This window comes from Suricata suricatta, chromosome 13, assembly GCF_006229205.1.
Source record: "Suricata suricatta isolate VVHF042 chromosome 13, meerkat_22Aug2017_6uvM2_HiC, whole genome shotgun sequence".
NCBI classification, from domain to species: Eukaryota; Metazoa; Chordata; class Mammalia; order Carnivora; family Herpestidae; genus Suricata; species Suricata suricatta.
Window position 1 is genome coordinate 12,056,536 of NC_043712.1, and position 65,657 is coordinate 12,122,192.

Genomic DNA, 65,657 nt, shown 5'->3' on the forward strand with positions numbered 1-65,657 from the left:
CTTGCAAATTTTTCCTTGACAGAAACATACTTTCCCAAACCATGTCTTTTTCATTGACTGAGACCTTCAACAACAACCATCAGGAAACACTGAAAAAATAAAGGCTTATTACTTATAAGACCTATAAATCACACAGCACACCTGAGGCCACACAGCAAGGTTGCAGATAGACAGTCAGAGAAGAAAAGAGAGAGGCACAGGCCTGAAGTTCCACTTTTAATGGGGTAGTGGGAGGGGGCCTAGGGCTTCAAAGGGCTCACCCTTTATTGAATATAAAACAAAGAAGGGCACCCGGGTGGCTAAGTTGGTTAAGTGATGGACTTTAGTTCAGATCATGATCTCATGGTTCGTGGGTTGGAGCCTGCAAGAAGTTCTGTGCTGACAGCAGAGACTGGAACCTGCTTCAGATTCTGTGTGTGTGTGTCTCTCTCTCTGCCCCTCCTCTGCTTGCTCTCTCTCAAAAACAAATAAACATTTAAAAAAATTTTTTTAAAAACAAAGAGCAGGAATTTAAAGCAAAGGAAGAGAAAAGACAAGCGGCCCAGTTGGTTCCTTTATCAAAATTAGCCAAGGGGCGCCTGAGAGGCTCAGTTTGGTAAGTGTCTAATTTCAGTTCAGGTCATGATTTTAAAGTTTGTAGATTCAAACCCTGCATCAGGCTCTGTGCTGACAGCTCAGAGCTTGGAGCCTGCTTTGGATTCTATGTCTCCCTCCCTCTCTGCCCCTCCCCCACTCACACTCTGTCTCTTAAAAATGAATAAACATTAACAAAAATTTTTTAAAGAAAAGATATTTTAAAAAATCAACCAAGACATCTAAAACAAAGGAACTTCAGTCAAGGGAGATAGCCTGTCTCTTTATCTGGTTGTGTGTTTATCTGAAGTAGATCTTTCTTTGAAGTGGATGCCATGTGATCCAACCTTAAGTCAGGCACTTCAACAAAAAATTAAAAAAACTGTCAGGGTTTACACTACACTGTCTCAAGGGACTTTTCAAAGCCCAGCTACCCAGACTATGAACTTTCTAGGCTTTTTATTTAGAATGCTGTTTCAATTCTGGAATATTCATTTTGGCATGAAGTTCTGATAATTTATTAAATTTCTGGTCATAAGTTCAAATATGTTTTAAAAATTCTAATGTATATTGAAACTTGTAGTTGTTTATGAACTATGTGTTACAGGCACCCTTTGGAGAGTTCTCTATATTAGCCACTAATCCTTCCTTCAGAACTATGAAAACTGATTCTAGATGGCTGAGCACACTGGGGGTGTGGAGCTAGACACAGGTAAAGGGAACGCCTCCTTCTATGGGTCTTGAGAGCCACTTTGGCCTTGACCCTGAGGCATGAAAAGGCCTCTGTCTCAGAGATGGGGTGTGAAATGTCTTTGTCCACAGTTAGGACAGGAAGCCACTGGCCTGGTAAGAGTTCCTAGGGAAATTTGGGGCCTGTGCTATACTTGTAAGGTGGTCTCTGTGGTGTAATTCTCTTTTAGTACTTCTGAATCTTTAGTAAAACGTCTGGCCACCTAGAGATGGAGCTGGGAATTTCCCTCCTTTTGGCCAGACTGGGAGATACCAGCAAAAGCCTCTGGTCAGATGCATCAAAGCAGCAAGCCCACAAGGGTCAGCCTCATGATGCGGAGGCCTAAGCAAAAGACGATGTCCTTATTCCATGAGGCAGTTTAAATTCTCAGAAAGATCTGGAAAATGTAGCCTTCAGGGTCGCATCCCAGACTAGTTGACCGGAATCACTGAAAGAGGCTCGGGGGATTTGAACATACTCTTCAGATAATCTGAGGCAACAGACTGTGTAATATGTTGTGCAATAGCATTTAGGAATGACCATTCCTTTTAGGAATGACCGCTCCCTGCCAGGATGTGTACGCTGCATGCTCCAGGGGAGAGACTGGAAGACACAGGAAGACACAGGAAATAGAAGGTGCCAGAGCTCAGCAGCTTTAACTCCACCCTAATTGCCCCAACAGGCCCCTGACTGGTGTTACAGTGTATCAGTAGACCTGGGTACACCTATCAGCACCCTGCTGACATTTCTAGTTCCTTCTCCCACTTCCCTTCCCAAACCTACTGGCTCCATTATGATTCCTCTGCTTTACCTCTGGGGTAAACTTCCACTGGGGCCATTCTGAAGTATAAACTGTCCAAAAACCTACTCTTTTATGCACTGAAGGAAGATGGACCTTTATAGAGACCATGACCCATCAGAAAAGTCAAAATATATTTAATAGCCACTCTTTTAAAAGGAAGAAAAATTTGTAATGCATTTTAGAAAGATTGTTTACAAAAAGGTGGCTGCTGCTCACCCACAGGTGTAATTAGGAAAACACAAATCAAAACCATGGTGAGATGATACTTCACAGACAACAGATTGGCAAGGAAAAAAAATATTTCTGGAAATTCTGAGTGTTGGCGAGTGTAGGGGACAATGATGGGCTTTGACAGTGCCTGTAGGAGGATAATTTAGCTCAGTTACTTTGGAAAACAATTTGGCATGTTTTCTCCATACTAAAATTGAATGTGTACACACCAGTGAAACACCAATTTGAGCTGTGGTTACACAGAATAGTTTCACTGCCCTCAAAATGCTCCGTATTTCATCTGTCCATCTTTCCCTTCACCAAACAAACAAACAAAACCTGGCAACCACTGATCTTTTTAACTAAGTCTAGTTTTGCCTTTTCCAGAATGTCATATAGTTATAATCAAAGAGTAAGTAACCTTTTCAGACTGGCTTTTTTCCCCCCTAGCAATATGCATGAAAGGTTCCTCTATGGTTCCTCTATCTCTTTTCATGACTTGATAGTTCATTTCTTTTCATTGCTCAATAGTAGTGCATTGGTTGGATGTACCACAGTTTTTATCTTCTTAAGTGTTGGTAGCTTTCAGTTGGGGCAATTATGAATAAAGCTACTGTAAATATTCATGTGTAGAAAGATTTGTTTTGAATTGTCAAAAACTGGTAACAACTCAGCTGTCCATCGGTAGACAAATGGATATAAAAATTGTGGTCTATTGGGTGCTTGAGCGGCTCAGTCAGTTGAGCATCCGATTTTGGCTCAGGTCCTGACCTCACAGGTCATGAGTTTGAAGCCCACATCAGGCTCTATGCTGACAGCTCAGAGCCTGGAGCCCGCTTCAGATTCGGTCTCCCTCTCTCTCTGCCCCTCCCCCGCTCACACTCTGTCTCTTTCTTAAAAATAAACATTACAAAGCTTTGATCATCATATATCCATTCATATGAAATATTCAGGATCTTATCTTACTATGAATGGAGTCATTTGTTCCACTTAAATCCATACACTTAGTATATATACACTGTGAGGCACTGTTTCAAGCCCCTATATAGCAAATAGCTCGAAACTTATTGAAACCAAGTTGGCCTTGCTTGATAAAGCTGTAGGTAAGCCACTTAGCTATTAGCCGAGATCTGGGCTCTATGAATTAATGCGCCAAGTTTATGCTTAAAGAAACACAGTGACTTAATTCTTATTTCCTCCCAAAATTCTTATGGTGAAACCCTGTCCCCCCAAGTGATGGTGTTTGGAGGTGGAGCCTTGGGAGGTGATTAGGTCACAAGGGTGAAGCCCTCTTGAATGAAATTAGTGCCCTTACAAAAGAGAGCTCAGAGAGCTCCCTTGCCCCTCTACCGTGTGGGAACACAACAAAGAGACAGCCATCTCTCTATGAACCATCTATGATCAAGGGGCCTTGATCTAGGGCTTCCCAGCCTCCAAGACTACAAGAAATAAATGTTTATTGTTTATGCCTCCCAGTGTATGGTATTTTTTGTTATAGAAGCCCAGATGGACTAGAACAGGTAATTATCTCTACAATCTATTCATGTGCAATGTTTCTGGCAAGGCTGGAAAGCCAAGAGAGACCTGCCACATGCACTGGAGACCCATGAAAATTTCACCATGGACCAATACTGGTCTATAGACTAATATCTGAAAGGCATTGGTGTGGAATACACTGGAACCTGAGAGGTGGTTCAAATTTTAAGTAGTCTAAGGTAGAGAGATTTTATTTGGGTGCTCAAGTGTATTTGAATGGTGCTAGCTCAGCTCACCTGGAAGCAGAGCATTCCTTTGTAGGCACAAGTCCTTGTTATGTCCCTCAGCTTTATAAAGGGACATAAAAACTAATAACTATCACTTGTAAACACTTACTGTGTACTAGTTGTTGTGTTAAATACTTTACATGTATTATCTTACTTAACTTTCACAAGAACCCAAGAAGATAGGTATTATTTCCTCTCTACATGTGAGGATCCTGATGCTTGCTTATTGCCCCACAGGTAGTACAGGTAGGGAGTTGGGCTTTGGGACATCTGTCCAAGCCCACGCCTGGCTCTCAGTCCTACAATGTGTTACTCAATTGCCAACTCTGAATAGGACTCCTGTATACTCAGTTAATAAAAAATGCCAGCCAAAGCTCAGGTGCCAACCAAGGGATACTATTTAGAGCTCACTGACACGTAGTGTTTATATTAAAATTTTAAAGGAAAATCACTTAGAGAAGATGGCCCAAAGGACATGCAGCCCATCCATACTTCCCTACAAACCTAAACTCTGACATCCTGCCAGCCCAGATCCCTGGAGACCTGAGCATCTAGACGGTATTATTTCTGCCTCCAAATTACTGCCTATGTGAATTTTTATGTGCCAGTACAATTGCCAAAAGCCTATTTTTAATCTGATAGAAAGAAAGTCCATGAAATGTGTCTGTTCTTAGAATGTACATCTTAGTATTTCACCAAAGCAACGGGCTTATTTTTATCTTCGGTCACTGTGAACTCTGACTGACCAGAAAGCTTGGAACCAAAATATGAGGCCCATCCCTAACAAGAGGCATTATTATACTGTGTGTTTTCAGTCATCCCTAGCCCAATTTTAAGTGCCCACCGTTGTTTATTTCTTCTTTGATTACACTAATTTCACTTTCAGTTTATCCTGTCTTGTATTCTGTATATATTTTTCTAAGGTGCCTTATGCTCTTCAGAAAGAAGACTTGGTATAAATAATAAATAGCTTTAAGTCAGAGAAGGAAATCTACCAAGATGCAGAGACAATAATTATCTCTGGATAGTGAAAGTATAGATTTTTAAAATTTCCTTCTTCATAAAAGGTCCTAATTCTGATCATAAGCATTATTTCTTTTGTAAATATATGTATATATGTGTGTGTGTAAATATATACATATATAAGAAAAAATTTAAGATTCTACTTAGTTTTAGTTTTTGATATTGGTAGAAATGTAATTAATCCATTCATGGAGGTTGAAGGTGAAGACATTTGACAGGAAGGGAACTAGGAGAGTTAAATTTTTGTTTCAACTTGGCTGAACCCTGGTAACCAGATATTTGGTCAAACTTTGTTCTAAAGGTTTCTGTGAAGATATTTTTTGAATGAGATTAATATTTATTTATTTATTTATTTATTTATTTTTAATGTTAATTTATTCTTGACAAACAGACAGAGAATGAGCAGGGGAGGGGTAGAGAGAAAGAGAAAGACACAGAATCTGAAGCAGGCTCCAGGCTCCAATCTGTCAGCAAAGAGCCCGACACGGGGCTCAAACTCTTTTTTTTTTTTTTTAAATATTTTTTTAATGTTTTATTTATTTTTGATACAGAAGAGACAGAGCATGAGAGGGGGAGAGGCAGAGAGAGAAGGAGACACAGAACCGGAAGCAGGCTCCAGGCTCTGAGCTAGCTGTCAGCACAGAGCCCGACGCGGGGCTCGAACCCACGAACGTGAGATCTGACCTGAGCCGAAGTCGGAGGCTTAACCGGCTGAGCCACCCAGGCGCCCCACGGGGCTCAAACTCTTGAACCATGAGATCATGACCTGAGCTGAAGTCAGACACTTAGCCAACTGAGCCATCCAGGTGTCCCTTAATTTAACATTTAAATTAAATTTTAATTTAAATTAACATTTAAATCAGTGGATTTGGAGAAGAAGGGACAAGATGGTGGAGTAGTATGAAAGTTTTCTTCTATCATCTCTAAAACGCAGCTAGATCAGCACCAAACCAGTTTGCACACCTAGAAAACTGATCTGAAGATTAGCACAACAATCTGCATAACTTGAGCCACAGAACTGAGGAGGTATGTGGCATGGAGAGGTGAACTGGGCGGGGAGAGAAGCTGTGGAGGGCGGGATGCTGTTTTGGGTTGCAGAGAGAGGATGGAGATGGGGGAGAAGTACCGGAAAAGCACTCCCTCCAAAAGCAGCTGGAGAGAAAGAGAAAGAGTGGCAATACCCATAAGAGAGTAAACAAGAAAGGGATAAAGGAGAAGGTTTCAATACCATTAGGACTCTGTAAGCAGGGGAGTGCAGAGTTGGAAACTCAGATACCTGGTGGAGCTCTGGTGGAAAGGGCAAATCCCCAGGAGCACACAGAGGTGTCTGTGGGGTCCTTACGCCATAGGGCGATCCCCCTGCTGAGCGGACATTTTGAAGAGATCCCCACAGGCAAAGGTCCCAGTGAACCCTGGAGAACAGCCTCATTTGCTGGGGTTGGAACAAGGGCATTAGGAGGTGGTGAAGCCTGGAGCCAGACGTGTGTTGTGATTTGCCATAGTTCCTGAAACACTGCTGTTGCACAATCACGCAAACTTTTTCTGGGGCAGGTTGAAATCCAGCCACAGTCCCTGGGCCTCTGCAGCAGCATGGTCGCCATTCCCAGGAGGTGGGCCAACACCCAGGCATTCCTCAGGGGACCCTCCCACAGAGGGTCAGACCTGGTCCAAGCCACAGGGCCCTCAGAAGTGAGGGGTTTGGAAACACAGCCCCATCTGAGATAAAATTTGAGAGGGAGGTGCTGCCTGGCAGGTCGACAGCTTGGTTGCAGACAGTGTAGAAGCGGGGAGTGGATGGAAACCAGAGACAAAGGAGGAGTACTTGATTGCTGGTAGGCTAGGACAGAGTTCTGATGCTAGAGACTGGAAAGCTGGGTGACACCATTTTCACCTCCCCCAGGCGTGCACCTACCCCGCAAACACGTGCCACAACGATCCACCTCAGCAAGCTAAGTCGCACCATCTAGTGGAGAACAGAACTGTTACACCAACCCCGTCCAACTGTGCCAACCAAGCTCTAGAGGACAGCCACAAGCCCTTAGTTTATGGATTATAAAGTTCTTCATAGTTTGACTTCTAGGGGAAACTGGACATAATTCATGTGTTCATTCTTTTTATTTTTATTTTCTTATTCTTGAATACAGAAAAAATTTTTTTTTCCATTTTTTAAAAATATAATTTATGGTCAAATTGGCTAAAATACATTGTGAAAGTGTGCTCTTGTTTTGGGGGTAGATTTCTGTGATTCATCACTTACATACAACACCCAGTACTCATCCCAACAAATGCCCTCCACAATGCTCATCACCCATTTTTCCTCTCTCCCCCACCCCCTGCATCAACCATCAGTTTGTTATCTGCATTTAAAGGTCTCTTATAGTTTGCCTCCCTCCCTCTCTGTTTGTAACTATTTTTTACCTTTCCCTTCCCCCATGGTCTTCTGTTAAGTTTCTCAGGTCCCACATATGAGTGAAAACCTATGAGATCTGTCTTTCTTACTGACTTATTTCACTCAGCATAATGCCTTCCAGTTCTATCCACGTTCCTACAAATGGGATGATTTCATTCTTTCTCATTGCCAAGCAGTATTACATTACATACATAAACTACATCTTTATCCATTCATCAGTTGATGGACACTTAGGCTCTTTCCACAATTTGGCTATCCCAATGTTTATTTTCCCTTTTTATAAAAAGATTTTTCTTTAATTTTTCTACTTTATTTTTAATTTTTTTGTGATTTTTTAATTCTATTTTACTTTCTTCATTTCATTTTATTCTATTTTATTCTATTGTTTTTTTAATTTTCAAACGTTTTCCTACTTTTTTTTTTTACCTTTCTTTTCTTTTCTTTCCCTTTTGTCTCTATTCTGTCAAGCTTCCTTCAACAACCAGACAAAAACACTAGGATCTAGCTTTCTTTATTTGATTTTTATGTTTTTAATTTTTAAAAATTTTTATTGTTTATTTTTTAAAAGAGAGAGAGAGAGCAAGGAAGGAACACAGAGAGAGGGAGACACAGAATCTGAAGCAGGCTCTAGGCTCTGAGTTCTGTGCTGACAGCCCAGAGCCTGACACTGGGCTCAAACAACGAGATCATGGCCTAAGCCAAAGGCGGAAGCCCAGCCAAGACTGAGCCACCCAGGCACCCCATGTTGTTTTTAATTTTTATTTTATTAATTCTTTTTTCTTCCTCCAAAATGACAAAATGAAGGAATTTGCCCCAATAGAAATAACAGGAAGAAATGACAGCTTAGGGACTTAATCAACACAGATATGAGCAAGATGTCTGAATCAGAATGTAGAATCATGATAATAAGAATACTACTGGAGGTTGAAAAAAGCATTGAATCCTTTTGGAGGATATAATAAAGTAAAATCTAGTCAGGATGAAATTAAAATTTCTATAAGTGAAATGAAATCTTGAATAAATGCCATGGTGGCAATGATAGGTGACAGAGCAGTGAATCAGCAATATAAAAGACAAACTTATGAAGAATAATGAAGCAGAACAAAAAGAGGGAAACTAAGGCAAAAGAGCACTGAGTTAGAGAACTCAGCGACTCATTAAAAAGGAATAACATGCAAATCATAGATTCCTAGAAGATAAGGAGAGAGAAAAAGGGGTAGAAAGTTTATGTGAGCAAATCATAGCAGAAAACTTTCCTAACCTGGGGGGAAACAAAGGCATCAAAATTTACGAAGCACAGAGAACTCCCATTAGAGTCAACAAAAACTGACCATCAACAAGGCATATCATAGTCAAATTCACAAAATATACTGACAAGGAAAGAATTATAAAAGCAGCAGGGGGAAAAAGTCCTTAACCTACAAGGGAACACAGGTCAGGTTCACAGAAGACCTATCCACAGAAACTTGGCAGGCCAGAAAGGAGTGGCAAGATATATTCAATGTGCTGAATCTGAAAACTATGCAGCCAAAAATTCTTTATCCAGCAAGCCTGTCATTCAAAATAGAAGGAGAGGTAAAAAAAAATTCCCAGACAAACAAACACTAAAGGAGTTCATGACCACTAAACCTGCAAGAAATTTTAAGGGTGGACTCTGAGGGAAGAAAAGATAAACTAAAACAAAAAGGACGAAAAGCCACAAAGACTAGAAAGCCCCAGAGAACACCAGAAGAAACTCCAACTCTACAGGCAACACAAGACAATAAAGTCATATCTTTCAGTACTCACTCTAAAATTTGGACTAAATGCTCTAATCAAAAGACATAGAGTAACAGAATGGATAATAAAACAAGATCCATCTATATGCTGTTTACAAGATACCCATTTTAGACATGAAGACACCTGCAGACTGAAAGTAAGGGGGTGGAGAACCATCTATCACGATAATAGTCACCAAAAGAGAGTGAGAGCCGCCATACTTATATCAGACAATTTAGATTCTAAAATAAAGACTGTAATAAGAGATGAATAAGGGCATTATATCATAGTTAAGAGGTCTATCCAACAAGAAAACCTAACAATTATAAACATTTATGCACCCAATGCCATATGCACCCCAAATATGTAAATCAATTAATCACAAACAAAAAACTCATTGACATTAATAGCATAATAGTAGGGGACTTCAACACCCCACTTACAGCAATGGAGAGATCATCTAAGCAGAAAACCAACAAGGAAACAATGGCTTTGAATGACACACGGCACCACATATATTTAACAGATATATTCAGAATATTTCATCCTAGAGCAGCAGAACATACATTATTCTCAAGTCCACATGGAACATTCTCCAGAATAGATCACATAGTGTTCACAAATCAGCCCTCAAAAAGTATTAAAAAATCAAGATCATACTGTGCGTATTTTCAGACCACAACACTATGAAACTTGAAATCAGCCACAAGAAAAAATTTGGAAAGACAACAAATACTTGGAGACTAAAGAACACCCTACTAAAGAATGAGTAGGTTAACCAAGAAGTCAAAGGGGACATTTCAAAAGTACATGGAAGCCAATGAAAATGATAACACCACAGCCCAAAACCTCTGGGACGCAGCAAAGGCAGTCATAAAAGGGGAGTGTATAGCAATCCCAGCCTTCCTAAAGAAGGAAGAAATGTCTCAGATACACAACCTAACCTTACACCTTAAAAAGCTGGAAAAAGAACAGCAAATAAAACCTAAAACCAGCAGAAAATGGGAAACAATAAAAGACTAGAGCAGAAATCAATGCTATCAAAAAAAAAATAAAATAGTAGAACAGATCAATGAGCCCAGGAGCTGGCTGTTTGAAAGAATTAACAAAATTGATTAACCCCTAGGCAATCTGATCAAAAAGAAAAAGGAAAGGACCCAAATAAATAAAATCGAGAATTAAAGAGGGGAGATCACAACCAATACTGCAGAAATACAAACAATCATAAGAGAATATTATGAGCAATTGTATGCCAATAAATTGGGCAATCTGGAAGAAATGAACAAATTCCTAGAAACATATAAACTACCAAAACTGAAACAAGAAGAAATAGAAAATTTGAACAGACCAATAACCAGGAAAGAAATTGAATTAAAAATAAAAAATCTCCCAAAACGCAAGTGTCTGGGGCCAGATGGCTTTCCGAGGGAATTCTACCAAATATTTAAAGAAGAATTAACACCTATTCTTTTGGAGCTGTTCCAAAATATAGAAACGGAAGGAAAACTTCCAAATTCATTCTATAAGGCCAGCATTACCTTGATTCCAAAACCAAAGACCCCACTAAAAAAGGAGAACTACAGACCAAATTCTCTGATGAACGTGGATGCAAAAATTCTCAACAAGATACTAGCCAGCCAGATCCAACAATACATTAGAAGAATTATTCACCACGACCAATTGGGATTTATAGCTTGGGATGCAGGGCTGGTTAAATATTCACAAAACAGTCAATGTGATACATTACATTAATAAAAGAAAGGACAAGAACCACATGATCCTCCCCATAGATGCAGAGAAAGCATTTGACAAACTACAGCATCCTTTCTTGATAAACCACCTCAACAAAGTAGGGATAGAAGGATCATACCTCAAGATCATAAAGCGATATACAAAAGATCCGCTGCTAATATCATCCTCAACGGGGAAAAACTGAGAGCTTTTCCCCTAAGGTCAAGAACACAACAGGGATGTCCACTCTCACCACTGTTATTCAAAATAGTATTGGAAGTCCTAGCCTCAGCAATTAAATAATACAAAGGAATAAAATTCATCCAAAACAGCAAAGAGGAATTCAAATTTTCATTCTTCACAGACGACATGTGGAAAACCCAAAAGATTCCACAAAAATACTGCTAGAATTGATCCATGGATTCAGCAAAGTCACAGGATATAAAATCAATACACAGAAATTGGTTGCATTTCTATATGCCTGTAATGAAACAACAAAAAGAGAAATCAAGAAATTGATCCCATTTACCAAAAACCATAAAATACTTAGGAATAAACATAACCAAAGAGGTTAAAAACCTACACACTGAAAACTATAGAAAGCTTATGAAAAAAAAATTGAAGAAAACACATAAAAAATGGAAAAATATTTCATGCTCATGGATTGGAAAAACAAATATTGTTAAAACGTCGATACTACAAGGCGATCTGCATATTTAATGCAATCCCTATCAAAATAACACCAGCATTCTTCACAGAGCTAAAACAAACAATGCTAAAATTGTATGGAACCAGAATAGACTCCAAGTAGCCAAAGGAATCCTAAAAAAGAAAGCCAAAGTTGGAGGCATCACAATCACAGGTTTCAATATGTATCACAAAGCTGTAATCACCAATACAGTGTGGTACTGGCACAAAAACAGATACTTAGATCAATGGAACAGAATAGAGAACCCAGAAATGGACCCACAAATGTATGGCCAATTAATCTTTGACAAAGGAGGAAAGAATATCCAATAGAATAAAGACAATCTCTTCTAGGGCACCTGAGTGGTTAAGCGTCCTACTCCAGCTCAGGTCATGATCTCGCGTTTGTGGGTTCAAGCCCCGTGTCGGGCTCTGTACTGACAGCTCAGAGCCTGGAGCCTGCTTCTGATTCTGTGTCTCCCTCTCTCTCTGCCCCTCCTCCATTCATGTTCTGTTTCTCTCTGTCTCAATAAAAAATAAACATAAAAATTTTTAAATAAAAAGACAGTCCCTTCAACAAATGATGCTGGGAAACCTGGAAAACAACATGCAGAAAAATAAACCTGGACCACTTTCTTCCCCCATACACAAATGTTTTCTTACCCCATACACAAACATCCGATGTTTATAGCAACACTATCAACAATAGCTAAAGGTATGGAAAGATCCCAAACGTTCATCAGCAGAAGAATGGATAAAGAAGATGTGGTACACACACACACACACACACACACACACACACACACACACACAACACACACACATATACATACAATGGAGTATTACTTGACAATCAAAAAGAATGAAATCTTGCCATTTGCAACAATGTGGGTGGAACTAGAAGGTATAATGCTAAGCGAAATTAGTCAGAGAATGACAAATATCATGTGATTTCACTCATATGTGAAATTTAAGATACAAAACAGCTGAATATAAGGGAAGGGAAGCAAAAATAATATAAAAACAGGAAAGGGGGACAAAACATAAGAAACTCTTAAACAAATTAAGGGTTGCTGGAGGGGTTGTGGGTGGGGGTGTGGGCTTAATGGGCAAGGGGCATTAAGGAAGACACTTGTTGGGATGAGCACTGGGTGTTATACGTAGGGGATAAATCACTGGATTCTACTCCTAAATCATTATTGCACTATATGTTAATTAACCAGGATGTAAATAAAAAACAAATAAATAAGTACATAAATAAATGAACGAAAGAACAAATAAATAAATATAAAAATAAAAAATAATCCAGTGGACTTTAAGTAAAGTAGATTATCCTCCATATGTGGGTGGGTCTCATCCAATCAGTCGAAGATATTTATTAAACAAAGACTGACCTCCCCAAAGTAAGAAGAGTTTCTGTCAGCAGATTGCCATTGGACTTGAACTACAACTCTTTCCTCATCTTCAGCCTTAGCTAATTCCTTTAAACAAACAAACAAACAAACAAACAAACAAACAAACAAATAGCTCTCTTTCTCATACAGATGGCAAGTAACCACGAAAAAATGTTCAACATCATTCGTCATTAGAGAAATGCAAATTAAAAGTACAATGAGAAATCACTACACATTCATTAAAATGGCTAAAATTTAAATTATTTTTTTAATTTTTTTAATGTTTTATTTATTTTTGATACAGAGAGAGACAGAGCATGAGAGAGGAAGGGGCAGAGAGAGAAGGAGACACAGAACCGGAAGCAGGCTCCAGGCCCTGAGCTAGCTGTCAGCACAGAGCCTGACACGGGGCTCGAACCCACGAACGTGAGATCTGACCTGAGCCGAAGTCGGAGGCTTAACTGACTGAGCAACGAGGCACCCCAAAATGGCTAAAATTTAAAAGACTAACAATATCAAGCCTTGATGAGGGCATCATCTGGCTTCCATTTCCATTGCCAAATGGAACAGCCACTTTCTATTTTGACAATTACTTAAAATGGTTTCACAGTTTCTTAAAATGTTTAACATATACCTACTACACAACTCTATAATCCCACTCCTAGGTATTTACTCAAGAGAAATGAAAACATATGTTTACACAAGGAATTAAAGCCTTATTCCCAGTAGCCAAAAACTGGAGACAGTCTAGCAGCTGATGAATGGATAAACCGTGGTACATCCATACAGGGAATATTACTCAGCAATACAAAGGAATGACCTCCTGATGCATACAACATCTTGGGTGAAATTCAAAGCAGTATGCAAAGTGAAGGAAGCTAAACAAACAAAGAGGCTATATATTGTGTGATTTTGTTTAGCTGATATTCGGGAAAAGGAAACAAAATTCAGGCCAGTGTTTGCATAGAACCAGGAGTAGGAGAAGGGTAGTGACTACAAAAGGGCAGGAGGGAAATTTACAGGGAGATGGAAATGTTCTATATCTTGATTGTAATTATCACATAACTAGCATATATGTATCAAAACTCATCCAACATATTTAACATGGATACTTTTTATTATACATAATAAATTGTCTGACTGGGAAGGCGGCAGATGAGCTGAAAAGGTCTCCGTTCCTGCTACTTTTGAGTTAGTAATAGCCAAAGTCCATGTTTCCAGTAAAAAGACTGATCCACTGAGAGGCCATGCATAATTCCTAATCACATTTCACTTAGAAGCCAACTTTTAACCACAGGTGTCAATTAAACCACGAAGAACTTCTCTGAGTGGCTAATTAATGCCAACGCAGGATAGCCAGAAGATTCTCAAATGGAGTTTCTCTGAGGCCTCGTTAACAAAGGTATAGAACAGAACAGGCCCCACAGAGGCAGCTCCAAGAGCACTGAAACTTTTCTGTTATTTCGCATCATGGCTAAGGGGTACAGTGACTGATGTCATCATCAAAACATGGTCCCAGCCTGGGTCCTGGCCGACTCCTCGACCTCATTTCTCTTCATGACCTATCATTGTCCCATTCCCAAAATAACAAGTAGGTTTCACCTCTTATGTCACTACCATTTAATTAAAAGTAGCTGCCCTTAGTGCTAATTTGATAATGATTCAAGGCCTATGCTCAATCCCAGTGAGAAACAATGCTCTGTGATAGATTGGCAATGTCTGCCATGGATATGGACTAGGGAGACTGTACCATGAAAGCTGTGTCTTCACCATGCAGGCCCCATACGAAACTCTGACGAACAATGCTGCACTCCCCAAACACTTAATGCTTTTTCACATCTCCACGCTTTTGTGATTGTAGTATCCGTACCTCTATTCTCCACTTAGTTAATGCCGTCCTTCAAGACCTAACTTCTCTCTGATGGCTTTCCCTAAGCACTCTTTAAGATAAATAATTCTCTCTGCTGTGTTTTCAACATCAGTTTATCGTTGCAAGTATTGCACAGATGTGGGTAATTGGGGTGCTGTGCAAGAATAACTTGCAGAGAGTTATTGGTGGATGGGCTGAGAAGATTAGCCACAAAGGAAAGTGGTAGTGACTCTCTGGTGGGAAGAGGAAAACAAAACTAGTAGAGATATTTGTAGGGGGGAAAGGAAGACAAAAAATAGAACCTATAAGAATAGCCAAAACAAACAATGGAGACGCCCTCCCAGTTATAGATACCAGGGAAGAGTTAGCTGCATGACAGCCCAGGATATTGAGAGCAGAGTGAGTAATCAGGAAAGAGAAGAACATAACCATATGCTTCAGAAGTCCAGCACTAAAGGGAGAAGAAAATGATTCCAGATGGAAGAGAAAATGCAGAGAGAAATGAAATGTGGTGGAAAGGGCAAAAAATAGGGATACATCTAAGTGAATTTCACCTATTTAAATCAATGGGAAGGATGTATTCCTATTATTAATATAATAATATACATATTATAACAGAAACATTATGAAGGAATATTATGGCAACTTTATGGTGATAAATTCAATAGCCTATGGACAAATTCCTTGAGAGACACAAATTACAAAAAAAATCAAAAGAAGTACTCTCTTAAAAATTAAATTATAATTTAACCCCCTAAAGCAAAACCTCCAAACCCAGATGGCTTCATTAATAAATTCTATTGAATAAAGAATAAATAATACCAACTTAATGAAAATTCTTTCAGAAAGCAGAGGTATGACCACTTCCCAATCTACTTTATGAGACCAGCATTAATTACCCTGAATCAAAAACCAAAGATATTAACAAGAAGAGAAATCTGCAGATCAATATTGCTCATGAACATAAACACGAAAATCCATTTTAAATATTATCAAACTGAATCCAACACTATATGGAAAGGATAAGACTTCATGACCAAGGGAGGCTTATCCCAGGAATGCAAAGTCATTTAAAAATCAACCAATGTAAGTCACCATATCAACAGAGTAAAAATGGAAAAAAAATGATAATCTCAATAGATACATAAACAACATTGAGGAAAAAAGCAATAATAAAAAAGAATTCTGAGTAAACTCAGAATAAAAGAGAAATTCCTCTAACAAATGAAGGTCATTCCACAAAAATACTTATAGCTAACATCTATGGTAAAAAAACGAAACAAAACAAAAAAAATGAAATCACCCTAAGATGGGGACAAGAGAAGGATGTCATCTTTCAGTGATCCTATTATATTTTTTTATTAGAGGGCCTAGCCATATAGTATGGCAAGAAAAAGAAGTAAAAGGCAAATATATTGAAAAGGAAGAAGCAAAATTGTTTTTATTCAAAAAACACTATTAACTACATAGAAAAGCCTAAGGAATCTAGAAAAAATCTACTAAAACCAATATGCCAATTTAGCAACATTACAGGATCCAAAAATCAATAATCAATTGTAGTTCTTTATATGTATTAGCAAGAAAAAAATCAAGCCATGCTTCTTTATTCTCTTAATGGTATAATATGATGGGCAGAAATTCTTAATTTTAGTGCAGCCAAAGCACCAATCATTATCTTGTGGTTAATGCTTGTGAAATTCTGTTTAAGATAGCTTTCCTTATTCAGAGATGCATTGATTTACTTTCCTGTTTAGATCTGCAATCTGCCTGGATTTTTGTTTGCATTATGGTGTGAGGTAGGGAAAAATTTTTATTTTTTACATATGAATATACAATTGTATATTAGGCCCAATATCATTTATTAAAAATGATTACATATTACCACTACTCTGTAGAACTACCTTTGTCATGAATATAACATATATCCCTGGGGGGAAAATTCAAGCCAAATTAACTTAAAAAACAATTCCATTCACAATTATCATCAATAACCTGAAATACTTCTGGGTGAATTTAACAAAATCATGCAAGACCTGCTCACTGAGTACTACATAAAACAATGCTGAAAGAAATTAAATATCTAAATAAATGAAGAGATACATCATGCTCCTGAACCGAAGATTCAATATTGAGTTCCTCTCAATTTGATCCCTAGATTCAACACAGTCCCTACCAAAAATCACAGCAGGTGGTTTTGTAGAAATTGACAAGATGATTCCCAGATCTGTATGGAAATGTCAAAGACCTAGAAAAACAAAAATAGTCTTAGAAAGAAAAACAAAGTTGGAGTGCTTACATTAAAAAATTTCAAGTCATACTGAAAAGCTATATCCTATAAAGCTACATGCTGGTGTGATGGGGTCATAAGGATAAATAAATCAGTGAAACATGACAGAGTCCAGAAATAGAGCCACACAAGTGCAGTCACTTAATGCTTTACAAAGATGCAAGTGCAATTCAATAAGAGAAAAAAAAAAGTCTATTCAACAAATGATGCTACAGCAACTAGATGGCTAAATGTATTAAGTAAACCTTGACTCTATCTCACATGATTCACAAAAATTAAGATGGATTTTAGACTTAAAGTGTATAAAGCTTCTAGCAAAAAAGAAAGAAAAGTAAAAAAATAAAATAAAATAAAATAATAAAAACACTAATATGAAGAAAAATGGTAAACTGGATTTTATCAGAATATTTTAAATTATATTCTCCAAAATTATATTAAGAAAGTGAAGGGCAAGCTACAGAATAGGGGGAAATATTTGCAATACCTGTTACTTAAAATGGTAATAAGAAGACAAGCAACCCAATTAAAAGTGGGCAAGAGGTCTGAACAGGCACATCATAAAAACAAATTTGCAAGAGGTGCATTGTAGCTCAGCCCATTAAGATCCAATTCTTGGTTTCAGCTGAGGTCATGATATCACCATTGCGTTCATGGGATGGAGCCCCACGACAGGCTCTGTGCTGACAGGGCAGACCTTGCTTAGGATTCTCTCTGCTGCTCCCCTGTTTGCTTGTGTTCTCTCTCTCTCTCTCTCTCTCTCTCTCTCTCTCTCTCTCTCTCTCTCTCTCTCAAAATAAATAAAACCTTTAAAACAAAAAGAAGATATGCAAATGACCAGCCATCCTCAACATTATTATTGATCAGGGAAATGAAAAATTAAAAGTACAGTGAGAGACCACTTAATACTCACCAGAAAAGTGTCTAAAATTTAAAAAACTTATAAGAGTCAAGTGTGCTAAGCATGCACAACTAGAACCCTCATACACTGCTGAGGGGAACACAACACAGTACAACTGCTTCAAAAAACTATTTAGCAGTTTCCTATAAAGTTGAATATATGCTCACCAGAATGATCCAGGAATTTTACTCCACAAATACTTATCCAAGAGAAACAAAGATGTATATCTACAAATGACTTATACCAAAGATGTATATCTACAAATGACTTGTGTCAAATGTTCCTAGTGTTGTATTCATAAGAGCTAAAACTAGAAACAATCCAAATGTCCATCAACAAGTAAAAGTATAAACAAATTGCTGTATATTTACACAATGGAATGCTATCCATGATCAACAAAGAACAAACTACTGATAAACACAGCAACATGAGTAATCTTACAAGACATTTCATTGAGCAAAGGAAGCAAGAAACAAGGGTACATATATATGCTGCCATTCATATCAAGTTTAAGAACAGACTAATCTATAGTGCTAGAAATCATATAAAAGTTACCTCAAAGTGGGGCGCCTAGGTGGTTCAGTTGGTTAAGCATCCGACTTCCGCTCAGGTCATGATCTCATGGTTCATGGGTTCAAGCCCTGCGACCAGCCCTAAGTTGAGCCCCACATCAGGTTCTGTGCTGTCAGTTCAGAGTCTGGAGCCTGCTTTGGATTCTGTGTCCCCTCCTCTCTCTGCCCCTTCCTTGCTGTGCTCTGTCTCTCTCTCTCAAAAATGGATAAACATTTTTTTAAAGTTACTTCAAGGTTTAAAAATGTTCAAGCTGTACACTTAAAATTTGTTTAAGTTTGTTTAAATTTATTAATTTAAATAAGTGTAAAATATGCCTCAATTTTGTACTGTAAAATAATTTTTAAGCCACTGCGCTGATATGTCTTTGATGACTTTCTGTCCCTCTTCTTCCACTACCAAGATTATGTCCATACATACCCCTATAATTTGCTAATTTTTACACTTTCAAAGTCCATTCAACAATAAGATTCCCTACCTTCTCCTTCGTTTGACAGAAATTAGAAGAGCCTAGACCAATAAATGTGTAAGATACAGCTGCCATTTTGAATGTCAGCTACCAGTTTGGCTATATTTGTAAAACAAGATATGTAAAAATATTTCATTGGAGACAGTTAGTTGGGAAAACTTATGTTTATATTTTTCCAAAACAGCAGAGAACTCATCTCTTATTTTTGTCTGGCTACATGATAAGGATGCTCAGTTTCAGACCATGAGAAGCATGGTATCCAGCAATGAGGGCTACAGAGAGACTAACGGAACTGTGTTTAGTAAACCCGTGGGCAAGTGCCTGGTGGTCACTGAGCTTTACTAGAGCTTTATGGGATTATTTAAGATGCAGAGGAAGACTATATTATCCAAAATGTTAAAGTAAAATGATAAAACTAAAATTATAAATGTTTAATTAAATATTTTAAAATGTAGGAAATTAACTAGTCAAGTAAAAACCCACCTCCACATATATGTATATTAGATGTGGTGTGCAGATGCACTTTAATATGTTTGGTATGATGTAGAATGAATTATCCAAAATAGATTTGCCTTAACAGCACAAAGACCAGGAAAATATTGTCTTGATTTTGTGACATATTGTAACTTTTCTGTTAAGCCTAATAACCCCCACTCTATTTTTGTGCACAAAAAGAAGATCATCATCACTTCTTTCATTTCTGGAACCATGAAGGAAGTCAGTCTACTTGGTTCTGGGAACCAGGAGCGCAGGGTGTTGAAGAGAGACCCCTAAATGACCAATGGATAAGAACCTGACATCTGGCACTTGTTAGACCCCCTTCCAGAGATCCCCTCAGCCTTGTACTCTGCTGTCCTTGAAGCATCTCAAGATTCATGAGTGCAACCGATGATGACTTGGGTCACATTATCTGGGATAAAAGCAACTGCCCTCCAGCTACTTCCCTCAATCCAGCATCCCAGATCTGGAAAATTCCTAAAGCCTAAGCCATTTGGATGTGTGCTAACCACATTTTTTGGTCACCTCTGACATTCAGAATGGAAAGAATACGGGTTTATGGAGTCATTCAGACTTAAGCCTTGTTCGTCATAGGAAAAGCTTGGAGGTCTTAGTCATCAATTATCGGGTTGGACTCGGCCCTTGGCTGGGGGTCTGGTCCAGGTTCTGCCATTTACAGGCTCTGTGACCTTACAGTAATCTCCTTTCTGAGCCCCAGTCATCTCATCCGGAAATGCAAGGAAGAAGCCCAGTTTCCAGAGCTGCTTTCATGATAATTAATAAGATATTCTGTGCAACAGAATTAGCACCGTGTGTGGCATGTAGCGAGTGCTCAAAACACCATCAGACAGAAAGCAGACTAACCATGGTCAGGGGTAGGGGCGTAAGAAATGGGCAGGAACCTCTTAATGGGTGCAGGGTGTCCTTCTGGGATTATGAAAATGTTCTGTAACTAGATATCAACGATGGTTGTACAACACTGTGAATGCACTAAGTGCCTTTCAAAAGTACACTTTAAAATGTCTAAAGGGGCCAACCTTTGTTACATGTATTTTACCACAATTTACGAAAGAAAAGAAAACTGCTGGGTCCCCATCCCCACCCCATAGGGCAAGTGAGGACGAGGAAGAAACTAGGACCTGTCTTGAGTCCCTCCTATGGAGGCAAGAACTGAGAACGAGTCAAGAGCAGGCACTTGAGTATCCCGTAGTGGGGAAAGGGCAGGGCTCAGGGTCGGAGCTTCACCACTATAGCTATCAGGGACTGCCGGCCGTGGGGGAGGAGAGGCGCGGTCAGCAGTGATGGGGAGATAAGTGGGCACAGCTTCTTAGACTTCAGGGAACCAGTTTTCAGTGATCGTCATCGTGCTGTACAGAGTACAAGTCATAGATCTCAAAAGAGATAGCCAGCCTGGAAAAAGTGTGTCATGGGAAAAGGAAAGAAAACGTCCCTCATCTAAAGAGGAAAAGAGTGACCAGGAGCCTGTGCTGTGTGGTGCAGGGTCTCCATCTGAGAGTTATTAGCAGAATCATCTGGAGTGTATTAACATCACTGATGCCCACCACGCCACTGCACCTGCACCTCTGTTCCCCCATCTCTATCGTGATTCTGGTTCTGGAGGTCTTGATGGGCCACGTGGTGGAAATAGGGCCACACATCAGAATTTTACTGCTGCCTCCCACCGCTTCATATCTGTATGACTCTGGACAAGTCACCTTAGTTTTCTGCATCTCAATGTCCTCCTTTGTGAAACAAACAAGACCTACTCAGGAGGCCGAGTTAATGAAATTGGCAGGTAAAGTACATGCCACAGAGCAGGCTCTTAGTTAATATATATATCCTTTCCCTTTATCTAATGGTGCATATCACACTTGTGAATCTATTTTCTCTTTCCATCAAGCTGTAAAGCAGAAGGAATCCCACAGCAGGGGATTTTGAATAGAGAACAGGAGCCATTTCCCATAATAAGTGTGATAAAAGATGATGCTTTAAGTAGGTCCTTTGTTACAAGTCAGAATTTGCCATCAATACGGCTTCGCTCATATTTGGCAAAAAACGGAAGCAACCCAAGTGTCCATCAACAGAAGCCAGACTCACACAAATATACACACTGTATGGCTCTATTCAAGTGAAATTTATAAGCAGATGAAACTAATCAGTGGGATGGAAGGCAGAATAGTGGTCACAGGTTTTGTTTTTTAACTAGGAAGGGGTGCACAAGAGCCTATAGTGCTGGAAATGTTCTCTATCTTGAATTTTTGGTGGTTGCTTGAGTGTATGTAAAAACTCACTGAGGTGAGGATTAGCACTAGGATTAGCACTCAGCTGTATGTACGTTATATGTCAATGGAAGGCAGGGAAAAAATTTGATGCAGAAGTCTGCAAGAAAGTACTTCCACACCATCCTAAAACCCAAAAGACCAGGCCTGGATTTCTGCCAGTGGTTCAAAAGTCCTTTTGACCAAAAGTATAAAGATTGAGAGAAAAAAAATTGTTCTTACTTCATTTGGGAGGAAACAAATTTTAAATGAGTGAAACAAAAGTAACAGCTAAGAGAGAGGTGCCTGTGTGGCTCAGTTGGTTAAGTGTCTGACTTTGGCTCAGGTCATGAACTCAGAGTTCAATGAGTCTGAGTCCCGCGTTGAGCACTGACAGCTGAGAGCCTGAAACCTGCTTCAGATTCTGCATCTCCCTCTCTCTCTGCCTCTCCCCACTTGCATGCGGTCTCTCTCTGTCTCTCAAAAATGAATAGATGTTAAAAAAAATTTTTTAATAAGGATATGAGGAAAGTGTTTATTGTAGTTCCCATAAGAGTGCTCTATAAAAGCATCATTTAATATTCTTTACTGTCATTCAAAGATATTTGAGTTTAAAGTTCATTTTTATAGGAAAAGCATGATTAAGCATCAAAGTGGGTTGTGGGCATGTCTGACGTTTTTGACACCTTTTACTCAAATATTATTAGGACAGGTGGACTGCGTGTATTCTTTGCACCGTGGCACCGGGAGTCTTTGCGCCTCTACTGTTTGGTCCTTCTGGAATTTCATTGCTTACATTCTTTGCTTGCAATTACATTGAGCTGCTGCCAGGTCAACAGTGGTGCCATTGTGTTGTTCTCTGCCATGTTCTAGGGCTAGGGTCCGCAGAGGCAAAACGGACCTAAGAAAACTCAGATCCGCTGAGGTAGAACTTTCATGTCCCTCAGCCCCTTTGAACATCCTTCCTATGTGTGAATTTTCTATATTATGGGTCCCTCCTCCCCAAAGTGCAAGCCAGAAAACTCACTTTCCCACCCTCTCTTGGAGCTGGAGTGCAGGTGTGGGGGCTAGGCCCCACTAATCAGACACGAAACACAAATGACTTTAATTCTAAGCAGAGGAAAGTGGGGAAGCAGGCACCATACAGAATCAATCCATTTTCTGGCAGAGGTGGCTGTAGAGGCTGCTAGGCTTCGGGGGCAGCAACAGTAGACTTTTGGCAACAGAGGTACAATCTGAGATGCCTGTGTCTAGTGGCAGGAGTAGAGGCATCTTTACTGGACCAGGAGCTGCTGTTCCTGGGCATAAAGCCTCTGAGCCTAATTCTCTGGTCCTGCCAATGGTTCCATGAGCTGTGCAGTGACCCATAATCAATTCCTTCCTGCTAAAACCAGGCAGGAGGGAGTTCTTTTGTTTGCACTAAGAGCCCTGACTGAATTACCCACTGGGTTCTCTAGAGAAACAGAACCAATAGGAGGTGATAGATTGATGATGATGATGATTGATGGATGGATGATATATAGATATATAGATAGATAGATAGACAGACAGATAGATAGATAGATAATACATGGTTTTGTCTTTAGGAATTGGTTCACACTTGGTCAAGTCTGAAATCCATACAGCTGGCTGCCAACTCAAGCAGGAATTGATGCTCTATTCTTGAAGCAGAATTTTCTACTCCCTTCTGGAGAACCTCACTTTTTACTCTTAATACCTTTCAGCTAAGTAGATGAGGCCCAGCCATGTTATCAGGGTAATCTTTGCTTAAAATCAACTGATTGTAGATGTTGACCGTGGCTGCAAAATACCTTCACAGCCACGCCTTGATTAGTGTCTGATTAAATAACTGAGTATTGTAGCCCAGCCAAGTTGACACATAACCATTATACCCACCACATCAAAATTCCAGGAATGAGCATTCATTCGATGAGCATTAAGAGGCTTCACTCTGAAGAAGCCTTCTTGGTGCATTTAACATATGTTTCTACATGCAAAATTTTCACATACAGTTGTCTGTACAGAACAAAGTTCCACCTAAGCCAGGGCACCTGCATTCACAAGAAGTCTATTCCCAGAAGCCACCCCACCCTCCCATCGCCACATCCCTCCACCTGGCTCCAACTGCTGTCATCTCTCAGCTGGACCATGGTCACAGCCTCCTCACCATTCATCCAGCTTTCGGTCCTTCCTGCTCCACTCTGTTGCCCACCTGGCACCACAGTGCTCTTCCTAAAACACTGGCTGATTGTGTCTCCCTTGATTAAAATTCCTTTCAGAACATCATAGTGTTTCTGCCATTTCAGGCCAACAGCCATTAAGGTTTGGATGCAAGTAATAGACACTAATTCTGACCAACTTAAGTGAAAGAGGAATTCATAGAGTAGCCCCCAGGAAGGAAGGAAAAGCCAAGGTCTTGAGAAGGGCAGGAACCCAGGCTTCCCTAGTGACCTTAGAAGCAAGAACTAAGGGACAATCCCTCTGAGCCCAGCTGTGGGGAATGAATCAGTGGGTTGTTTTAATCTCTGTGTAACTCCACTCAGGGTCCAGTTTATAAGGAGAGGGTGCTTGATTGCCAGGACTGACTCAGAGACCCTTGGCCATGATAGAACCAGCAAGAGTGGAATTAAAGAGAGGAGGATGATTCTTAGGCAAAGTAGGGTATTAGCAAAGAGAGGAAATAGATACCAGGTAAGCAAGGACAAGATAGCCATTTAATGCCCACTTCCAGCAGTCAAAGGATCCCTGATCATCAGAGCAACTGGGGAACTGAAGATTGCATTCTTTGCATTCAACAGGACTGGGAAGGAATGGTGGAAGCTGTCCCCAGCCAACTAAGGAGGAAAAGGGCTTTCTGGACTGTAAGACAGGAAGCCCAGCCACAGGGACTCCATTTTCCTCCATTGTTTCTGGGAAATTATTTTTCCTAAGGAGCTCTAAGCCCAAAGTGGGGAAAATGAACTTTCGTAACCTCTTACCTTTCCTCTCTAACCTGTCTTCTCCTGGCTAGCTATGCGGGATGCATGGTCTATGTGTCTCAGAAAGGGTCTTAAGTCTCAGGAGCCAAGCAGAGTAGTAAGAGTTAGAAGGGAGACCACACTCGCCTTGCCTTTTTCTTATTTCATTATTTTCTTGTTTATTGTGTGCTCTAGCCCCAATGGAATGTGAGCTGCACACAAACAAAAGCCTTGTCTGTCTCAATCACTCATTGCTAATAGCCCCAAGCCTGTAACAGTGACTGATGTCTAGTAAGCTCTCGGCAAAATAAATATTTGTGACCGAAAGCATAGCACGCAACAGCTACACCCCACCTTCTGCCTCTGACCCTGAGCCAGAGAGGCAAGATCAGGCCTGGAACTGAGTCAAATCAGGAAGCAAGAGGTATCCAAATGGAGGAAGAGCCCAGCTCCAGATCCAGCCAGACCTGGGTCCCGGCCTGGCTCTGGCCTCTGTGCAGCATATCACTTGACCATCCCCAGTCTCAGTTTCCTCATTTTTGAAATAAGGATTATACCATGTACTTCATATGCTTGGGTGAGAATAAATGAAAATTCAATGTGGGAAATTGGCACAGTAAGTGCTGTCTTCCCCAGGTACCCTCGTCTCTGCCCTTGTATGCTTTGTAAGGGAGGAAATTATTTTAATCAGATGGTGGGAACTGAATGCCGTGTCTCCAGGGGCTGGGGAGTTGTGGATTTCAGGAGAGCAGCCTGGAAGGGACAATGCCTAACCCACAGTGGGAAATGGAGATCAGTGGTGGGAAAGCCAGGCGATGACAGGCTCCAGGGGCCCGAATGGAATGTCTCATCAAGACCTGCACATCCAACTTGCAGCTAGGAGAAAGGCCACCCCAGTGTCACCTCCACTTCTGGAAATGGGATGAAAAGTGATACATAGCAGGCAATTTGGAAAAAGAATTTTATTAGCATCATGAGAAACAGCTGCCATGAGTCAAGACATGGATGGCGACAGAACTCTGGTGGCTTCCAACCAATGGCCTTGGAAAAAACCCACCTGTTTTCTCTATCTTCTCAGACCAGGGTCTAAGTTGGAGTCCCAAGAAGAACACCCTACCTCTTTGCCCCCTTGCCCTACAGAGTAGGGCAATGCATTCTTGTTAGTCTTTAGACCATAGATAGATTCTTCTGCTCCGTGGATATCTCACTGAACAGGAAGATGAATCAAATCATTCTGGACATTCAGATCAAGACAGATCTGGCATACCAGTCACTGCTCTGGATCAGTGACCAGAAGCACGACATTCTGAATTGCCATTCAGAAAGTCAACATTCTGGAGAGTCTCCCAGAATTCTAGAATGCAAAATGAGATTCCCCTAACTTTCCAGATGATTTCATCAGGAGCTCCACATTTCAGAATGCTTATGTTCCAAGTCAACCAGAAATCTGACATTCTAGGTCATCAACCAGGAACCCAGCATTCTGGCATGCTAAAGAATTGCTCCTAACATTCTGGATGGTTAATCAGGAATTCAGCATTTAGAATAACAAACAATACCACAATATTCCAGATAATGGGTGAGAGACACAAAGTTCTAAATGTCGACCTTGACACATTCAATGCCAAACCAGATACCCAACATTTAAGACTTTCAACCCCGGCCTCAGCATTCTGGGATGACAAGCACAAAGTCCACCCCCCAGAGTGCTGCTGCTCTCCCCCCTCAGAGCTCTGTGGATGGCCGCTCCACACCAGACCCAACATCCTGGTGGGGGTCGGGCACATGGAAGGAAACGTAGGGACAAGTCTTGGTGTTGAGGCAGACCAGCTTCTTCAGCGTGGCTGTCTTGACCATATTGAAGCCCATCTCACCACCGAATGTGCTTGGCTTCCAATACTCCGGAGAACAGATGGGATTCCCTAGGAGGCCCTTGAGGGAAAAGGGGGCCCCAATTTCTATCATACTCTCCCCAAAGATGGAGTTTGGATGACACTTCTCCAGAAGCAGCCCCGGGAAGAACTCCAAGGCATCAATGTCTCCGTACAGCTCCTCCAGCTCAGCTGCCATCTCCTTCTCTCCTGCAGGAGGGGTGAAGCTAGAGTCAGAGTCATGGCACATTAAGGTTAACGTGCGGAGGAAACCTTCTAGGCCCACTCTTTTCTGGGGAGAATATGAGACTTCATAAGAACAACTGAACAGCTGAGTACATGCCCCAACATCTGGCCTAACTGACCCTTCTACATGGCTGCATCTAGGGAAGGAATTTGCTACTGGGACTGGATGGGCCACCAGACAGCATGTGACCTTGAAAAACTAATCTCTTCTCTGTGCCCTAACTGCCTAACAGTGACAAAAGGGAGACGCTATCCATCTTGCCTCCTTCACAGGCAGGTTTCAAGGACATATGCTAGTTCAAGTCCCTTCATTCTTCTGGAGCTCAGAGATGTAATATAACTTGGCCAAGCTCACACAGAGATTTAGTTACAGCATTCTTTTCTCCTTCTGGATGGTCACAGATTAAAGAGTGACAGAGATGATGGTTCCAGAATTATGGGAAGCCCACTCCCCACTCTGTGAGGACCACATATTCACAGATAGTGATGACAGGGAGACAGGTATTGAGCTTCCCTACCCATTTTCCTCTATGAGGCACTAGTACACAGTCATATCACACCCTGCTCAAACCCTCTCACTCTTTATGACCACAGTTCCCAAACTCTTGGCTATACAACAGCTGGAATAAAAAGAAAAGAAAAGAGAAAAGAAAGGAAAGGGAAAGAGGAAAGGAAGGCAGGGAGGGAGGGAGGGAGGAAGGAAGGAAGGAAGGGAGGAAGGAAGGAAGGAAGGAAGAAAAAGAAGTATATATATTATACACACAAACATACAGATTCTTGGCACCACGCAGGCCTACTGAATTAGAATCTTGGGGAGAGATATCTGGGATTTGGTATTTTTAATCAGTTTCCTAAGCGATTCTTAGGCAGCTGGTCCCTAAGTAGGTATTTAGGAACCACCAGATAGAGTAAAACCCAAATTCTTTTACATAGAATCCAAGGTTCTACACAATTGGGCCCCTAACCCCCACCCTCCCCATACATAAGCACCTTGCGCCAGCCACACCCACCACTGTGCCCCCCAGTAGGCTCATTCTTAATGGTTTCTGTGTCTTTGTCCTTTCTGTTCTTCTACCTAGAATGCTCCCCCCACCAGTCTCCATCCAGAATATCCCTCCAAACTCAGCTGAGAAGCCACTTTCTTTCCCTAAGCAGTGTCATTTGTTCCCCTCACACCCCTCACCTTCCTGACCCTCCAGCATGGTGCTCACACCCCTCATGACCTCCACGGTTGTATTGCTGGGAGTTATCACCCCATTCTGTTTCTGCAATGTCCCCCTCACTTCATTGCAAGTCCTTTGAGGGCAGGGGCCATGTCCGGGAAACAGCTGCTCACCTGTGAGCTCTTGAAAGGACGTGTAGGGTCTCATGCCGAACCTCTTGCGGTATTCATTGAAGGGTTGCAGCCGCAGCTCGCGGGATTCCTTGATGACATCGACAGCCACGTGCAGGACGTGATGGTCCATGTTCCTACCCCCTCCGATCTGCCAAGACATAAAACACAGCTGTGGTCTGAGAGCCAGGCCACACTGCCCTGGAGGAGATCCACAGGTTGGGAGCTCTCCCCAAGTGCGGACAGAGCATGGCTGTGCCCAGCAGCCACCATGCTGGGGCCTCGGCCCCAGGCCTGCCACTGTCACGCTCTCTCAGGAATGCCCCTGTGTCTCAGCTTCCTCTTCATTAAAGTGGCAGTTGGCCAACAGGACCTCTCCAGTGGCTTGCCAGCCACACTATTCTCCAACGCTTTGCATTTGAGAATCCCAACATCCTGAACAAAGGTTCTGCAACTAGGACTGCATAAAAGAAATGGCCAGCCTGGCACCAGCCAGGAGCTCAAGCAGCGGCAGGGCGCTCCGGCTCTGGAAAGAAATCTGGAGGGGCAGAGGGGGTCCCGAGACCGCAAATGAGAAACAAATGGATGGACAGATGTTAGTTTTGGGGGCCAGAACTTTATGGTTTTCTTCGAATCTGTTCTAATAAGAAATAGAGATGCTTAATCTTTCAAGGCGGGTCCTGCTAAGGAGCTTTTTTCTATTGGTATTTATTCCTCTATTATAGCACCGAGATTCAACAAAAAATTAATGATTAAAAAGGGAGCCACCTCTGGGGTGCCTGGGTGGCTCAGCCGGTTAAGCATTCAACTTCTGATTTCAGCTCAGATCATGCTTGATCTCACAGTTTGTGAGTTCGAGCCCCGCGTTGGGCTCGCGCGGTTGTGTCAGCGGCACAGAGCCTGCTTGGGATTCTGTGTCCCTGTCTCTCTGCCTCACCCCTACTTGCCCACATGATTACATGCACTCTCCCTCTCTCAAAAATAAGTATTTAAAAAAAATCTTCAAAAAGAGTGAACCGTTATTTTTTTAATGTTTTATTTATTTTTGAGAGAGACGGTGCATACACACAAGTAGGGGAGGGGCAGACAGAGAGGGACAGAGGATCAGAAGCAGGCTCTGCACTGACAGCTGCGAGCCCCCCAGGAACTCACGAACTGTGAGATCATAACCTGAACCAAAGTCGGACACTCAACTGGCTGAACCACCCAGGTGCCCCAAGAGTGAACCACTATTAGCCAACCACACTAGGAAAGGGAAACTCGGTGCCAGATAATAAGAACACAGAGTATCATGTCACTCCTTTCCCACCAGTTAAAGCCACTCATGGAAATGCAGGGGACGAAGTCTGTTGTTTCTCCTCCCTTCTGCCAGATCTCCCGGGCAAGGAGCAGTCATAAGCCAGCAGGGAAGGAGCTCAAATCTTGCCATGAAAACTATAGTGTATCCACAACTTTAGCTTAACTAAACTTGGAGTTTAACTCTAAGACCAAGGGGTGGTGTCATATCCTGTGAAGGGAGGGAAAATAGAGTTCAGGTAACCTGGTGAGATCAAAAGTCTCCAGAGGAAAAATTCTGATTCATGACCATTAAGGAGTATTGGTCTAAAAAATACTCCATTGTTTGGGATGAATTGATTATGTCAATACTCAAGAAGGAGTTCTGTTTAAATAGAACAAATATAATTGGATGGTGAAGTCATGCACCTTGGAGCAAGCTAGCCGAGGCCGGTGCAAATGTCAGCTCCACAATTTACAAGCTGTGGGACCATTGTGGGTTGATTTGTGTCCCCCAAATCTGAATCCCCAGCACCTGCGAAGGTGACCTCATTTGGAAACAGGTGTAATCAAGTGAAGATGAGGTCATACTCCCTTAGGGGGATCCTGACAATGACTGGTGTCCTAAGAGAAAACAGGGACTCGGGGAGACTCCACGTTGGAGTGGTATGTCCAAGAGGATTGTCAGTAGCCAGCAGAAACTAAGACAATTTTCCCTGGAAGCCTTCAGAGAGAGCACCTAGCCCTGTCCACACCTTCTACCCTCCAGAAATGTGAAATAATAAAATAAACTCGGTTTGTGGTCCTTTGTTATGGCAACCCTAGGAAAAATGCAGGGACTTAAGTTTCAGTTCCCACACATGCAAAAATGGGGAAGGCAAGAGCAACCACCTGATAGGGTTGTGGTGACATAAGCAAGATAAAATATGCAAAGCAGTTATCACAGAGCTGGTCACATGGCAACCCCCCCACCCCGAGGCGGGAGCCACATGTGGCAATTGTCAGGGGAAGCCCTGTTTTATCACCGCCCATGCTCTCTTGAACATCCTGAGAGCCGACACACTTCTGTCTTGCCTTGGGCCAAGTACAACACCAGGGCTTCACCCACAACCAACCTCATGGCCACCCCTTGAAAATGCTCTGGAAACCACAGAGCCCCACACAAAGCTACTGTCTCTGTTCATCTCTGTGTCCCCCCAGAGAAGAGAGGCCATAAGCCAGCCAGCAGCTGCCCATTGGTGGAAACACATGCTAATTCCAGTCAAATTACCCACAGTAAACCTAAATCCACAGGGTGCCACAATGTCATGATAGGGCTTAGGGACGAGGATTAGAGAGAAGCACGGGGGCGGGGGGCTAGGGCAGAGGAGATGGGGCTTCCAAGCATGCAGGAGGGGAGATTTAGGAGGGGGCTGGTTAGAAATTTCAGGGAATGTGTTGTATTAATTTTCTAGGACAGCCGTACCAAAGTATCACAGCCTGGGGAGCTTAAACAGCAGAAATGTGTCACCGTCTGGAGGCCAGAAGTCCAAGACGAAGGTGTCAGCAACATGGGCTTCAGCCTGAGGTCTCTGTCCTTGGCTCATAGATGGTCATCTTCCCCCTAAGTCTTCCCACTGTGCATGTCTACACCCTAATCTCCTCTCCTCATAAGGGCACCAGTCACAGTATGGCCCACCTCTGAGCTCATTTAACCTTAATTACCTCTGTCAAGGCCCTGTCTCCAAATACAGTCACATTCTGAGCACAGAGCGTTAGGACGTTAACCTATGAATGAGGGTTGGGGGCATTCAGCCTGTAACCGAGGCCGGTAATTTAATAAAGACCTACTATGTGAAGACACCTTCGCATATCTTACCATACCCTGCGTGTCCTCATGGTCCTCAAATCGCCATGCCCTCTGACCTCCAGCCCCTTGCCATCCTGTGCCCTCCACCCGGAGCACGATCATCCCTTGCCATTAACACCACCCCTTTCCCTGGGAGAGCTCTTTCCATCCTTTGGATCTCTGCGCAGACACTTCCTTATCTACAGCTCTCCACTCTGGGTCACAAGCCCCTCCTCAGGTTCCCGGAGCACTGTGGGCTCCTTGCATTGTGGCTCTTAACATGCTCTTATCATTCCGATAATGTCAGAAAAGCCCCTGGCACAGTGTCACATAGTTAGTGCTGGCATGACGTTAGCTGTTAGGTGACTCTCGTTCCTCACTAGGGCGCCCGCGCCAAGAGGACAAGGACCCAAGAACTACGTGGATCTTGCTCACCACTCTATCCCCAGCACCCGGAGTGATGCCTGCCGTTGCTGAACGAACAGAAGACCAAGAGGAGAAATAAAGGAATGGGTGAAGGAATGTCGGGGTGACACTATCCCTCTAGAACAGAAAAGGTCACTGGGTCTGTTACACCCCAGAGCCCACCTGTGCTCCCCCACGCTCCCTGGAGGCTCACCCGGCCAGCGCTCTGGCGAGAGAAGGCGTCCACCAGGGCCTCGACGCCATAGTCCACCAGCATGGAGGTGTTGAAGAGGAACTGCTCGTAGCTGTACTCGCGGGAGCCCACCTTGAACGAGTCGGGCATGAGCGGGTGCCAGTGGTACAGCTGGTTGAACTCCATGGCGATGCGGTTGCGGTACTGGAACTGGACGCCGAACAGCAGCTCCGGGTCGAACTTCAGCTGCAGGAAGTAGCCGCTCAGCTGCTGCACGTACTCCTCAATCACGATCTTGATGGTCTCCCCTGGGGGGGGGGGGGCGGGAGGAGCAAAGCGTCAGGGAGGGGAGCACTGGAATGCGGCCACCCCGCTCAGGAGCCAGGCCCGTTCGTGGACAGCGCTTGCTTTCCGCTTCTTCATTGTTATTGTTGGTAGTGAATTTGGGGGCCACTTTCACTTAGTCTTTTTGTAAGGGGGTATGAAAACGGAGCTTGCTTGCTTGCTTTTATTTTTGAGAGGAGAAAGCTTGAGTGGGGGAGGGGCAGGAGGAGAGAGAGAGAATCTTGAGCAGGTCCCATGTTCGACGTGGAGCCTGATGTGGGGCTCAGTCTCACAACCACGAGATCATGACCTGAGCCGAAGTCAAGAGTCAGGCACTTAGCTGACTGAGCCACTCAGGCGCCCCGAGAAAGCACCTTTCTGTCTCAGGCTAGACCAATGTCCCGAGACAAGAGCCAACAGCTGCTCCCATATTCCAAAGGGACATCGTAAGCCCAGCTAAGCAGGACATGGAGGGAAGTGCCCGAGATTTGGTTTCATGGCCTTATGGTGACCACCCTCCCACAGCCCATGACAAGAGGTGGGAACGGTCACAAATGATGGGAAAGGGGAGATTCACTTCATGGGGGCTCTCAGGGTGCCGATACCCTCCAGGGGTGAGGGTTGCTTCAGAGAGACCCCTCTAAGCTGCCACAGCAATGAAAGGGGCAGGCTGAGGATTTAAGATGAATCTGGTCCTACATGCACGTCTTGTATTTTCTTACCTATCAGAATCCTGATAAATAACTTCCTCTGCCCCCTCGGTAACCAGTTACTAGGCAAAGAGCCAGGGAAGAAATAAATTGAACATTCCCTAACAGAATGAAAACTGGCCATCTAGATAAGAAAAGGAACTGATTCTTTTAGCCAATTAGCCATGAGACACACTAGCTTCTAGCAAATTGATCTGGAGCCATGAGATTTGCCATTGGCAAGGTCCAGAGCCTGGCATCACCATTCCTAGCCACCCTCCCCCCTCCCCAAGCTGGGGCTGAATCACCTCATCTGTCTGAACCTCACCTTCCTTCTCTGTAAAATATGCATCATGATACTATGGATAGAGCCATTGGGAACAGCGGACAAATGCTGCTTGGCCTAGGGCACTGCATCCTTGGTGTATGACCACACGCAGGCGGGCAGGAGGATGGCTAGGTGTAAGTGGGCGGGGAAACCCCCTCCCCCCACTCAGAAAGGAGCTCAGCTTGGGATGTGGTGCACGAAGCACGAGCTTCTGTGGCAGCCAGACCTCTACGGAGTGACCTCAGAGATTTCACTTAACCTCTGAATCCTAATCTTCACAACGAAGGCAATCATATCTGGTTAATAGGGCTATTGGGGACGCTAACCCGAAGCACTGGACACAGCTTCGTTATCTTTTATCACAGCTTCGACACCAGCCTCCAGCCACACACTAGCCCTCTCCAGTCAAAGTCTCCAAAATGCTGGGACTTCAGTACGAGCCCCTTCTTCTTTAGCCTGTTGCTATCCCTGAAGCCTGGCTCTTCCAGGCTCTAGTGAATCAGGCAATATAATTGGAACCAGTGATGCCCAGTCATGCCCAGAGGCGAGGGAGAATGGTTTCTGGTGACTCAGCGTGAACACTGTCTGGACAGGGCTGTCCAGGACCAAGCTCCCAGGCAGGAAACCATCTGACATTTTAGGCTGCAGACTCGCCCCCGTAGGGGACACAAAAATATCCTGTCCCTGAGTCACCCAGAAGCTACCAAACTCCAGGAAGGCAGATGCACGGAGGGCAGAAACAGGAGGATTCCTGACTGCCGGGCAGGCTGGAATCTGAGTGCACACGCGAGGGATGTCACTGTGTGCTCCTGGGGCAGTACAGGGGGGAGACAGATTGGGTTGGCTTGTCAACTCTGCCGTAAGTCACCCAGCTAATACCTGACCATCACAGCCATCCATTTTCCAAAGGCCTACTAGGTGCTAAGTGCTTTTCATCATCTCTACAAAACTTACAACTGTCATTATCCCCAGTGTCCAGATTTGGAAACTAAGGTTAACATAACGGGAGGGGTCTGCTCAGGGTCTTATAGCTGGTTAGCAGAGGAGGTAGGGTCCTAATCCCGGCTCTCTCTCCCCAAACTGCACCCCCCCACACACACCCTGTTTTTCAGGACAGGGGACATGAGCTTCCAGGACAGGGCTGGTCTGGAGTCCTCACCGATAAGGATGAGGCGGGCCGTCTGGAAGAGTTGCTCATCTCCCCAGGTGGGGTGCTCAGCCTTCAGCAGGTCACACACGCGGTTGTGCTCACGCAGCCAGAGCGTGGCATAGAGCATGAGCCCGGGAAGCAGTCCGAACACCTCCTGACCCACAGCCATCTGGCTCTGGAGCGGAATGTTCCGTGGGTAGTGCATCAACACCGGCGCCTCCTCCACCGATGGCGGGTACATCTCTCCGCGCAGCACCTGCGGGATGGGGCCGCCTGGCAACCTGGGGATGTGGAAGGTGCCAGCACCTGCCAGAGCTGACACCCTCCCTTCTTACAGCTGCCCATATCACTCAGGGCAACTGCCCATCTCCCATAACCAAGGTTGCTAATTCTAGCTGATTCTAATTCCTAAATCTTTCTTAGACTCGGTCCCTTTCTCCCTATCCCCACTGCCACCACCTGCTTCTAACCCACCCTCATTCTCATGCTGACCCCTCTTATCAATGTCTCCCTACGTCAACACTTGTCCCTGGACAGTCCATTCTCAGTCCCACAGCCAGAGCAATCCTTTAAAAACAACAACCACCACCCAATCTAGCGTCATGTCCTGGCTTCAAACCCTTCCAAGTTCTCTCTCTGCTCTTGGCAGAAATCAGAAATCCTAAACGAGGCCCCACAGGTGTCTCCACCCTCGCCTGCCATCATTCGGGTGTCCAGCCAGACACACTTCCCTTCCCTCCCTCCTCCGAGCCACACAAGCTGCTTCTCTCCAAGTCCAGGCACTGCTAGTCTGGAAAGCCCTTTTCCAGTCTTGGCCTCCCGAACTCCATCTCCTCATCCCTGCAGCTCTTGTACCAGAACTTCCCAGGGAAGCCTGCCCCGCCCTCTGCCTGCTCTCACAGCTTCTCCCTAGTGGGTGATCATAAGTGTAATTGATTATATGGCAGCCTTTCCTATCATTCGATAAATATAGACTGAGGGCCTACCATATGCCAAGTATTGTTCTTAGCCTTAAGGATTCAGCAGAGAAGTTCAGGTTTGGGTTTGGGTTTGTCTAGGTTGCATGGTCCAATATGGTAGCCACAAGTCATGTGTAGCTGTTGAGCACTAGACACGTGGCTGGCGTGAATGAAGAACTAAATCTTTCACTGTATTTAATTCAGATTCACATTTTAAAACTGACACTTCAGCAGTTGGAAAACTTTCAAGTATGTTCAGAACAACGTGGGCATGTGAACCTGCTTCTCAGCTGTAACTTTACAAAAATCTAAGTACAGATCAGATTATCTCCAGTGAAAATCTGGCATCCCAAGTGAAATGTACGGTGAATGTAAAATATAGATCAGATTTTGAAGATTTGGCATAAAAAAGAATGTGAGATATTTTATTCATAATTTCTGTATTAAAAAATAATTTCTGTATCAATTACACACTGAAATGATAATATTCTGGCTACATATATAGGGCTAAATAAAATATATTACTAAAATCAATTTTGCCTATGTCTTTTTACCTTCTTTAATGTGGCCACCAGAGAAGCTGTAATGACAGACATGGCTCACATTAGATTTCTGGTGCACAGTGCTAGTGCCGTCAGAAAGTCGCGGATCCTAGTGTGTGGGTGTGGCTCTGATGGGCTGGGGGTTCCTTAGAGTCAGGACCCATTACCTATCTCGGTCACTGCTGATCACCTGTGCCACGCACATCATAGTGTCCCAATGATATGGTAGAAAAATTAAATGTATATATGCAGACTCCAACATCCACCTCCCAGGAGAACCTGAGAGCCCATGTCTGCTCCTAGTGTGCTTCTCTTGCCTGGCACCTTCCCCCAGGGTTCATTGTCTCCCCTCCTCACATACACCTCCAGCTCCTGCAGCTGGTCCTCCTAAGATGCCACTCAGCACCCCGCCCCCCACCAGCAGCCTCTGCCAGGGAAGGCCACTGGAGGCCTTTCCCACTGCCCCATCTGCAAACACAGAGCTACCTGGTATTTGAGTTTTCCATCCTTAAAGAGCCGCAGCTGATACTGACGTTCCAGGTTGTCCCCATAGATGTGGCCGAGATCTACCTGAGGACAGGAAGGGGGTCCACTCAGATCATGGGGTGTTGCCCCAGCTGTACTGACCTGCATGTGCTAAGTGAGGTCCAGAGAAGTCCTGAGCCCCTCCTAGGTACTCACCCCGTGGCCCAAGGCCTTGGTGAAGCCAGGACCCATCTTGCCAGAAGTTTTGAAGAACTGGTGGGTGAAGTGTTGTGCAAAGAAGGCGAACATGAGGTTGGTGCCTTGAGGGTCAGGTATGAACCTCCTCCTGAGCAGGAAGCGATGGCTGAGAAGCTGGGCATCCGGCAACTGCTTCTTCCCTGGTAGGGAAGGTGGGAAAGGGCAGCCTGCTGTCTCAACCTCCCTGCCCCGGGGCCTTCTGGGCTCACTGGACCAACCCAGTCCACACAGGAAGCCCAGAACAATCTCCCTCCCACTGGATGGCCCCTTGCACCTTTTCTATCAAAATACCCTAGAAGTATTTATGGGTGAAATGGCATGATATTTGGAATTTGCTCTAAAATACTCCATTAAAAATAAGGTAAGGGGGACAGATGAAGTAAGATTGGCAAATTATGGATACATGTTGAAACGGAGAGATGGCTATGTAGGAGTTTATTAAATTTTGTTCTCAACTTTTGTGTGTGTCTGCAACTTTGAAGAAGTTAACCAGAAGAAAGAAGAAAAATAAATAAAACAGAAATAAAGGAAAAAGAAGAACTTGCACTCCCTGACCATGGAGCAAGGTAGCCTGGGTTCAAATCTTAGTATGCCATTTGCTGACTGTGTGAACACAGACAAGTCATTTCATTTCTCTGAGCCTCAATTCCCTCATCTGTAAAATAGGGCAAATTATACCTACTTTAGGCAGTATTTTGAGGGCTACATGAGATAATGTAAGTATGACTGAGAACCAGTGAGATGGGATCTTATAAATCAAGGATCAGCGAACTTCACACTTTTTCTGTAAGAAGCCAGTCAATCTTAGACCTCCATCACCACCTACTCTGCTTGGCTGTTGTAGTGGGGAAAACAGTCATAGACGATGCCTAAATAAATGAGTGTGACTAAGTTCTAATAAAACTTTATTCACAAAACAGGGAGTGGACTGGATTTGGGCTGTGGGCTGCCTATTTTAAATATGCCAGTCTTTCTGTCTGGGGTAAAGACAACAGGTCATCGCAAAGCAGGTGTCTGTCATCATGAGAACAAGTATTAAGAGCCTTCCTTAATCATGTCAATGTCAGATGCGTTGGTACCCAATGCCCCTATAGAAAGGAGTAACTGAATTTTTGTGTTTTGGTAAAGGCACCTTTTCTTAAAACCTCAAGCGAGGCCCAATGTTGAAGGTTCAAGATCAAGGGAACCTCTCTGGATTGAGACTGGTTTCCTCTGGCAAGCAAGGATATCAAGCACCCCAAAGAAAACTCACCAAAGGGAAGCTGGAGGGAGTGGTCTGCACACTATAACCTGGACTCATCCCTGGGATTGACCTTGAACAAGAGCTGGTTCCTGCATAGTGCTGGCTGAGTCTCGAGACTCTGCAAGACCCAGCTACCTGGCAGAATAGTCATGCTGTAGGGATGGCAGCTAAACATGTGAGTGCAAACCATCAGAGCAGGCCCCTGAGAGCCATACTAGAACATCAATACATATGCAAGGTTCTGAGCAGACAAAAGCCCACAACCACAGGGTGGCACAGGACCCAGCATTCAACAGCAACACCATGTGGGCAGGGATGGAAGTGATAGCAGCAGTGGACCAACGCTTCTCATCTCCCCTCTGTATTTGAAGCAGAATTCATAGCTCTGAACTGAGTAAACCCCTGGGTTTTGGGGCAGTCAGGAGTGAAGTAGGAAGGAGGACTTAGGAGGAAGACCCCTACCAATAAGAATAAGTAGGGTCTTGGGCAACTAAAGAAAAAACTCTGACTTCATGTGTAACCTACACCAATGAAGCATGGTAAACTATATCAGTTAAGAACCAAACATGGAGTTAGCACCCAACAAATAGCACACTCTTCCTTGCTTCCTGCATTTCAACTCTTAAGTCCTCCCCGCCTTTCAGCAGGATCCCACCAATTCAGCAGACAAGGTTCAAGCAAAGAGGCATCCTGGAAATACAGAAGCACTAGTCTGACTCTGCCGCTGACTTCCTACGTGATCACAGGCAAGAGTTTCCACCATCCTTTCCTATCCTCATTTTCCAGCCCTGTCCTTGTCCATGGTTCTGATATGTCATATGTCTTGCCTTAGACCACCCAACTGGAAAATGGGTCAATAATTGCTATTTCACCTGCTTTTTCCCAAAGAGAACAGAGCATCTCCTGTGACCCCGCAACCCCATCTCCATTACCTTTGGTTCCCATGGGCGTGGGGCAGTCTTGGGGCACGGAGGGCAGAACACGAGTGTAATAGCTCACGTTGGAGAAGGACTCCCAGCTGATGTAGTCATGCGCTATGTTGTAGGTGGGGGGGCTGGGGATAAGGTTGGAACGCACTGCAGAGGGAGAATATGGTGACAAGGGGGCTCCCATCTCCAGTTACACCCCCCTCCCTGCCTTCTCTTGGGTTGGACTTGTTTAATCTGGCATCACAGTCACCTTACCACTGCCCTTATCATATGCCAAGAATTCCAAGAGCTGGGAGGACTTCCTGCTCCCAGATCAGGGCGGGGGGGGGGGTGCCCTCCACCCACCTGTGAGTACCAAGCGCATGAGCATATCTCGGATGAAAGTGGCATTGACAAACTCCCAGAACCAGCGCCCATGTGTCAGCAGGAAGTGGAGGAAAGAGGGACTGGGTCGGAGCGCATTCCGGAGCCAGGTCCACAGTTCGGCTGCAGGGACAAGGGGAGATACTCAATCAGGGCCTCCTGGTAGGACCAGAAGGGACCCAAGTGGAAGATAGGAACCGGGAATGAAGCCAGTACAGAACCGGGCAGAATGTATGAGGCAGAAGAAGGATGGAATTTTAGGAGACATGACACATGACAAAGCCAGAAGCAGATGTGAGGGAAGGGGAAAGGGCGAGGGCATGAGATGTGCCAAGAGGGAGAGTTCTGCTTTAGCCAGGTCAGGGAGAGTGTCAAAGGTTAAAGCCAGGCAAGGAAGAACTGGGCTAGGGCCAGAGACAAGGGCAGGAACTGGGGGGGGTCTCAGGACAAGGCCAGGAGAGCAAGGGAACCCAGGACAGGAGTAGAGTCAGGAGGCCTGGCTCACGGATGGTGCAGTTCGGGCCAGAATATCCTGTGCGGGTGCAGTCACACTGGTAGCGGTCAATGCCGAAGCGGACACAGATCCCCTGGTGTTGGCATGGGTAGTAACAGCAAGGATTCACTGCAGGGGAGAAGCAGAGATCAGAGACCACTCAGGATGACCTCTCAACTCCCATCTTGTCCCCGATGGGAAGTATGGGGCCAGCCATGGACTCAAGTCATAGCTCTGTCCTAACCTAACTCACTCAGTGGTCCTCTCTGTACTTCAGTGTTCACCTAAGGGTCCTATCTGCTCCCACAGTTATGGCTGGTAGCCCTCGGCCTGCCCTGTTCAGGCCCTGCTCTGGTCTCTAGCCTAGTCCACACTGGCCCCCAAAGGAAGTCCCCCCTTCCCTGTCGCCATCAACGTAGGGCAGGGGGAGAGTTTAGATAGCATATTGTGACACCAAAGATTAGGAAACAGCTGATAAGACGAAACATCCACAGGCTTCTAGAGCATTCACTTCTTGCTCAACAGAGCCCAGCACCAAGGACTGGGTTTGCGAAATTCAGAAAAGGGATAAGGATGGGGGATTCTCTCAGACCAGCTCCCAAACTCTAGGTACCTGGACACTGGGGAGGTGAGATTTCCCACCATCCCTCTGTGTTTGTAGAAGTCAGGGAAGAGCAGGAATCGTGATGTCCACTTGCAGATGGGGAAACTGAGGCCAGATGAGGCAAATCCCACACAGGGCACCTAGCAAGTCACACCAGACCAACTAACCTTCATTTCCACCATACCACCCCCACCTAAGACTCAACATTCAAGTCCAAAGGAAGAAGGTTCCCAGAACCTTGTGGACAAAGTGTGGGTTTGAGGGACTCTGAGCCTCCATTCCTGATAGGCCCAGGCTTGGCCTATGTCAGAGCACAGTCTGGGCTAAAGGATCTTGAGGAAGGTCAGGGACCAAGAGATAGGGGAGATATAGTTGGAAAAACCTACTGAGGGGGTGAGTGGAGCTCTGCCTCCTGGAGAAATCCCCACCAGGAAGTCCCTCCTTGTGTCTAACCTAGGTCTTGCTGACCACAGTCACTTTGCTCAAATCTGCACTGCTTTAGTGATTCTTCAACAGCAGAGGCAGACTTCTCGGAGCTCATTCGGTGTTCGTCACAGCTCAGCAAGGGAAATCGAGGCCCAGGGAGAGGTGGAGGCTTGGCCAGGGATGCAGAACGGAGCAGGGCCTCCTGCAGACCCAGGTCTCCTGGATCCTGGCAGGGGCTGCCTCGCCAGCCTCACACAGGAAACACCAGCCTCCCTTCTGCAAACACACTTCCTTATATAGGCTCAGAGCCAACATTACAGGGAACTCCTATTCTTTGTGCAATGGATTATTGGGAGCCAAGAGGGTAGCAAGAGGTAGCAGAAGAGTGTTGTGATCAGAGGGCATGGCCCTGGGCAAGGGCCGACCCCTCCACTCTCGGCCTCTCCAATTGGCAGCATGGGGCCTAGCAAGCAGGGTCCTCCTGGCCCCCACCCGGGAGAGGTCCCCAGCAGCAGTGTCCCCCTGCCCCCGCCCACACTCAACACTCAGGCAAGCAAGAAGAGAATCACAGGAATCATGCAAATAGTTTTTGTTTAAGCCCTAGCAACTCCCCACAGCCCCACAATGGCACCTCTGTGGCCCCCAGAGGGGGTGCAGAAGGGAGGGGCCAACAGGAAGTGGGCTGGACAGAATGGCCTTATCAAGCTGATACAGGCAGCCCCAGCAGGCAGGATGCAGCCACCCTTCCCACAGGCACATGCCCAGAAATGCCAAGGAGGGAGAGTAGGTAATCACCCCAGCAGGCCCAGGGCTCTGGAACTCTCCTTGTTGATCCCTCCTGCTCAGGATGCTTTGCCTACCTGCCTAATTCACCTGCAGAAGCCCTGGTAGCTCCCCACTGCCCAGCCCCCAACCCTGGGCACACAAGGCCCTCTATCCCAGATGGATCAGTCCTACCACTAAGCAGGCATAGGAGCTAAAGCCCAGCCCTTCCCTAGGGTCAGTTTCCCCATCCCGACTGCTATAGGGCTCTCAAAAGAACCTCAAGAGGGCCTTATAGCTCATTCTGTGGCAGCCCCATCCCTTAGCTCCAAAGCCAAAGGCTCTTCTCCTTCCTTTGCCCAGTCAACTGTCCTTCCCTAACAAACCCCTCCAAGGCCACCTGACCTCCCACTGAGCTCGTGCCTCGCCTCCTCCAGAAAACGTCCCATGACCATCTTTCACCCCACTCTGTTCCCACTCAACCTGTGCTTCTCTACTATAAGCCCCCAAGAGAAGGGGCCACACTTCCCCCACTTTCTCCTCTCTAACACAGGCCATGCACGCACTGGGGCTCAACCCAAGTCCCGGAGAGATCCTGCCACCCAAGGGATCCAGATGTGGTGGCCAGAACTCAACAGCTGTTTGTGGAGTCAATAAAATGAAGCCAGGAGAATGGTTACCCCGAGCTTGGCAAAGACATCCCTCGACTTCCCAGCCCTGGCAGCCCTGGCAGCCGGCTCTGAAGGTTAACCTGGAGGCTTCCTGCTTCCTGCCCTAGGGTTCTGCCCCAGCCCCTGCCTGCCCCCCTCTCCTGCCAAGAGAGGCTATGTCCATGCAGAGACTCCTCCCTCCCAGACCCACTATCCAATTTTCCCTCCCTCCTCCTCCAAGATCTTTCCATAAACACCAGCTGCCCCAGGCAGGAAAAGTTCTCCCCAGTGAGGAAAACAGCTGCCTCTGGGGCCCCAGGGTGTCCTCGGGAGCGGAGGGGAATCCGAATGTCTCCTTCCTGGGATGAGCCTGACCTGCTGCGGTCGCCGGGAAATCCGGGGCTCTCGTGACTGACCACTCCACAGCCTTGCGTAGCCCCACTCTTTCTCTTAGCCTGGCACTCCCCAGGAGGGTGGGGAGGCCCCCCGCAGGGCAGAGGAGGAATTCCAGACCAGTCCAAGCCCCACTGCTTTGAAGTTCCAGAGCCAAGATTCCCTTCCCTTTCCCTCCTTTTCTCTCCCTGGAGGTTTCCAGGCCTGCGTCTGAGAAAAGGATGGGGTAGGAGAGGCACTTTGATCCACAGGCCGGGAATGACCTCAGCGGGATCACCATCCTCTGCCGCAATGAGAGCTCTGGGAACTACTCACAAAGAAAGGCCTTCCTTCAGTCTGACTGAAGTCTGGCCTGCTTTCTGCCAGCCCAGTGCTGCGCTCGGTGGAGGACACCCTACACACTAAAGCCATCCAGAAGGAGAACGGGAGAGATGCAGACAGCAACTCTGCTGAGTTCCCAGCACAGGGCCAGGTGCCAGGTAGGTGCCGAGGAAAGTCTATCAAGAGAGCGCTGCTCTACACTGGTCATATGTCTCTGGGCAAGTCCCTTCCACTCTCTGGGCCTCATTTTCCCCGTGTGCCCCAGAAAGGGGACGGAGCAGACGGCTCTGCGGAGGCCTCCTTTGCAGTCTCCCCTTCTTCATTATTGGCATCAGTATGAATCCCCTGGCCCATTGCGATTTGCTCTCACTGAATCTTCAAGCCACCCCAGGGGTGGGGTCGATCAGTATGCTCTTAGCGCACGCATTCCCACAAATGAGGAGTATCCAGGACTGCCTGGCTCCAGAACTTTCTGAGGATTCAGGCAAGGAGATGTCCCCCAGCCCAGGAGTCAGGGCTCCAGGCACAGCGGAGAAACACCAAGTCCTCCAGGATGCACAGGCACCAGGCAGCAAGGGGGACCTTTAATGGGACTGAACTGAAATCTCTTAAGAATAATATTTAGAGAAACTCCAGGGGCTTGGCAGCCAGAGAGGGAGAAAAAAAGGCCCTGACTAACCAGACCCAGGCCCCAGCCCCTACACTCAGCCAGGTCTGCAGCGAGGGGCCAGGCCCCCCCACACCAGGCCCCCACAGCTGCCTGGAAGAGCCAACTGGAGAGGAAGCCCCCTCCTGGCCCACAGACCCAGCTGGTGCTGCAGATAGGAGACGACAGGCACTGGGCGGCAGGGAGACCTTCACACAGGCTGGGTTCCCGTTCCCCTGGGCCAGGGCTAACTGGCCTCAGGCCCCTCTGCTAGGCACAGAGCTCCGACTGCCAGGTCATGCCATGTCCCTAGCCAAGGAGAAAGCACTGAGCCAAGTCCAGGAACCGGAGGGGATAAACTTGAGCATTAAGACTCCTTTGGCATGTCTTTGCCCTCCAAGCCGATCTCCTCCCCGACACGGAGAAGCCAAGGCAACATTCCTCCCTGTCACCTGCCCTCAGGTGAGTCTGCAGCCATCAGCTGCTGCGGGTCGGCCTTTGCTGTACCTCTGAGGGCAAAGCATAGGCGCTGGCTTCCCGGAGCGGATGCCCAGACATCTCGGACCTCATTCCACTCACAGGCTGAAGCACAAAGTAAGCGGCACCCAGTTTGTCACCTCTCTTTCCTTGACCCTTGCAGCGGCCTCCTCAAAGGTTTCCAGGCCTCCAGTCTCAACCCCAAGCCACCTATCCAACCCACTTTCCCTCAGGCCTGAGCCCTGGCCCCTCACTCACCTTCAAAGGCCCTTGCCAGCCAGCACCTGCCTCTTTTCCTATAGCTCCTTATGCTCCTGCCTGCGTCCCGAGGTCCAGAGCTCTAGGCTCCAGCTCTGCCATTGCTTCTATCAGAACAACCTTACCAGTCTCCCAGTAAAGCCTCAGAGCCTTTCCTGCCTATCACCACCGCCTTCAGGGTCCAGGTCAAACATCACCACCTCCAGGAAGTCTCCCTCGGTTTCTCACACTTGAGAGGAAACTGCTCCCCACCCTGAGCCTCACACACCCCAATGCAGCTCTCACGCATGGCCCTGACCACCTTGGATGACCATCTGTGGCATCTCTGTCCCCGTAGGAGATGGTGGGCCCCTCCCAGCTCTGTGCCTCCAACTCCAGCCAAACACTAGCTTAAAGAGAGCCCTTGGGAATGTTTGTGGAGTGAAAAGAATAATTCCATTTAAACACTGATGATATAAAGATAAGTAGAAAAGACAAAAACAAAACGGCACAGATCATGGTTCAGTGGGCATTAGTGAGCACACAGGAAGACCAGCAGACTGGCCCTTCGTAACCCTGTGGGGCCTGGATGGGGCCTCGGAGGAAGTGCCATGCGGATCCACGGGCTGACAAGTTGGGTCACTGGGGCAGCCTGGTGGGCCTCAGCTCTGCGGCTGGGGTCTCAGACAAATGGACTCTCCCCTCTGGGCCTCAGAGTTCCCTTCTGTAGAATGGGTCTGACACCTCTCCCTGGCAGGGCTGTTGTGGGCACCAAGAAGTGGAGGGCCATAGCTGGGCTTTGTAAACTGTAAAGTGCTGGCCACGAGTCTTCTTCCTCTTCTTCCCACAAACTGGGCCTTTGCTCACACCCAGTCTCTGGAGCAACCCCCATTCTCTTCCTGGCTTCCCCAAATGCCACCCACTCAAACGCTCTCTCTCTAGGAAATCTGTCTCATTCACAGACCACAGAGACATCTTTCTTCTCTCCTCTGAGCACCAAATCGCCAGATCATCGAACCAGAAAGCTCAGACCCCTCTCCCCACCCCCATCCTCTCTTGCCCCCATTTTACAGACGGGAAACGGAGACCCAGAAAGGGATAGACCACACAGCTAGATGGTGGAGGACGTGCGCGTGCGCTCGCGCGCGCGCACACACACACACACACACACACACACACACACACACGCAGTAAGCTGGGGAGAGAGGCTGGCTGAGGGCGGAGCTGAATTCCTCCACCTGAAACCCGGTATGGGGCAGGGGCGTGCAGGAGTTGTGGAATTTTACAGGATCTGACTTTCCCCACTATCTTCTGGTTGATGAAATCAGGGACCACGGAGCGGAGTGGCAGGGGGAGGTGGGGGACTCTCTGTGGAAAGACCTTGCAAAGTACCTAGGCTAAGAGAGATTCAAGTTCAAATCCTTAGGCCACCACCATGTACTGAGTGAGCTAGGGAGAATTATGGCACCTACCTAAGCCTAACTCACCTACCCAGGGGGTGAGGATTTAAACCTCAGGGGAGGCAACCCAGCTCTGTAAATAAATATATTTCCACCCCCAGTCTTCCAGAATGGCTGCTTTACCCTGACCCTCACCAAGGGAGATCTTCTATCCGGGGACTGAGAATCCCCATGGAGTCCAGAAAGTTAGAGGCTGGAGAGAGAGAACCTGCCGGCTGGCTTGCCCCCTGGTGCCTGCTGCTTCGTCGGAAAGAGCCCCTCACCGCCCGCCCCCACCTTATCCCGCAGAAAACAACGGGGTAGTTGGAGAAAAGGCAGCTTGGACAGCTGGGGGCCCAGAACAGGTGAGGGGGCTGGAGAGGGACTGTCCCTTCTCCCCAAGCCGCCATGAGATCCCAGTCTGCCCTCTCCACTCCCTCCCCTGCAAAGAAAACCCCTGTAGACCCCTAACCACGGCCTCACACACCCCCCCCCCATCTCCCACAGACTCAGAGCCCTCCCCCATTCCAGGCACCGAGAGCAGAAAGGGGAAGCTGGGCTGCCCGAAGGGAGAGCAGGGGGAGGGGCCAGGCCAGGGCTCAGGACTGGAGGCTCTCGGGGTCTGGGAGGGGGCCGCCTACCCGGCGCGGGGGCCCGGGAATCCGCGGGCAGGACCTGGGGCGGCTGCAGCAGCAGCAGCAGCAGGAGCAGCGGGAACCGGAGCAAACGACTCCTCCCTGCAGAGTGAGACATTAGGGCTGAGTCTGGCATTCAAGGCTCCACCAAGAAGCAAAGGAGGATCCCTAGGGGCACCAGGGTTGGACTCACGGCTCATAGTTCGAGGCGGCTGAAACTTGCGGGATGTAGGCGGCCAGCTCCTGGGGTGCGTCTGTGCCCCGGAGCTCTGGCCGGCCGGCCGGCCCGCCCCCTCCCCACCCATTCCATGGCTCCACCTCTCCAGCCAGCTGTCACCTCGGCAGCGCCACCGCCCACTGACTTCCTCCGCTCCCGGCCTAGCCAAAACATTTTATTAATCTGATTGCAATGAAAAGCAGTTTTTCATCCGAGATCCTTAAGGCACGTGAGCCTTTGAAGCCCGGTGGCACCAGGATTGTGTCCGTTTGGCAGATAGGAAACTGAGGCCCAGAGATTATGTGCAATGCTGAGGTCACCCAAGGCTCCAGGGCAGAGCTAAGAGTCAGGCTAGAAGCGCTGGCCTGAACCACGTACCTTGACCCCCAGAGAGGAGAGGGGGGCTACAAGGAGCAGTCCAGGATGGCCTGCACACGGTTTCCTGGATGGGGGAAACCCACTACCCTCAGACCCAACAGGGAGGACTGGCTATACCCCAGTCTCTGCTGCCAAAATGAAGAGCACGGGCTCCAAGTCCAGGAGACCTGAGCTCAAATCCAGACTCTACAGCTTACTAGCTGTGTCACTTTGGACCTGGTATTTACCCTTTCTGGTCTTCGGTATTCTTCTCTGTGCAATGGGGATAATGGTAAGAACTCTCCCCGAGGATTGCTGCAAGCTGATGCAAGGCTCGGAATCAGGAACCATGGTTTTCAGAGACCTCCCAGCTCAGAGTTCGTGCCTGGCCAGGGCTGGCACTGTAGCTGGACTCACATCTACTTGTTGACTTTCTGGAACATCAAGACCCAGCTCCTCGATTATATAGCTGGGGCAGCAGATCCTAGCAGGGGGAAGGATGGGCGCTAGGTCGCACAGAGTTTCCTGGCCCCCACATCCAAAGGTTTTCTCCCTCAGTCTCCCCAGCACGCCAAGCCATCCTGTGGGCTCCCCCATAGGAAAGCTGGGGTGCGTCTCTCAGGAGCAGCTTGGGAACCGTGCCAGGTGGGAGAGGTGAGAACTGCTGGGAAGCCCCTCCTATGTCCCCACCCGAGCTGTTCCCATGCTCCACTGGGACGAGAGCCAGCTGCTCCATGGAGACTGTGCAAGCCAGGGCAGACCCGAGAAGGGAGTGGGGCAGGTAGAGGGCCTAAGGCCCTAGGGTGCTGGACTGGCTTCAGCTCCCCCACACATGCACCTCCATCCTGGACCCCAGATCCAGGGCCCGCTGGTGACTTCCCAGGCGGGGCCAGGGGCTATGCATCCTGGATAATCAGCAAAAAAGATGGGGTCAGCATAGAGATTCGAGAGTCCAGGTACCCAAAGGAAAGGGGACTTTCTGGCGATGAAGAAAGGAGAGAAAAGCAGCAGGTCCACCCTCCCTTAAGGCTGTGCCCAGCAAGTTACCTGCCCGGACCTTCCGCTGACCCCTTACTCTGAAGTCACCCACTGTACTCAAAGGGATGAACACTTGGGTGGCCCTGACCTTGGGAGGAAAAGCCTTAGGTGAGGACTCAGGAGAACTGAGTTCAAGTCTCAGTTCTTCTGGGGATTGCCTGAGACAAATCTCTGCACCCCTCCAGGTGGCCGGTTCCCCCATCTGAACGATATAAAGGTCAAATCAGATGGTCTCTGAGAACAGGTCTGGACTGGAGTGACTGGCCCTCACTGTGGCCTCTGTGACTGGTGCCGGAGATATCAAGATGGATGCAATGAGAGGACAGAGGTGAGATGGTAGACAGTCCTCTGGGGACACGATCGCACTGAGGTGGCCAAGAGGGGGGAAGGGGAGGTGAGAGCAATGGTGGCAGAAGAGCCAGCATGTGGTGACCAATTGGCACTGGGGCTTGAAGGAGACACAGGTGCTGAGGAGAGCATCTAGGTTTCTGGCCTGACGCTAGCAAGAATACCCAGGAAAGGAAGCAAGGAGGGAACAGGCCAGGGAAGATGGCATTTGAATTTGGACTAGTTGTGTTTGGTCCATCTCTGCACTGAGGTCCTGCCCGCAGCTGGATGTACAAGGGAGAGGTCCAGGCTAACCCTTGTGCCAGCCCTGAGAAAGGCCACCACACAGCGTCACCTTTCCCTGCACCTCTGCTCCAAAGCCTGTGACCTCCACACCTAGCAAGTTTTCCTAGTCCTCAGGAGAGTGAGTTTCCACTCCTTGGGGAAAGCTCAACTCCAGTGTCCCCTGGCATGCCTCCTCCTCTCCCGACCTTCAAGGACGTTCCTGGGCCTTCTCTGCTCACTGCAGACTTCCCAGCACACTGGACTGTGTTGTGCCAGCAGACTGTGGTCACTCTGGTGTCCCAGGACCCAGCATGAGATCTGGCGTATGGAAGAAGCCTATGAACGTTGTTTTATTGCATAAAGTAGGAGTGATTGAATGAATGCAAAAATATGAACCTTCTACAAGTGAGTGAGGGTCCAAGACATGACTGCCAACCCATCCATCTGCTGTGACGACCGCCAGAAAAGTAAGTGCCCTGCCTCAGTTTCCCTGTCTTCCCCAGCTGAACCCATTGGCCAGCAACCTCAACACTTACAAGTCCACCAGGGGCTCTGAGCCCCTCCCAGCTGCGGCAGCAAGGACTCCGCTCTACCCTGCACCCCACCGGCAACATGCGGCTGCTCCCTCTCTGCCCACCCCTGTCTCTGGCTCCTGGCACCCCTACCAGAGACCCACACGAGGGCCTAGGTTTTAATGCCCCTGGAGAGGTCTCACCCCTGCTAGGTCCCACCCACTATTTGGAAATCCAGAGCTGACTCTTACCTGAATCACACAGGGACCCAGCCGCACCCAGCCCCGCCTCTGGAGGCAGCTTCCCAGATAGGCAAGAAAGCTTTGAAGTCAACCCCGCATCTCTTTAAATCCCACCTCCCCCACCCTCACCCAAACTCCTAGTCAACTCTAAGCGATCAACCTTGGGCAGCCAACTGCCCCTCTTGGGCCTTAGTTTCCCCATCTGTAAAATGGGGTTAGTAATTCTACTCTTGCAAGAGTTACCGTGAGACAAAATAAGAGGGTCCGTGTGAGCTCGCTCAGCCTCCAGGAGGAGCTCGATGTAAATTCTTGCCTTGCTTTCCCTTCTGTTCCCTACCTGAGCGGGAGGGTTGCATGCAAACTTCTCTTCTTCCTTTGAACCTACGTTACCAGTGCCAGGCCAGGGCTGGACATTGGCGGTAAGAAAAATCGCTGCTATTTCTTGAGTCCCTACTACGTGGCTGTGTATTTTGCAGGCACTATCACATGTGATTTTTCTCAATAGTCTTATACCATATTATCACCTCCGCTTTACAGAGAAAAGAAAGTGGGGCCCGGAGAGCTGAAATGACTTACCCAAGGTTGTTCAGTGAGTAAAGGTTAGGTTTCAAGGTCCAGTCCCTCTGTTCTGGGTGCCAGGTACCACACACCTAAGGCCCAGCACAGCCTTAGGTCTGGAGTTCACGAAGAGGAAGTAAAAACGCACTGTGGGTGGTGGTCGGCTGTTTACACCCCTTCCCCACAGCAATCCTCACAACAGCTCCAAGAGGAAGGTATCATTATCTCCATTATGAAAAGAGGAAACTGAGACTCAAAGAGTTCCCTAGATCTTGGGGTGCCTGGGTGGCTCAGTTGGTTGGGTGCCGGACTTTGGCTCAGGTCATGATCTCGCCGTTCCCGAGCTCGAGCCCCACGTCAGGCTCAGGCTCTGTGCCGTTAGGCTCTGTGCCGACAGCTCAGAGCCTGGAGCCTGTTTTGGATTCTGTGTCTCCCTCTTATTCTCTGCCCCTTCCCTGCTCATGCTCATGCTCTGCCTCTCTGTTTCTCTCTCAAAAATAAGAAAATAAACATTAAAAAAATTTTAAAGATTTCCCTAGATCTTGCAGTAAAGAGGAAGAGGGAGGGAAGGGGGGTGGGGGAGGAGCTGCGCCCCCTGCAGGATCACCTGCTGTGTAGCAGACATTATATTGAGGGGTTCAGGTGCACCATCTCCTCTATAACTTATAACAGCTCCATGAGACAGGTTTTCTCCCTTTTTGTAAATGGGAGAAATGACTTTCTAAAGGCTACCAGCCAGTAAGCGGTAGAGCTGCACCCTGAGCTCTGGTCTGTTTGATGTTGACGTCCTTAAGCGTAACTCCCTGCTTCATCCCTGGCTCTCTTGGCTCCTGAACCCTGAATCTTTAAAACAAACACTCAGATCCTGGCGGAGGCAGGCCAAGAAGGCAGATAAACAAGCAGGAGATGGGTGGTGAGTGGAGAGTCTCCAAGCTCATCTGGGGAGTTTCCACAGCAGGGTCCCCTGTCCTACAGTTTGGCAGCTGGCGCCATCTGATCAGCACAGGATGGCCCAGTGGTCACACCACTGGCAGCCTCCCCAGCCCACCCCCACCAACAGCGTAATCTGCAGAGCATCAGACATCAGCTCCTGAGATCTGGGGGCCCAGCTGCCTGGGGAGGAAGAGCAGGAGGAACCAAGCTGGGGAAAGAACCATTGCCGGGGCTGTGAAGCATCAGTTTCTGCATACCTCTCCTCCCCCACCACACATGAAGGAAAAGGAGCTGTTTTCATAGTCCTCCTTTGGTATGTGAAACACCCTCCTAACTCGGCCTAGAAAACTCAATAGCTCCCACGGCCCGGACCTTAGCCTGGCCTTCCGATTTGTCACTCACTGAGCAGCCGGTGCCATAGAAAGCTGTGATAGGGAAGCCCAGAAGCTCTGGTTTCTAGTAACACACCCTTCTGGACTCACCATGTGACCCTGGGCAAGTCGCTCACCTCCGTGGACCTCAGTTTCCCTACTTGTTAAATAAGCCTGTTGAATTAGATGTGCTGAGGAGGGTGGGGAGGGGCAGGAGCTTTTGAGGCCAGTCAGACCTGGATTTGCAGCCCAGCTACAATATTCTTGCGGTGTGACCAGGAGCCTGTATGTCATCCCTGAGATGGCTTCCTCCTCTGAAAATAAGAACAATAATAATATCTATTTCCTGGGACCCCTGTGAGGCTAAGACCACTTAGCAAACTTCCTGGCACTCAGTAAACGATCATTATGGGTGGAGTTATTATAATTAACAATTATATAACCAATCCAGTTCTGTCAGCGTGGGCCCAGATGTGAAAACGCGTGTTCTAAACACTAAGAAGAATTCAAGACAGACCGTCGCAGAGCAAGTGCGAGCAGAGGGCCCCTGGAGTGCACGTGGCCACAATGTAACAAACATGGAAGCTGGAGAGGAAAAGTGGGGAGTCTTCTCCACTACCAGCAGTCCAGAGGTGAGCTGCCCAGGCCTCCAGGCTCTGCTCTGTGCCTCCAGCAGGCTCCAGGCTCTGGCCATCTTGCCCTGCTGCTCTGTCACCCTCAGAATGGGTTGTGTCCTCAGGCCTCCTTCCAGGCAGGAAAGGGGCAGAAAGGGAAAAGGCAGCCCCAGAGTTCCACCTAATCTTTCCCCACAACTGTGTCACATGATCTCGCTGGGCTGCAAAGGAGAACGGGAAATTGAGTTTTTAGATTAGCCAGGAAGGGCTGGGCGTTGGAAATGGAGACGGGTGCCTTCAACCTCCAGTGTCTGCCAGACTCTGAAGGGTCTCCTTCCAGGGTGGACTGTGGTTTCTGACGTGGGCTTCTCTGGAGGATCTAAGAAGTACATGCTGCAGAATTCAGACATGAGCAGGCCTTTTTTTTTTTTTTTTGTCCCAGGATGGGGTCTGAGAATTGCAGGTCCTCAGAAGGTCAGAGTCAGGAGCTGCCTAAGAGAAGGTCCAAACCACTCAGCCCATCCAGGTGACAGACTCAGAGACCCAGAGCAAAGCAAGGACTTGCCGAAACAGGCCAGGTGTCTCTCCTCTGTGTCCTATGGCCTCCTGTAAAATGACCAGCTTTGGAAGGAGTCACATTTGTAACAGTTGGGCCCCGACACAAGGCCTTCTCGTCCTTTGAGAACTCACACCCAAGAGACTGCCAGTTTAGTGGGCAAGAGTGCACACTTCTAAACAAGCCTTCCATTCCCAGGCAAGAGCCTTAAAAGTGCATTTTCCTGGGCCTTTCAGCTAGAAGGGGGCTGACTCATCACTGGCAGGGAACGCAAGCTCCTGCTTTAGCACCTCGTTAATAACTTACCGTCATGGAGCTGAACGCGGTGCAGGAAAACATTTTCACTGACATCATCATCTCTTTTGATCCACACAGCAGTCTTTTGACAAAAAAAAAAATGTTTTTAGCCCTGAATAAGCCAGGATTAGTCCCATTACAAATGCCAGATACCCAATTCCAACTGATTTTGGCAAAAGGAAGGGGAAGTGTTGGCTTCCAAGCTGAAAGTGTGGGGCCAGGTTTGGCTGCATACAGGTGTCAGGTTCTCTGTGTCTCTGTTTCCCTCATCCCTTCTCCCCCTCTTGTTGGCATCACTCTTAGGCAGGTGCTCCCCGAGCACTCAGGCTGACCAGACTTACACTGCCCTGGCGCCCCAATCCAATGAAAGGAGAATGCCACTTTCTTGGACACTTCTGATTACTCTGGCTTAGCTCATGTGCCCATCCCTAAACCAAAAGCTTTGACCAGGAAGATGGAATATCCTAATTCTCACGGGCCTGGCCTAGACTGTGTACCCGTGTGGGTGAAGAATGGGACACGGATGTTCCCCAAAAGAAAACTGGATGCTGTTATCAAGAGAAGAAGGAAGGGAAGTGGAATGGTTGCGCTCTGTTTCTCCATTTGGCGGACAAGGAAGCCAATGCTCAGCGAGGTGAGTGGCTTTTGCCTGGAAGCCTCAGGGCTGGTGGGAAGGGAGGCTTTCTTGCCTTTGGCTTGAGCCTGGATGGAGAGAAGAGGAAAGAGCTACATGGGTGGGTGAGCGGACTCCTGCCCATTGGACTCAGAGCCTCCCCAAGAGAGAGGGAGAAGGGTACGGAGGGATGCTGCATCCAAAGCTGCTTCTTCCCTGCACATCCTGGTATTTGCTTGAGCAGGAAAGAATGCCCATATTTGCTGAACAATTTCAAGGCATGCCGGACCCTGCTGGGCGCTTGATAGACATAATCTCTCCAATCACGCTTTTCAGAGGTCGAAGCTGAGGCTCAGAGAGGTGAGGCAATGTGTCCAAGTCACACAGTATTGGATGGCAGGGCTGGGAGTCACTCCAGGTCTGGAATGATTCCAAAGCCTGGCTGTTTTCTTGAATGCTTTCTAGTGCGGCACGATTGACATTTTGTGTAGGACTGTCCCACATTGGGCAGGACGTTTAGCCGGCCACTATTAAGCTGACGTGAACAGATACTACACTTGATCTTGGCCAAAAGGCCGAGAAGCCATAGCTGGCCACTATTAAGACCAGTAATGGCAACAACCAAAAATTGCCCCATACGTTTCCAACTCTTTCCCCCACCCCAGGAGGCTATCGCTGGCCCTGGTAGGGAACCACAATGCCACAATGACCAAGTCTGGCTCCTTTCTGTGGACCCAGACTTTCTCTGATACAGAGAAAGCACTTCATAAATGTTTGATGATTGAATGAATGAATGAAATAATCAAATAGTCTGGAGTCAAACAGGACTATGTGTGACTCTCGGCTCTACCGCTTATTAGCTATATGGCACTGAGCCAATTACTTAACCCCTCTATGCCTCAATCTCTCCTCTGCAAAAGGGCACAGTATAGTACCATCTGCATATGGTTGTTGAGGATGGAAAGAGTTAATGCTTATAAAGTGGTTGCCACACTGTCTGATGCTTACTAAGCACTGTATCAGTGTTTCTCTCTTTCTTTCTTTCTTTTTTTTAGTGTTTATTTTTTAGAGAGAGAGAGACAGAACACAAGCAGGGAAGGGGCAGGAAGAGAGGGAGACACATTTCAAAGCAGGCTCCAGGCTCTGAGCTGTCATCACAGAGCCTGACGTGGGACTCAAACTCACCAACTGTGAGATCATGACCTGAGTTGAAGCCGGATGTCCAACTGACAGAGCCACCCAGGCGGCCCATGTTTCCTAAATAAATGAGTCAAAAACTTAATAAATGATTCACTATCATTTACGTACACACATGCACACATATGCAATCAGGAGTTTACAGTTTACAAACACCATGAATTTGTCATCTCCTTGGTCCACCTCCATTCCCCTGGAGGGAACGTTATGCACATTTTATAGACAAGGAAGTCCAGGCTCGGGGAGGTGAGGTGAATGGCTAGGGTCTACTGGTTGTTCAGTTGTAGCTCCAGATTTCAGACTCCGCCTTCTCTGTACCTTCCATCCTGCGCAAGCACCCATTTTTAAAGCAGGAATGAATGAATGAGTGAATGAAGGAGCCTCTCAGAGCACTTGAAAAGGGAGGAGTTGTCCTGACCCCACAGCCATGAAAGACCAATCTTCCTTCCATCCAACCTAAGCTCTCTCACTGGGCTGCCCAGGGCTCTGTGGGGTGTGTGTGTGTGTGTGTGTGTGTGTGTGTGTGTGTGTGTGAGAGAGAGAGAGAGAGAGAGAGAGAGAGAGAGACCAAGGGTTTGGGAGGGAAGGGGCCCAGCCATGCAGCCAGGACCACAGGACCACATGAAAGAACTGGGTGGTGGGGGAGGACTGGTCAGTCCGACACCCAAGCCGCAGAGGAGTGCCCCAGAGTCCCCAGGCATGCTCCCTTCCCCCAGGCCACCTTCGGGACAGGAACGGGCTCTTTTCTGGGGGCATCTCGCAGCCAGAGCACAGGAGTGGCCTCACTGCTCCGTGATTTCTTTCAACTCCACATCACCCGTCCTGCAAATAATCACGAGATGTCATCCGGGCCAGCCTCCAGGCGGGCGCCAGGGACTTCTGCTCTCACGGAGCTCTCAGACTGGGAAGCGGGGGTGAGCCTCAGAGGAACAGAAGACAAAGGGTAAGGAAGGAGTCCTGAGAATCTCCGTGCAAGGCCCACCTGCCCAGATCCTTAGAAGGCGCTCAATTCCCATAAACCAGCACCTGGCCCTGCTGCCTAGCCGAGGCTACAGGTCCCACGACCCAGCCTTGACTAACATGGCGTCTCTGGGTGCCCTCTCCCTCAGTTTCTCTCCTCCTCACCCTCCCAACGTCCCCACCCTGCTCTAGCTCCTTATACCCTCTCACCGCCTCTGCCCATCGATGCGTTTTATTTTTTTGCAATTTTTTTAATTAATGTTTTTTATTTATTTTTGAGAGACAGAGAGAGACAGCGTGAGCAGGGAAGAGTCAGGGAGAGAGGGAGGTACAGAATCTGAAGCAGGCTCCAGGCTCTGAGCTAGCTGTCAGCACAGAGCCCAATGCGGGTCTCGAACCCACAAACCGTGAGATCATGACCTGAGCCAAAGCCGACGCTTAACCCACTGAGCCACCCAGCCCGTCAATGCATTTTAGATGTCCTCCTGCTCTCTTGGCATAAAGGAAAAGATATGGACCTTAGAGACACACCCACCTGGGTCTCCATCACCTTGGCTATGTGATCTTGGCCATGTTGCTTAAATCCGTTGGGTCACAACTTCTCCACTATAAAAAGAGGGAGTTTGTGATGATTTAAAAGCTGATGGATGCAAACACACTTAGTGTATGGTAGGTGTTCAATAAATGCTACATTTCCTTTTCCTGAAAGGCTGCCACCCAAGACTTGGGTTAAGAGACTAACAGGGAAGGGGTGCCTGGGTGGCTCAGTTGGTTAAGTGTCCGACACTTGGTTTTGGCTCAGATCATGATCTCACAGTTCATGAGTTTGAGCCCCACATCGGGCTCTCTGCTATCAGCAGAGAGCCCATTTTGAATCCTCTGCCTCCCTCTCTCTCTGCCTCTCTCTCTCTCAAAAATAAATAAAAACACTTAAAAAAGAGAGTCTAACAGGGATAGCCTTCTGGTCTTTGCTCTCCCCCTTCACTCTCCTTTAAAAAATCTTGTCAGGGTGTCACACAAAGAGAACTCCTACTCTGCAGGAGTTAATATTTCATGGGGGCATGTATACACAGTGCAGTATTATTCGGCCATAAAACAGAAGGAAATCACGCTGTTTGCAACAACAAACTTGAAGACATTTTGCCACGTGAAGTAAGTCAGGCAGACAAAAATACTGTCTCATCTCACTTACATGTAGAATCTAAAAAAAAACCAAACTCACAGAAACAGAAAGTAGAGCGGTGGTTGCCAAAAACTGGCGAGGGGGGGAAATGGGCGACGGTCAAAGCGCACACACTGCCAGACATGAGGTGAGTAAGTCCTGAAGATCTACCGCACGCTGCGGTAACTATGTCAATAACACTGCACTGTGCACTCGAAAGTCGCTGACAGAGCGGATCTTAAATGTTCTCAACACACATGGTAACCACGTGAAGTAATTGACATGTTAACTAACACTGTGTGGTCATCATTTCACGACGCACACACCTCTCAAGCCATCACACTGTACACCTTAAACTTACAAATGTTATATGTCAAATACATTTCAATAAAGCTGGGGGGGGGAAATCCAGGGGATACTGGTTCTCAACAGGAGCATGCCCTCACTAGGGAGGCATTTAAGAATCATGTCTAGGTATTTTTTCAAACCACACACACACGTGCACATGCACACATTCAATGAGATTTTGATATTCCCTTCTGAGGGCAAGATGGAAATCCCAGCCTTAGTGAGCCTCTCTACAGTGGAAGAGCAGAGAGGTAGAGGATGGAGAAACACTGAGATCACGGAGATGCCAAACCGTCTCCAACTCACAGATCTGCCTAGATCTCAGCCTGCCTCATCTCCCCTCACCAGGTCTCTCCTTGGTATCTCACTCCACCCTCCTCGCCCGCAGTATAATCTGGATTAACTTGGAGTCTTTTAAGTTTCTTATTCAGACCAACTTCACCTAATTCAACTCAACTCAACCCGCTTCGGCTCTCCTAAATTCAACTCAAGTCAACCCAACTCAACTTACTTCCACTTACCCCACCAAATCCATCCCACCCCGATTCGATCAAACTCAACTCCACTCAGCATAACCCAACGCAACTTAACTCTACCAAGTTCAGTTCAAAGCAAATCGTCTTACCTCTGCTCCACTCGGCCAAATCCAAACCCAACTTCCATTCAATCCAACCAAAATGAATCTGATTCACCTCACCCACCCCTGCATGACATAGCACAACTCTACTCCACCCAGACCAAACCAACCATGCTCAACCCAGCTATACATGATTCGACTCAACTAAACTCATCCTGCCCAGCTCAGTTTTTCTCCCTTTGTATCACCTCCCTCTTTCCAACCTTTCCACCTTCTTGCTCTCTTCTCCCAACCCTAACCACGTCCTCCTACATTTGTCTCTGATTCTCTGCTGCAAGCATGTCCCTATCCTTTAATGAAGCCCTGAGGCCATGTAGCATCAGACATCCCAAGCCCTGTGGGCTCTCATCTTTACACACACTACCTCCAGGGGCATGATGTCTAGAGGACATTTAAATTGGAGGCCACAGGGTTCTGATCCCTGAGGAAATCTGATGGGCAGAAGAGTGATCACTGGACCCGGGCATGGTGTTAGCAACAACAGGATCTGCCTAGACCCCCTCTTCCCCAAGGAGCAGAGTGCTCTGTTGCTGGCTTTCCTGCCCGTCCTCCTGGATCTCTGTCCAATCCTTTATGGCTGCCCTGTTTCTGCCTTTCTCTCTCAGTCTTGGCCTCTGCATCTCTGTATTTGTTTCTCACTCTCTTGGATATCTCTGCCTCTGTCTGTGGGTGGCTCTATCTCTCCATCTCTGTCTCGAACACTCTCTTCCTCTTTCAGTATCTCTTGTGCTGCTAACTCCCTCTTGCTGCCTCTGTCCCTCTCGTCTCTGTCTCTGGCACAATCTGCTTCCCCGGTCAGGAATTCACGGCCGTACACATAGAACTGGAAGGGAGGTCCAGGCAGTCTCCTTGTTTCATGGATGGGGAAACTGAGCCCCAGAGACTGCAGGCGGCTTGCCAGAGCTCATGCAGGGTTAGTGGAGTAAGAACGAGACCTTGTCAGCTAGAGACTGCAGACTCTAGACGCAGAGTAGGAAGGTCTGGGTACCAGCCCGGCTGGGAGGTAGATGGAATGGCGGCACCACCAGAAGCCATCTCCACACGCAAGGGAATTATCTGCCTCGCCACGCCATCTCAGAGCAGCGCCTCCCCGTCTCTCTGTCTGTCTCTCAGTAACATGTATTTTCTGGGAGGATGTGGAGGGGGGTGGGGAAGAAAGGAAACAAGAAGCATTCTGGGTGCCCTTTAGATGAGGGTCATTCACCATTGACCCCAATCTTGCCTAATTCTGAGAGCATAAGAGGGAGGCCTTCAAAGACCCCGGGGAGGGAAGGAAGCTGGGGTCTGGCCCTCCCGCTGCAGTGAGGGACGGCGCTGGGGTTTTAGCCAGACTCCAGCCACAAGCCCTTGGCTGCAGGCTCTCTGCCCAGCCAGGCGCAGCCCCAACACTGTTGGGGTCTTGATCAAGGTGAGCCTTCGGGCCGGGCTCGAAGGAATGCATTCCTCCCCGGCCCCACCTCGCACAGCCTCCTGGCCAGTCCGGGCTCCAGCAGGAAGCAGAGCATGGTGGGGGTCGAGGCCAGAGCCAAGCCTGGGAAAGGCCCCTCATCCAGCCCTGGAGGGAGGCCCCCATCACCTCCTCCTGAGTCCGTGACTCGCTGCACATCTAACCACTCTGAGCTGCCCCCCTCAGCAGCTCAGAGTTCCTGGACGGGCACCGGCCAGGCTTCCTCCGAACCCCAGGAGGTCTGAAAATAGAAAAGGAGAAGAGGAGACTGTGGTCTGTGTGGTGGGCAGAGGAGAACTTGGGGAGGGAGTGCGGGGGCTGGTTCCTGGGCGCGGACAGACACCGCGAGGACCAGTCCTGGCCCGACCTCCAGGGCCCTCCCACGCTCTCTCCAAGCCCCCGAGGCCTGTCTCTCTGAGGAACAGGACTCCAATCCTTGGGCCCAAACCTCCACTGAACAGACCAGGAGATTGTGGCCCAGAGAGGGGAGATTGCCCAAGGAAAGAGAGCAGGAGAAGGAGCCATAATCCAGGGCCCCTGGCCCTTAGACCCAGGTCCTTCCCTAGTAGGCTCTCTGGGTGGGGTTCTTTTTGGGCCTGGACCTGCTCCATCTGCCCAAGAAACCAAATTCAAGTAGTTTGTTCCCCGCGTGAACCCTGGCAACCCAGGACTGCCCTGTTCCTCAGAACACACAGCTAGGCTCGAATCCAAGCTCCCTGCAGAAGCCTCTGGAAGGCAGGGCCCTCCTTCCTTCACGCCTCCTAGGCTCCAACTCCGCCTAGGTTGGCTTTTCCTTCCGCTTTCCCCGGCCCCTCTCTCCCCACTGCCATCTGGGCCCTGCAGAGCTGGGGGTAGGTGGGGACAGACACCTGTCCCTGCCTCCCCCCAACTCTCAGCCCGCCGGGGCCTCCGGACAGGCGAGTCCCCATCCCTGCAGCAGGTCACTCCCCTCACCAGGCAGCCTTCATTCTAGGAAGGTCCGTGGACGTGAGGGACTGCAGTCTGCCTCCCAGCATCTCTGCTGCTGCCTCCAGGACCCTCCTCTGCCCAGTGCCCCTCTGTACACATTCCCTGACAGCGAGGGAGGAGTGCCAGCCTCTCGGGGGTCAGGTCTTGTCTCAGCCGCCACCACCTGGCCTACGTGACTGCTCTGCCACATTCTCCCCCCCAGGGCTGATCTTTATCTGTATCTTTTCACAACTGTGGGTATAAACGCCTTCAGGGAGTTCTGTGAGTCTTTTAGCAAGTGACTGAACCCGAGGGTGGTTTGGGGCACCCCCCAAACTCACAGGTAGTGTCAGAAGTGAGGGCAGTCTGCTGCACAGACGGTGCTCCCCAACCCTGTCCTTGGCCCCATGTGATCCCATGATCGTTCGGTCCCCTGAGGTAGGAACCATGGCCATCAGCCCTGGTTTACAGATTGGGAAACTGAGGTAAGTAACCTGACTGAGGGTGCGAATGGGTGGGCCCCAATGACAAAGGTGAAATTCGAAAGCAGGCAGCCCAGGAGGCACTGGCGTCTAGGCCTGTAACCACGGTGCTGCACTGCCCGACCAGGAGAGGCCGAGGGGGTGTCCGTGGGACGTGGGGCTGGGCTGCCTGCAGGGGAGAGCTCCCAGCTGGGTTCTCTGGTGGGGAAGCTGAGCTTTGTACTGGGGCGAACGGGAAGCCTTCGGTGGTTTCGAGCAGGGAGCGGCATGAGTGGCTGCGGGTTTTGGGGGGCCCCTCTGGATGCAGCCTAGAGAACAGGTAGGGAGACCAAATGTGGCTACTGCAGCAGACGGGGGGGAGGGGGGGGGCGCGGAGGGACAGTGGTGGCTGGACCTGAGCCTTGGTCTTGGGGATAGAGAGCAATGGACACATTCCAGGTCTACCTAAAAGGCACACTTTTAAAAATGTTTATTTATATTTGTTTTGAGTAAGAGAGAGACAGAGAGAGAGAGTGCACATGGGCAGGGGAGGGACAGAGAGAGAAGGGAACAGGGGATCTGAAGCAGGCTCCATGCTGACAGCAAAGAGCCCGAGGTGGGGCTCGAACTCCCAAACCACAGGATCATGACCTAAGCCGAAGTCAGATGCTTAACCAACTGAGCCACCCAAGGGCCCTAAAAAGGCAGATTTGACAGAACTTGGGGACAGACTGGATTTAGGGAATAAGCGAGTGGGAGGAGCCAAGGGTAACACCCAGACTTCAAGATCAGTTAGGGTGCCAAGTCCTTGAGATGGGGTAAGACAGACAAAGAACAGATTTGGGGTGAGTTATACCACCATTAATGGTCCCAGAGTCCTGAAAGACAGGGCTGTCCCCCCTCCCCCCACCAAGGCACTGGGCCCTTTGTCTGGACCAGGCCAGTCTGCAAGCTTCAGAGCAGGGGAACGACACGGCACCGCGCCTACCTCAGAGTTGCCACCAGGTGGCAGCATAGGCTGCCTTTTCCAAGAGAAGTCCCCTGAAGGAGAAAGGAACATCTTGGGGCTGGAGATGCAGACACAGTGGGGAGACCTGGGAAAGTGGGTCAAAGGTTTCACCCAGGGGTCTGTAAATGTGAGTTCCTGCAGGTGCAGCGTCCAAAGACCCCCAATCTGGGAGGCAGGAGTCCTGGGTTCTAGATACTGCCTGTGACCCAGAGCCAGCACCTGCCCCTCTCAGCTTTTCTCCTGTAAAGAGTACCAGCCCTGCATGGGAGCCAGAAGCTGGCAGAGGGACTCTGAACTGCTTCTCTGCCTTGCCACCCCCAATAGCTGTGACTTTCAAACATATTTTTAGAGGCAACATCTTTTTCTCTTTTTACAAAATTCCAAGTGCCCCATGTAGGACATAGAGAACAGATTCATACTGATCTGCTCTAGTTGGGGTGCAGGGTCCTCCCAAGCCCACACAGAAGATGAAGTCCAGACCCCACACCCTGGTGTTCAAGGCCTGCCGCCCCCTACCTTTCAGATGTCTTCTCCCACCTGGACCGCACCCTTCCAGTCTTTCAGCCCAGGCTGGACTTGCCCTTAGGAATGCCCCTCCCCTCCACTCCTAATGCAAACCCTCTTATACCTTAATGTCAGGTCCCCTGTCACCTCCTCTGAGAAGGCTTCTCCAAAGCCCCTGGTGGAAAGGGTCACTCCCTCCTCTGCACTGCGCCACACCTCAGTCGCCAAGCACCTGCTGTGGTTCTAGGCACATCCAACAAGCCAACAGCACGTGCTCATGCTCTGAGCGCCTCTGGGTGGGGCCCATGCCCGATCTCCCCACAGCAGACATGTCCAGCTCACCCATGGGAGCAGCCTCTGTGCTGCCAAGCCTCGCCAAGCCCCGCCAAGCTTCACCAAGCCCCGCCAAGCCCCGCCAAGCCCCGCCAAGCCCCGCCAAGCGCCGCCAAGCCCCACCAAGCCCCGCCAAGCGCCGCCAAGCCACACTGGCACACGGCTCATCGTTCTTGGGTCTTTGGCTGCTATTATCTAACCAGACTTTGAACAGAATCAGGACTAGCCATGTAATTTGTAGGGTCCAGTGCAAAAGGAAAATGTGGAGCCCCTCATTCAATAATTACTTAAAATTTAAAGACGACGTTAGATCATATAACCAAACAGAGATCGCACACCCGTGGAGACACCGTGAAGTTGATGCACTGCACAAGGGGCCTGAGACCTCATCAGCCTGCACTCACACGTGTGGTTTTGTCTGCCAAAAACACGGTCACCTTTTTCTTCATTCAAGGGCACTGTCTGCTGGTCAACTTGCGTCCAGTCAGGTCGCATCTGCCCAGAAGGGAGTGCCTTTTCCTTCAGTCACACAAAGGTGCCGTATGAGCCAGCGGCAGCCCTGCCCCAGTTCTCTGAGATTTCACGACCCTGGCGCGTGAGCTGCGCTCCTGGGCTGCTTACTGAATGAGGGGAGGGGACGAGAAACGGGACACAAGACACTAGAGAGCAGGGTTAGGGCAAGTCAGCACACCACTGTGGCCCATTGATGTTTGATGGACAAGTACATGAATGACCAAGTCAGCGCTTAAGACCAGACAGCCAACTAACGTCACTGTGGGATTACAGACCTAAGAGTGAGAAATCATCGAATCTGAGGTTTTCGAACCATGTTCTCCAAAGCTATAGGGATCTGCAAAGGTGTGCTGGGGACACGGTAAGACAAGGTACTCAGGGATCGGACCCCTTTCCTGACTTTTGACTTTTTTCTTATAGTTTATTTTCAAATTGGATTCCATATAACACCCAGTGCTTCTCCCAAGTGCCCCCCACCATGACCATCACCCCCTTCCCGCCCTCCCCCTCCCGATTCAGTCCATGGTTCGTTTTCAGTATTCAATAACTTTTGACCTTTTTATTGGTCTCATATCCTGGGCTTCCCATAGAAGCTTCTGTTTAGAGAAGTTTGCTGGCTCAGGAAGGGCAAGAGACTTGCCCAAAGTTGCATCAGAGCTGGGCGAGAAGATCCAGGATATAAGGTCAGAAGTCAGCCCTGAGCTCCCAGATGAGAGCCTGAAGCAATGACATCCAGGCAGGAGAGTGAGCATCAGAAATTGGAGTTTAAAAAATTTTTTAAGTTTATTTATCTTGAGAAAGAGAGAGCCTGGGGGAAGGCCAGAGGCAGAGGGAAAGAGAGAATCCCAAGCAGGCTCCGCACTGTCAGTGCAGAACCTAAGGTGGGTCTTGAACTCACGAACTGTGAGATCGTGACTCAAGCTGAAGTCAAGAGTCAGATGCTTAACTGACTGAGCCACCCAGGCACCCCAGAAACTGGAGATTTATACCAGAGATGTGGAATCAGTGTGGAGAATCCCTGACAAACCAGAGGATGGAGATCTGAGATGATAGAACTCAGCTCAGAGCAGAGATTCAAGGTCAAGTTAAAGTTCAGAGGCTTAAGGTGGGGCCTCATTCTTGCTTCGTTCATTTGGTAGGTATTTACTGAGCACCTACTACGTGCCAGGCACGGTTCCAGGCTCTGAGATGCAGCAGTGGACAAGACAAAGTCCCTGCCCTCACACAGCTCACATTCTGGGACGCAGAGGTCTGTGTGCAGGACATAATCATTATTATAAGAAAACATAAGAAGCAACCAGCTAGAGATAAGTGATACAAAGAAAATTAAACAGAGTAGGAGGGAGAATCTGCCAGTAGGTGGGCTGGCTCATATAGGGTGGTCAGGGAGGGCCTCCCTGAGGAGGTGACATTTGAGCTGCACTCTGAATGAGAGGGGCCCCACCAGCGACCCAGCTGGGGGTGGGGGGCGGAGCCGCCTGCCCGAAGGGCATGCAGATCTGCCCTGTGAAGCTGGGCGGGCTGGGCAGGAAGTCTGGCCCCTGTAACTGTATCCCCAGGAAGGAGGAAGCCAGGAAGGTGCTTTCAGCAGTTGTATTCATCACGGCCGGCTGCACCAAGCCCCGGGCAGCACCAGAGGCTCCTCAGGGCCCCTATCCACCTTTGGCCGCCTGGGGAGGAGACAGCCAGGGAGGGAGGGCAGCCGAGAGTGGGCCCTGGATTCTCTTCCAGACAATAAATGCTTCCAGGTTCCCGGGGAGCATTCCTTGGGTCACAGCCGCATCTGATCTCAATTACCCCCGGTGTAGGGTTCCAGGGCTGGGCGGGGGCAGGGGTGGAGGGAAGGCCGTTTCTCCGTAATCAGAATCTCCTGGCCCAGCGGTGCACCCCAAGACAGGTCCCCAAAATGTCGGGATTCAGGGTGAGTGTTCTCCCTGGAAGGAGAGGTCTGGCTGTGACGGACAGCCTTTGCTTCAGAGCCATTTTGCTGTGTGACCTGGTGCAAGTCACTTAACCTCTCTGGGCTCCTATGGAAATGGTGACTATTCCACCTTTTCCTTCCCAATGAGGCAGTCCAAGTCTGGAGGGCAAAGCTCAGTGCTGTGGGCTGGGCTGGGGTGGGCTGGAATGGGGTGGGGTTGCTAATCCCTTACTTTTTCCTGCCTTGATTAGATCTTAACCCTCCTGCAAATACATCCCCACCCAAAATTATAGTGCCAGAGTTGCTAGGATTAACAGATAAAACAGACCAGGGGCACCCCACCCCCACCTCCAACCTTCCCCAACTTGCTTGGGCAAAGCTCTCTACCTCTGGGCCTCACTTAACTCATGTCCCCCTTCAGAGGGGATGTGAGGGTCAAATGAATAACAAGCATAAAGCCAGTTCAAAAAGATACACCCACTAGCGTGTTCATTGGATCGCTTTAAAACAGTGAACAACCGCAAAAATGGCCACACTTCTAAGCACTGGGAGACAGACTGGATTTGTCAAGTCTGCTTGATACGGTTTTGGTGGTTGATGACCCAAAGCACGCTTCCCCCTTCTTTCAGTTTCCCCCCTCCACGCTGCAAAGTTCCGCCCAGAAGAGGGTCTCCTTCGGGCTCCAAGCCTGAGTAGTCCTCATTTGCACAAAGGGGTGTTGTCCAAGCTACACCGGCAACTTTCCTTCATTAGGTACAGCGTTCCCCACGGCAACCTGGGTTTCACTAATGTACCCTTTCTTCTCGAGGGACTGCGGCACCAAGTTGGGGTTTTAGCGGGGCAAGCAAACTGCAGGAGGCGGGGACGAAGGTGGGCTTCCAGCGGCTCGGTTTCCTGCGCCCGGAGGAAAGGCAGGCTCGGGAGG

General features: G+C 47.8%; 1 protein-coding gene and 1 pseudogene across 1 annotated transcript; both read right to left on the reverse strand.

The window, feature by feature from the left end:
- Positions 1-25,833: 25,833 nt before the first annotated feature.
- Positions 25,834-46,669, reverse strand: PTGS1 (prostaglandin-endoperoxide synthase 1). Its single transcript, XM_029920868.1, has 11 exons — positions 46,566-46,669; positions 46,379-46,474; positions 39,795-39,911; positions 39,272-39,412; positions 38,930-39,073; positions 36,713-36,894; positions 36,518-36,601; positions 34,540-34,786; positions 32,061-32,347; positions 28,342-28,489; positions 25,834-26,969 (listed from the first exon to the last, which is right to left on the reverse strand). Exons 1-11 carry the CDS (start codon positions 46,570-46,572, stop codon positions 26,614-26,616), a joined length of 1,809 nt encoding a protein of 602 aa, XP_029776728.1. The 5' UTR covers positions 46,573-46,669; the 3' UTR covers positions 25,834-26,613.
- Positions 46,670-53,745: 7,076 nt separating this feature from the next.
- On the reverse strand, positions 53,746-53,879 carry LOC115277202 (annotated as a pseudogene).
- Between the last annotated feature and the right edge of the window lie 11,778 nt (positions 53,880-65,657).

Excerpts from the sequence above, each read along its gene's own strand:
- PTGS1 (XM_029920868.1), bottom strand. Across the intron at positions 36,602-36,712 it reads CCAAGGCCTTGGGCCACGGG|GTAGATCTCGGCCACATCTA; the intron begins GTGAGTACCTAG and ends TCCTGTCCTCAG. Across the intron at positions 34,787-36,517 it reads ATGGAAAACTCAAATACCAG|GTGCTGCGCGGAGAGATGTA; the intron begins GTAGCTCTGTGT and ends CCCATCCCGCAG.